We start from the raw sequence: 72,089 nt of genomic DNA, 5'->3' as shown, positions 1-72,089 counted from the left end.
TGGAACATTGAGCATCTTCGTAAGTTTTACCCGTAAGGCGCGGTTGTCGGAACCTGCTCCGGCAACCACCTTTTGTACAAGTCTTGCCGCTGTTGCATGTAATCCTTTGTACAAAGCCGGGCGCAGACCCCGTGCATAAGTAAAACTCATGTGCTCCGCACATTTTGTCGATTTCATGCTTCTTATTTTTTGGCATATATGATCTGACACTTTGTGCAGCACCTAAACCCCGGTAAGCAATAACGAGCCGTAAAGCTCCATATCTCTATTTTCTCTCCCTTCTTTTTTCTCAAGAAAGGAAGGTTCCCTCGCCCACAAGTTTGCCGGGGAGGAAAGGAGAAGACGATGGTATGGGCCAGGCGTCGTTCAAGAAAGTTTCACCTTGCCGGGAAGCAAACAACAGAAAAGCTAAGTTGCCAAAGTTTGAGCAATCAAATTTTTTAAATTTTAAGTTATCTCCCTTGAACGACCGCACTTTGTATGGAAAACCTGTGCGCGGAGGAACCAACTCGTAGCTAGTTGCGCCCTTACTTTGTTTCGAGTCCGCTCAGCAACTTAAGTGGGCTGCAACTAGTTGCGACAAGGTTTCTTGTCGGTAGCGGCACCGCCAGCAGGCTGCTGACGTCCCGCACTCAGCGCTCGCGGCTCTGGTGCCTGCATCGGCAAGTTCCCTAAAAGCGTAGGGTAAAAAGACATACAAAGGGAGGAATCAAGTAAAGGGAATAACAGTGCAATCATTGCCCAGAATAGAGCTATATTACAAAGATAGCTTGTCGCAGCTCTAACAGATTGTTTTCATGACATGATAAACAGCGACAAGGAAAGAAGAAATGGGCGGCCTAATCTACGCGATCGCCTTCGACCCTCTTGATCCCGCTCACCTTGTCCACAATGGGTGCGACAAGGGCCTTGAGCTCCTCCAGATCAGCTTCCGGTGGCAAGGTCCTGAGGATGTTGGTGAGGCGGAGGCCCGGATTGCGGAAGGCCACCTTCATCAACACTTTCTGAAGAGCTCCCGCGTAGATCTTGCGCGACTCGTCGGCCAGCTGCTTGGGGATCCTTTCCCGGAGCCGCTGAAGGGCCGTCGCCATGCCCTTGAAGAACAAGACGAGCTTGGCGCTGGGTTGGAGGTTCTCGTCGGAGGGATACCCGAGATCCTCCATCCCCAGCTGCGCCAGCTCCTTGTCGATGTCTGTGGCGGCATTCACAAGACTCTCCGTCCAGTGCGTCACGGTCTCCCTGAAAGCATTCTGGGCGGTGGCCGCACTCTCCAGCAGCGCCTTGTCGGCCTTGATTTCCTCCTTCAAGGCCGCCTCCCGCTTCTTGGCGCTGTCCAGAGTCTTGGTTAAAGTGGTTAGCTTCAACTCAAGATCCACGTTGGAGACCTTGGCGGCGCTGAGCTCCTTGCCCTTCTCGGAGAGATCGGCCTCCAGCCGCGCCACCTTCGTCTTCAACTCCTCCTTGGCGGCCTCGGCGGCGGCAGCGGCGTCCTCTGCTTGTTTGAGGGCTCCACTGAGTTTTTCCTCGCGCGCGGCAAGCTCCTCCTCGTGGGCGTCGAGATTGACCTTCCGCTGCGCCAGCCCGCCCTCCTCCGCGGCTAGCTTCACAGCGGCAAGTTGCTGCCGCTCTTCGACTTCGGCCTTCTCGAGGAGGAAGGCCTTCTGCGCTTCAGCGAGCTGCTCCCGCTCCTCCGCCAGGGATCGGAGGGCTTCCCAGTGGAAACCCCCGAGCTCTTCCGCACGCTTTTTAATGTCTGCTCCCGCCTTCGCGACAAGCGCCTCGCGGGACTCCAGCTTGGCTTGCCGCGCGCGGTAGAGCGACAACAACTTCCGCAGCAGCCGCTCTTCTTCGGGCTCGTTGCTGCTGCTGCTTGGCGCGTCAACCAGCGTCAACCCCGCGGAGGCAAGCACTTCTCCGTCAAAGATCTCCCCCTCGACCGGCGCCCTGGAGCTTGACGCCCAGGGGAGGTTGATGAAGACGCCTTCGCCGGCCTTCAAGTAAACGCCCGGCTGGGGCTCCTCGGTGCTTGGCGCTGCGGCTTCGGCGGACGGGTCGGCGGTCGGTGTAGCGCCCGGCGCTCCTGTGGCCTCTGGGCCGTCAGTACGATCGCCAGATCCCTCGCCAGTCGCCGCGGCGCCAGCCTTGGCGGCCTCAGCGCCGGCGGGATCACCAGCGCCGGCTACGTCTTCGGCGGCGACCTCGGTCTCCATCTGCCCCACAGCAAACGGGTCTGACAGCCGGCAAGGGGAGAAGAGTCAAGCAAAACCCAAGAAGATCAAAAGAAGAAGGACCCAAGGGAAGTTCTGCAGCAAAAGGATTACCTGTGCCAGTTTCTGCAGTCAGGTTCTCCGTCGTCGGAGGGCCGCTGGCGCTGTCCCTTGCTGGAGACTTCTCCCTTACCGGGAAGCCCTCCCTTGCCGGAGAATTCTCCTTTGTCGGGGGATTCTCCCTTGGCTCCTGGTGGGGCTGCCCGGCTCCTGCACAAGTCAACAAGCAGATATCAGCAAAGACAAGTACCCATGCGCGCCTCGCAGCGGAAAGCAAATCATACACTTACGCCGGGGGCTGCTCTGGAGGAAAGTCGCCGGGTCCGGCAAGGTTGTCTCGGGCGCGCCACCTGCTGTCGCAGTAGGCTCGTCCTCGATGAAGATCACCGGGACCTTAGCTCTGTTTGCCGTTCTCTGGGCCAGAGTCCTAAAGAGGAACAAGTTCAGAGAAAAGCAAGTCAGATACAAGACAAACAGCAAGGATTGAAGAACTACAAGTACAGCAAGATAAGCTTACTCTTCTTCTTCTTCCTCGTCAGAGCTGAACGCGGAGAAGTCGAAGTCCGGCGCGCGCCCGGCGCGAGGAGGCGGAGGGGTAGCTTCCCTTGGCCGCTTGGCGGGAGCAGTGGCGGTGGTCTGAGACGATCCCGCTCCGGCTGTCGGCGCGGCGTGAGCAGCGGCAGGAACTGAAGCGGTGGTCCGGCTAGACTCCGCTCCAGTTGCCGTCGCAGCATGAGGCGCTCCCGCGGCAACGGTGTTTGCCGTGATGGAGCGTGTCACATGGCGTGGCGACTGTTGACCCGCTTGCCGCTCCGCCACGTCACCGGCCTTGCGGAGACGCCTTCTTGGTGGGGATGGAGGCTCTGCTTGTGGTGGGCTGTCTGAAGACGAGGTGGAAGATGAGTTGATTTCCAGCGAGCCGCTCGTGTCCTTGGCGGGCTCGCTCGGCTCGGCGTCACGCCCGGCAAGCTCCTTCTTGACGGCGGGCTCCCCTCGCTCGGCACGGCTTGCCGCTTCTGCTGCATCTGCCTCCTCCACAGTGAACCCAAACTCGCCCGCGACCGCGGCTGCCGTCGCCTCTTCCAGCCTAGTGGCGATGAGCGCCATCTCTGCATCGGTGGTGTCGCGAGTGAGGCCATCCTTCTCGTCGGAGCGGATCGGCACTTCCACCAAGTCGTCGAAGAACTGCTGCATGACGTCGTCTGCAGGCTCCTGCCAAGTTGGCACAATTCCATGCGAGTCGCACTCCGGCATCATTGCGCGGATGCGGTCGAGCGAGGAATTGTTGCACAGCGGAACGACGCCCCCCAGCAACCTGAAAACCTCGGGATGTTGGGGGTCATACTTGAAGAGCTCCTGAAGCATCGCGTTGAGCTCCAGGACTGTGAAGTTGTAATTGAGGCCCGGCCGCAGCCTCATGATGTCTGCCGCATTCTTGAACTCCCAAGTGGGCCTCCCCCGTTCCTGCAGGGGGGCGATGCGGCGGCAGAGGAAATCTGCGCCAAGAGCGCCAACAGTAAGCCCGGCAAGCCTGAGGCGTAGGATCCTGGTGACGGCAATCTTCAGCCTGTCGTCTTCCGGCGCCATGTCACTCCAATCGCTGCCGCGTGCTACTGGGGTTCGGCGCTGGGTGGTGAATGGCTGCGGGCTCTCCTCGTCAACCCAGCACCAATCTGCCCTCCACTCCTCCCATTTGCCGCGGAATTCTCCCTCCAGATACGTTTCCTTCTTGCCGGCCCTTGAGATCCAGGCGATTCCGCTGGATAAAGATTCTCCTCTCTCTACTCGGGGTATGAAGAAGTGGCGGAAGAGGGCTACGTTGGGAAGGACTCCGACAAAGTTTTCGCAGAGATGTGCGAAAACTGCCATGGTCAGAACGGCATTGGGGGTGAAGTCAAGGAGGTGGAATCCATAGGTATTCATGATGTCGTAGAAGAACTCAGAGAAAGGCGGGCAGAGCCCGCAGTAGAAGAACAGAGCAAAGAAAGGGTATCCATTTGGGGCTTTCTTCCAAGCGGCGGCTGGGAGTACCTTCGTGCGCGGATGCGCTCGCGTCTCCGCCGACCAGAAAAGGTAGTAGTTCTCCCTCAGCTCCTTTGCGCCAAGCTTGGGGGGAAGACGACCCGCTCCTTCCGCAGCGCCGCGAGCCGCTGCGCCTCGGTCGACTTCACGCCCTTCCCCTTGTCGGCTTTTGGAGCCATGGCGGAAGCAGTGGAGGAGGTCGACGGCGTTGGTGGTGCTGGTGGCGATGTGGGGGCGGAGCGCTGCTCTCTCTCTGCTTTGGGAAGGCGAGGGAGCGGCGGAGATTTCTGAGCTTGGAACGGCAACGGGCAAGTGGGCGAACTGCCCCTGTTTCCCCTGCTTATAAAGAGGGAGGGGGCGGACGTTCCGCATTTCCGAATAAAGAAACCACCCACGACCTCTCCCACGACGCCGCATTCAACGCGTGCTGTTCGGGGAGGGCGCGGTGGATACGGAGTGAGATACGGCGTAACCTAGGCCGCGCATGCTCGTGCCCTGTTTTGGGCCTGGCCCAACAGCGCTCGGCACCGTGTATGGCCCAGGCCCGGGGGCTCCTGTCGGTGTACTAGAGTAGGGGTACCTTAGTATCCCGAACTTGTGCACGGGCAGTCGCATCATCCCACGGCAAGGCTTGCCGGGTGACCGCCAAGGTCCTCCGTGGTTCCTTTGGAGCCATTCAAGAACAAAGTGTCCAAGCCAAGAAGACAAGACCCCGGCAAGAGGAGCTTGCCGGGAAGGCTAACAAAAGCATCCCAAGACCCCGGCAAGAGGAGCTTACCGGGAAGGCCAACCAAGGCATCTCAAGGAACTTGCCGCGGCGCACCACGCGTCCCGGCAAGGCCCGGTGAGCGACAAGCTCCCAGGCGTGACAAGACAACAACCGCGGCAAGGCGCTTGCCGTGGCAAGACACCACGGTGCCCGCGCTCCAGCACATCCACCAACGTGTCGCTCTGGGGCCCTTCCAGGCATACGTGGCGGGAGTCTGTGCAGCCAGCGGCGTGCGGTGGCAAGCGGCGCTGACAAGATCGCCATCGTGGCGAACGGTGGCGTCCCTGGCAGTCCCTTTTTGCACTGTTTAGGCGACACAGACAAGCATTTAAGGCCCTTGTCCCCTGCCGTCAGGGTTAGGTATGATACACTGTAGCAGGTAGCTGTACCTACCGCAGCACCTTTCCATTTTTACCCTTTGCCTCCGTTGCCACCTGTCGGTGACCCCTTGAGCATATAAAAGGAGGCTCGTGTGCAATGTAGAGTGGGGTTCGAAAGACACTCATGCTCGGTCTCGTTAGCTGCTGAAGTGTACTGTAGCACTCCGCGCTCCCGAGCAAGAAATCAATACAAACCACAAAGCAGGAGTAGGGTTTTATGCATCCGTGCGGCCCGAACCTGGGTAAATCGCTCGCGTGTATCGCCTCGATTTGCTCTTTGCACGATCTCCGCCCCCGCCAAACCGAAAGGGACCCGGTCCGCCGGTCCCATAGGTGCCCGTGGATCAGTACCCCGGCACACTCATAAGGAAGACAATCAATAAATAAATCATGCTCCGACTTCATCACATAATGGTTCACCATACGTGCATGCTACGGGAATCAAAAACTTCAACACAAGTATTTCTGAAATTCACAACTACTCAACTAGCATGACTCTAATATCACCATCTTCATATCTCAAAACAATCATCAAGTATCAAACTTCTCATAGTATTCAATGCACTTTATATGAAAGTTTTTATTATATCCCTCTTGGATGACCATCATATTAGGACTAGTTTAATAACCAAAGCAAATTACCATGCTGTTTAGGACTCTCAAAATGATATAAGTGAAGCATGAGAGTAACAACAAACTACTCTGAAAGATATAAGTGAAGATCAATGAGTAGTCGAATAATTATGCAACTACATGCAGACTCTCTAACATTTAAGAATTTCAGATCTTGGTATTTTATTCAAACAGAAAGCAAAACTAAAGAAAATAAAATGACGCTCCAAGCAAAACACATATCATGTGGTGAATAAAAATATAGCTCCAAGTAAAGTTACTGATGAACAAAGACAAAAGAGGGGATGCCTTCCGGGGCATCCCCAAGCTTAGGCTCTTGGTTGTCCTTGAATATTACCTTGGGGTGCCTTGGGCATCCCCAAGCTTAGGCTCTTGCCACCCCTTGTTCCATAATCCATCAAATTTTTACCCAAAACTTGAAAACTTCACAACACAAAACTTAAAGTAGAAAACTCGTGTCCGTTAGCAGAAGAAAAGAAAACACCACTTCAAGGTACTGTAATGAACTCATTCTTTATTTATATTGGTTTAATATCTACTGTATTCCAACTCATCTATGGTTCATACCCTCCTATACTACTCATAGATTCATTAAAATAAGCAAACAACACATGAAAAACAGAATCTGTCAAAAACAGAACAGTCTAGTAATCTGTAACTAACGCAAACTTCTGGAACCCCAAAAATTCTAAAATAAATTGCTGGACCTGAGGAATTTATCTATTAATCATATGCAAAAAAATTTAACTACATAGCACTCTCCAATAAGAAATGGCAGCAATTCTCGTGAGCGCTAAAGTTTCTGTTTTTTACAGCAAGCTCAACAAGACTTTCCCCAAGTCTTCCCAATGGTTCTACTTGACACAAACACTAACTAAAACATAAAAAAAACTCAATCATAACATAGGCTAGATAAATTATTTATTACTAAACAGGAGCAAAAAGCAAGGAACACAAATAAAGTTGGGTTGCCTCCCAACAAGCGCTATCGTTTAACGCCCCTAGCTAGGCATGATGATTTCAATGATGCTCACAGAAAAGATAAGAATTGTAACATAAAGAGAGCATCATGAAGAATATGACTAGCAAATTTAAGTCTAACCCACTTCCTATGCATAGGGATTTTGTGAGAAAACAACTTGCGGGAACAAGAATCAACTTGCATAGGAAGGTAAAACAAGCATAACTTTAAAACTTTAAGCACATAGAGAGGAAACTTGATATTATTGCAATTCCTACAAGCATAAGTTCCTCCCTCATAATAATTTTCAGTAGCATCATGAATGAATTCAACAATATAACCAGAACCTAAAGCATTCTTTTCATGATCTACAAGCCTAGAATTTTTATTACTCTCCACATAAGCAAATTTCTTCTCATGAATAGTAGTGAGAGCAAACTCAATAAAGTAACTATCATGGGATTGAAAATTGAAATCAAGATGACAAGTTTCATTGTTATCATTATTCTTTAAAGCATATGTGTCATCACAATAATCATCATAGATAGGAGGCATGCTTTCATCATAGTAAATTTGCTCATCAAAGCTCGGGGGACAAAAAAATATCATCTTCATCAAACATAGCTTCCCCAAGCTTGTGGCTTTGCATATCATTAGCATCATGGATATTCAAGGAATTCATACTAACAACATTGCAATCATGCTCATCATTCAAATATTTAGTGCCAAACATTTTAATGCATTCTTCTTCTAACACTTTGACACAATTTTCCTTTCCATCATACTCACGAAAGATATTAAAAAGATGAAGCGTATGAGGCAAACTTAATTTCATTTTTTATAGTTTTCTTTTATAGACTAAACTAGTCATAAAACAAGAAACAAAAAGATTCGATTGCAAGATCTAAAGATATACCTTCAAGCGCTAACCTCCCCGGCAACGGCGCCAGAAAAGAGCTTGATGTCTACTACACAACCTTCTTCTTGTAGACGTTGTTGGGCCTCCAAGTGCAGAGGTTTGTAGGACAGTAGCAATTTTTCCTCAAGTGGATGACCTAAGGTTTATCAATCCGTAGGAGGCGTAGGATGAATATGGTCTCTCTCAAGCAACCCTGCAACCAAATAACAAAGAGTCTCTTGTGTCCCCAACACACCCAATACAATGGTAAATTGTATAGGTGCACTAGTTCGGCGAAGAGGTGGTGATACAAGTGGTATATGAATGGTAGATAATAGTTTTTGTAATCTGAAAATATAAAAACAGCAAGGTAACGGATGATAAAAGTGAGCGTAAATGGTATTGCAATGTGTTGAAACAAGGCATAGGGTTCATACTTTCACTAGTGCAAGTCCTCTCAACAATAATAACATAATTGGATCATATAACTATCCCTCAACATGCAACAAAGAGTCACTCCAAAGTCACTATAGCGGAGAACAAATGAAGAGATTATGGTAGGATACGAAACCACCTCAAAGTTATTCTTTCCAATCAATTCGTTGGGCTATTCCTATAAGTGTCACAAACAGCCCTAGAGTTCGTACTAGAATAACACCTTAAGACACAAATCAACCAAAACCCTAATGTCACCTAGATACTCCAATGTCACCTCAAGTATCCGTGGGTATGATTATACGATATGCATCACACAATCTCAGATTCATCTATTCAACCAACACATAGAACCTCAAAGAGTGCCCCAAAGTTTCTACCGGAGAATCACGACGAAAACGTGTGCCAACCCCTATGCATAGGTTCATGGGCAGAATCCGCAAGTTGATCACCAAAACATACACCAAGTGAATCACGTGATATCCCATTGTCACCACAGATATGCACGGCAAGACATACATCAAGTGTTCTCAAATCTATAAAGACTCAATCTGATAAGATAACTTCAAAGGGAAAACTCAATCCATTACAAGAGAGTAGAGGGGGAGAAACATCATAAGATCCAACTATAATAGCAAAGCTCGCGATACATCAAGATCGTACCACCTCAAGAACACGAGAGAGAGAGAGAGATCAAACACATAGCTACTGGTACATACCCTCAGCCCCGAGGGAGAACTACTCCCTCCTCGTCATGGAGAGCACCGGGATGATGAAGATGGCCACCAGAGAAGGATTCCCCCTCCGGTAGGGTGCCGGAACGGGTCTAGATTGGTTTTCGGTGGCTACGGAAGCTTATGGCAGCGGTACTCCCGATCTATTGTGTTCCCTGGAGTCTTTAGGGTATATGGGTATATATATGGGAGGAAGAAATACGTCAGGGGAGCCACGAGGGGCCCACGGGGGTGGAGGGCGCGCCCCCTGCCTCGTGGCTCCCTCGTTTCTTTCTTGACGTGCACTCCAAGTCTATTGAGTAGCTTTCCTTCCAAAAATAACTTCTCCAGAAGGTTTCATTCCGTTTCGACTCCGTTTGATATTCCTTATCTTCGAAACACTGAAACAAGGGAAAAAAAGGAACTGGCACTGGGCTCTGGGTCAATAGATTAGTCCCAAAAATAATATAAAAGTGCATAGTAAAGCCCATTAAACATCTAAGATGGATAATATAATAGCATGGAACAATAAAAAATTATAGATACGTTGGAGACGTATCAGCGGTGCAGGGTATCTCCCCCGTGGGTGCGGGACTGGGACGTGCCCGGCTGGCTGACGACATGGGATGGTAACACATGGGGCTATGACAGTTGTGGTGTTGCACCAATGATGTGTGGTGGGTAGTTGATTCCCGTCATGTGCGGTGGTGTCAGATCCAGGTGCGATCTGGCACCCGTGGCTGGTTGTCCCCTTCGTGTGGGTTGGCATTAGTGTCGGCTGGCCCTGACCATGGTGGTGCTATGGCATGGTTGTTTTGTCCTCATGGTTTCCATCTCAAGGGTTCACTTCCCGAGGGCTTGGTGCCCTGACGACAGTGGTGTGTCTCTTCTGGAAGTCGGGCGACGGTCCTATATGGTGAGATTCTGCACCTGGCTCTACGGTGAGCTGCATGGTAGCGTGGTGGCCCCTCCTGTTGGCTACTTCTCCATCCGGTGAAGAGTGTACATCTAGAGATTTTAGGAAAAATTATGAAGTGAAGTAAAAAATGCATTGGAAAAGTGAAAGCTACCATCTCTCTGCTCTTTAATTAACCAACTCCCAATGAGCTAAGTGCATGTAGAAATTAAGAAGACCATGTGTAGATTGTTATTGGTCTAGATTACCGTGTGATGAGAGAGAAGTATTTTTTTCTATTTTAAAGTGCATTGGGAAGATGGAAGTACACTCTTTTGTGGACAAATTTTGAAGCCAAACGTACACTCTTTACCGAACGGAGGGAGTATCTGGGTATGAAGGGGAGCAGCGGTGGGTGGTCCCGGCATCGTCCTGACTCGTCTGGTGGTGGCTCCTTGGTCTGGATTTGAAGGTCTCGTGCTGGGCCATTTGGTACCTCAGGTGGCTATGGCGAGGATGTGAGTGAAAGCTTCGCACTTCGGTGCCGACAAGGCGACCACGATGATGTCTGCGGGTGCATGCCACTTACCTCTTGGGGGCGTCATTATGTGTCTCTGTCCCGTTCTTGGTGAGAACCATAGCCCATCGTTTCGGGGTCGGTGGCTGAGGGAGTCCTGGATTAGGGGGTGTTCGGGTAGCCGGACTATACCTTCAGCTGGACTCCAGGACTATGAAGATACAAGATTGAAGACTTCGTCCCGTGTCCGGATGGGACTTTCCTTGGCGTGGAAGGCAAGCTTGGCGATGCGGATATTCAAGATCTCCTACCATTGTAACCGACTTTGTGTAACCCTAACCCTCTCCGGTGTCTATATAAACCGGAGGGTTTTAGTCCGTAGGACAACTTCATCATACAACAACCATACCATAGGCTAGCTTTTAGGGTTTAGCCTCCTCGATCTCGTGGTAGATCTACTCTTGTACTACCCATATCATCAATATTAATCAAGCAGGACGTAGGGTTTTACCTCCATCAAGAGGGCCCGAACCTGGGTAAAACATCGTGTTCCTTGCCTCCTGTTACCATCCGTCCTAGACGCACAGTTCAGGACCCCCTACCCAAGATCCACCGGTTTTGACACCGACATTGGTGCTTTCATTGAGAGTTCCTCTGTGTCGTCGCCTTTAGGCCCGATGGCTCCTTCGATCATCAACAACGATGCAGTCCAGGGTGAGACTTTTCTCCCCAGACAGATCTTCGTCTTCGGCGGCTTCGCACTGCGGGCCAAGTCGCTTAGCCACCTGAGCAGATCGAAAGCTACGGCCCTGGCCATCAGGTCAGGTTTGGAAGCCTAAACTACACGGCTGGCATCCGCGGGGACTTGATCTTCGACGGATTCGAGCCACAGCCAAGTGCACTGCACTGTCTCGATGGGCATGATATAGCTCTGCCGCCGAACAGCGCTTTGGAGGCCGCACACGCATCGGTTTCGACCATTGATTCGGAGCCTACTGCGCCGATCGAGGATCAGCGGTTGGACGCTGCCTCAGGGGCTGCGATCTCAGAGGCGATCGAGCCGAACTCCAGCCCCGCACTCCGCATGGCCCGTGACTCCGAGGAGCCGGATTCCTTTCCGAACTCCGAGCCCCCCGCGCCCCTGCCAATCGAATCCGATTGGGCGCCGATAATGGAGTTCACCGCCGCAGACATCTTTCAGCACTCGCCCTTTGGTGACATCCTGAATTCGCTAAAGTCTCTCTCTTTATCAGGAGAGCCCTGGCCAGACTACGGTCGGCAAGGATGGGATTTGGATGATGAAGAAATTCAAAACCCACCCACCACCCACTTCGTAGCCACTATCGACGATTTAACCGACATGCTCGACTTCGACTCCGAAGACATCAACGGTATGGACGACGATGCAGGAGACAACCAAGAACCAACGCCTATAGGGCATTGGACAGCCACCTCATCTCACGATGTGTACATGGTGGATACCCCTAAAGGAAGCAACAATGAGGAAAACGGGGATGGAAAGAGGGATCAATCTCTCGAAAAACAATCAAAGCGTCAGCGTAAACGCCGACCCAAGCCCCGCCTCTATAAAAACCCAGCCATAGAGCAGGATGAGCCGGTAGATGACGAGCATGCCTTAGAGCAACCTTCCCAACAGGACAACCCGGATAGAGAAACCGAACATCCCTCCCCCGGCGAAAATGGCATTCTGGACGACCCTACGCCGGACAAGCCCACGAAGCAGAAGAACCTCCACAAACGGCTCGTTGCAACCGCACGCAGCCTGAAAAAGCAGAAGCGGAAGCTAAAAACTGCGGAAGATGCACTCAGGATCAGATGGAGTAAAGTAATCAATACCGCAGACAAATACGGCGACAGTCGCCGCACTAAAAGCTATCCGAAGAGAAAGCTACTGCCTGAATTCGACGAGGAGGCCTTAGAGCCCTCACATTCCAAAAGTGAGAAAGCCACACGGTCGGATAGACGACCCCATGGCCAGCATAAAGCGGCAAGCAGCGCCGCACTTAAGCTGGCATGCGACCCACTTAAGGATTCGCATCATGGCCCAGCTAGGTCCATTTACGGGCCAAGAAAGCAAGCTCTCGTGAGCAATGCAATAAAGCCATTATCAGAATCCGGTACACCCAAATACAGGGGTGCCGCACACCCCCTATCTTTCACCAATGAGGTCCTGGATTATGAATTTCCAGCGGGATTCAAACCTGTAAACATAGAGGCATATGATGGAACAACAGACCCTGGAGTCTGGATCGAGGATTATATCCTCCACATACATATGGCTAGAGGAGATGACCTCCACGCCATAAAATACTTGCCCCTCAAGCTTAAAGGGCCAACCCGACATTGGCTCAAAAGCCTTCCTGAAAACACAATTGGAAGTTGGGAAGAGCTCGAGGACGCTTTCCGAGCAAATTTTCAAGGGACTTATGTCCGCCCTCCGGATGCAGACGATCTTACTCACATAACTCAACAGCTGGAGAGTCAGCTCGGCAATTCTGGAATAGATTTCTTACTAAAAAGAATCAGATAGTCGACTGTCCGAACGCTGAAGCCTTAGCGGCTTTCAGGCATAATGTTCGAGACGAATGGCTCGCCAGACACCTCGGCCAAGAAAAGCCAAGAACAATGGCCGCACTAACAAGCGTCATGACCCGCTTTTGCGCAGGAGAGGACAGCTGGTTGGCAAGATGCAGCACCAGTGACCCAAGTACATCCGAAACTAGGGATGGAAACGGAAAACCGCGACGCAATAAGGACCGTCGCCGGACTAAGGAAAAAAGTTCGAAGAGCACGGCAGTCAACGCCGGATTCAAAAGCTCATGACAGAATCAGAAAAAGCCGCCCCTCCAAGATAACAGGGACGACCTATCCAACCTAAACAAAATTTTGTATAGGATATGTCAAATACACAGCACTCCCGGAAAGCCTGCTAACCATACCCACAGAGATTGTTGGGTTTTCAAACAATCCGGCAGACTCAACGCCGAACACAAGGGGCTCGACACACCAAGCGAAGATGAGCACGAACCCCAAAAGCAGAGTACCAGGAAACAAAAGAATTTACCACAAGAAGTAAAAACAGTAAACTTACTCCACATAACAAAACGTGCGGCGCCCACAAAGGTACGCGCCCCACGGCCTATCCCAAAGGAATCCCGCCACTGGTTGTCAAAACCAATCATCTTCGATCATCTGGATTATTCTAGAAGTGTCAGGAACCCAGGCTGGACTGCCCTGGTACTCGATCCAATAATTGGCGGACTCCAGTTTTCAAATGTCCTTATGGACGGTGGCAGCGGACTCAACCTGATATATCAGGACTCAATCCGCCACATGGGGATCGACCCAAAAAGAATTCGCCACAGCAAAACCTCCTTTCAAGGAGTAACGCCAGGTCCGGACACCCATTGAATGGGTTTTCTCCGGCTCGAGGTTATTTCCGGCTCTGCCGATAACTTCCGTCGCGAAAAGCTGACTTTCCACATCGTCTCATTCTCAAGTCGCTATCAAGCACTACTGGGACGCGAAGCTTTCGCCCGCTTTAATGCAATACCGCATTATGCATCTCTTATGCTTAAGATGCCCGGTCCACGCGGCATCATTTCCTTAAAGGGGAAGCAGTGAGAACACCTCCCCCAAGCGGAGGATTGTGCGGCCGCTTTAACAGCCCCACAATACAATGGCTTCACCAGCCAGAACATCGGAACAGGTCATTAAGACCACGGACACGGATAGACGAGTCCGGCACAAAAGTATCGTTGATAAAGGCTTAGTGGCCATATACCCCTGCACTAGGGGCTTCACACGTATAAAATAAGAGACAATAAAGCTCAATTTTTCATATTTTACTTTACACTTTGTTTATTTCATATAACTTTTGTTCGGCACGCCCCTTTTTCAACTTAGTTGCTCTCTTTTTACAGATGAACGTCGTGCTGCGCCCGTCCAGGATACGGCACAACGGAGACACAGGCGCAGACGTGCAGTAGGGACCCGTTCCAAGGATTCTTTTCAGATTAAGACCCTGCGTAAACCTTTTTTACTGTCTCTTGTTGATACACATCCCTTGGTTCTATGACCAAGGAGGAGGCTGGCGTCTTGGCATGTCGCCACGTCAGAATTCTTGTGCGTACCTGGACACTAGGGGCTTATACCTCAGAGCGTTACCTCGCCCGCTCTCATAAAGACCGAATACCTTAGGGAGTGTTCGGCGTCGCGAGTTTGGCCTTATATGCATCAGCTCCGAGTCATGATTTTGGTCAAATGTTGGGTTGCCCGGCTCCTGTGTTCGGCCGCCTTACGTTCCGCTCTATCGGCTAAGGCGGCACCAGGAGAACTACTGCGATTGTGCCCTGGTTCGGCCAGGCGAGCACCTCAGTAGAGAAAGCCGAAAATCGACTGTCATGATATGGCGTGAGACTGGTCAACCACTCGATGACTCTCCGGAATCTGTAGGATTCCTCCGCATTAACGATGGGCCGTTTCCCGGCCAGACACATACGCGCCCCGAATTCGGGCGAGCGCAGCCGCCACCAGGGGCTACCTAAATAGTCCCATTGTCAAGCTCCTATGGCTAAGTGAAAGTGTTAAAGCATTATAGTCCGGTTGCCTAGCTCGCTGCGCTATCACCTCCTTTGTAGGACCAAGACGTTGGATTAAGTGTGAAAATGCACCTTCTGTGAGCACCCCCGCACTATGTGCGTGGGGGCTGAAGCCAACGACTGCAATCTTTCAGATTTTGTACATATATCTTAAAACGGCCGCACAGGAGGTGTTCCAAATACTTGAAGGCACAAGTATAAAAGGCTACTACAATTCATCAAAATATTGCTTTATAATTACATATGCTATCAGAACATAGCATCCTTCGAGCACCACGTCTCTATTACACGAGCGCCTTCAAGGACTTCCTGAAAATAGTGCTCGGAGGGTACTCGGCTTTTGTCCGAATCTCGGGATGCAACAATGGTGGTCTCCATCTCTGCCCAGTATGTCTTGACACGGGCAAGAGCCATCCGTGCGCCCTCTATGCATGCTGACCTCTTCATCGCATTGATACGTGGCACCGCGTCAAGGAATTGTTGCGCCAAGCTGAAATAACTCTTCGGCTCCGATCTCCCCGACCACAGATGACCCATGAAGTACTTCATGGCGAGTACGGACAATCTATTCAGTTCGGCCCATTGAGCCAGACGATCATCCACTTCCAGTGGACGCTCTGGATTCTGGAACTGCGACCAGAAAAGCCTTTCCACTTCGCGATCTTCTTGATCTCGAAAGTATTCGGTCGCATCAGCAGCACTCGCTGCCAAATCCAGATAGGTGTCCTCCGCACTCCACATCCGGTCCAACGGAGCAAACTTCGGATCGCAAAACTTCCTCCGCAGCATAAAGGGCTTTCCAGCCGCAATCTGTCCGGCCTGACGCAGCTCCTCCTTCGCAGCTCTCATCGCAGAGCGAGCATCCTTGGCATCGGCAATGGCCTTCTCTAAGTCCGTCTGCCTCGCCCGGTCTTCTTTCTCAAGAAACTTGCAACGGTCAGCAGCACCTTTTACCTTCACGGCCATCACGGTCATCTCCTTCTTGCTTCGGCAGTGAGCAGCCTGTTCGGCTCTCAGCTCTTCAAGGGCCTTCTCGGCAGCCGCATCACTTTTCCTGGCTTGTTCCTTAGCTCGGGAAAGTTCCGCCCGAAGACTCTCCACGGCGGCCGCACCATCTGCGTCAAGCACACACATTGTAAGATACTGGCATAAAGCTCCTCTTACCAGATGCCGCCAGAGGAATTGCATACCTTGAGCCTCATCAAGCCGCTCGTTGACGAGCGCGATGTCGGCATTTGCCACGTCAAGTTGCCGCTTTAGTTCGGCAAAATCATCAGTTCAGCTCGATTCCGGACACTTCACCACCTGTATACAAAGGCGACATTTTAGACCTAGGATTATGATCCTCTGCGCGCCGTCAATTTTGACAACGCACAGAGTCTCAGGGGCTACTATCTACACAGGGCGCATCTTGTTTATGTGCAACTGACAAAGAAGTACATTATCAAACGTACCTCAAAACCCGTCAGCAAACTTCTGACGGCCTCATGCAATCCGCTTTCTGCGGACGAAATCCTTCCAATCACCGTACCCATCAATGCACGGTGCTCCTCTGAGATAGAAGCTCGCCCCAGCAGAATCATCAGTTCCTCCGACCGCGCATCGGACGGTGCCGGACTCGTCCTATGACCTCCATCGAAGGCCGGACGCGGAGAACCTCGGGGGGACATATGGTTACCTTCCACCCCTGCCGGATTCGGAGAAACCCTCCGCGACGACACCTCAGGGTCGCCCGCCTCGCCAGGCGGTGCGGCAGGAGGAGGCGTTCCACTCTCCATCATCTCCGGAAGAAGATCCCCCAAAGACGAGCTCTGCTGAGAAGGGCTGAGGTCCGAGCTACAAAGTAAAATTTCGGTTAATCTTCTCAGATAAAAAGCAAGGATTTCTCTCATCCCTCTAAAGGAAAATCTTTCTCTACTTACGACTCGCTGGAGGGCTGATCCCTTTGAGGGCGTAGTTCGGCCGAGGATCTCCCCGGCGTCGGACCCTCTGACGAGGACTTTTCCCCCCTCTTTGAGGCCATGGTCTCCGGGTCGTCAGAGGCGGCCCTCTTCTTCCCCTTAGGAGAGGAATTGTCGGTTCTTCCCTTCGGAGCAGCCTCCTTCGAGGAGGCCATAGTTTCCTTGTCCTCCCCCTCACTTCCCTCCAAAGGCACGATCTTCAACATCCTGACTAGCACGGGATCCGGCCTGGTCTCAGGAAGGGGAGCCGGACACCTGATCAGCTTTGCCTTCGCTATCCACTCCTGTTTAAAAGGACAACTCTTTTAGGGGCGAATTTATGACAATTTTACAGGTAGCGAGTCCGGGCGCAAGGTTACTTACTTGAGTATCCGGGCGATTGCAGCTTAAACCTGCGTCCTCGGTCAAATCCGGACACATTGCTTGTGATCCGAAGAACATTTTATACATCTCCACGGGCGTTGCGCCCATAAAATGTTGGAGAGCTCGTGGTCCCTCCGGATTAAACTCCCATAGACGAAGGGAGCGACGTTTGCCGGGCAGTGTTCGGCGAATCAGCATGACCTGTGTCACCTTGACCAGGTTGAGGTCTCTTTCTAAGAGATCCCTAATGCGGCCCTACAACAAGGGCACGTCTTTGGATAACCCCCAATCTAATCCTTTGTTGACCCATGACGCTAGCCGTGGTGGGGGACCCGAGCGAAAGGCAGGAGGCGCCACCCACTTGGTGCTCCTGGGAGCGGTGATATAGAACCACTCTCGTTGCCACAAGCCGAGCTCCTCTTGAAAGGAGCCCTCGGGCCATAGAGCATCAGCATTCTTACTTATGACAGCGCCTCCACACTCTGCGTGCCGTCCCTCGATCATCTTTGGCTCCACTCCAAAAGTCTTGAGCCATAATCCGAAGTGAGGAGTAACACGGAGGAACGCTTCGCATACAACGATGAATGAGGAAATGTGGAGGATGGACTCCGGGGCTAAGTCATGAAATTCCAGCCCATAATAGAGCATCAGCCCCCTCACGAAGGGATCCATCGGGAAGCCTAACCCCCGAAGGAACTGAGACATGAACACTACGCTCTCACCGGGCTGGGGACTGGGAATAGCCTGCCTTTGAGCAGGCAACCTATGCAAAATTTCGACGGTCAAGAACTTAGCATCTCTCAACTTTAGCACGTCCTCCTCCGTGACAGAGGAGGGCATCCATCGGCCTTGAAGGTCGGAACCAGACATTGTCGAAGGTCCAAAGCGCCTGGAATCTAGAGTCTAGGGTGTTGGAACTCGAGGCGACGGGCGAACTTGTTTTGAGATTGGAGAAAAGGAGTAAGGCCATGGTCTCTTTATAAGAGGTTGAATACCAGGAGCCCTCCCCGTAACCGTTTGGGACTCGCCTTTAATCGAGAAGACATGCTAACGGGCACGATTGGGTTACCCACGTCCGTATTGATGAGAATCCCGTAAATAAAGGGGACACGATCTCTGCTTTGACAAGACGTGCCAAGGAAACCGCCTCGCAAAACACGCTGAGGTGGAAAAGTGAAAACGATTCGAATAAAGGCTTGGCCGTAGTGTGATGTCACGCTGCGGAATACGTCAGCGGATTAGATTTGTGTTAATATTATTCTCTCTGTGGCAATACGTGGAAACTTATTTTGCAGAGCCGGACACTACTCTTGGTGTTTATAAACTTTTATGAAGAATTTGGAGGAGGAACCCGCCTTGCAATGCCGAAGACAATCTATGCGCCGGACTCGTCGTCATTGAAGCCTGGTTCAGGGGCTACTGAGGGAGTCCTGGATTAGGGGGTGTTCGGGTAGCCGGACTATACCTTCAGCCGGACTCCAGGACTATGAAGATACAAGATTGAAGACTTCGTCTCGTGTCCGGATGGGACTTTCCTTGGCGTGGAAGGCAAGCTTGGCGATGCGGATATTCAAGATCTCCTACCATTGTAACCGACTTTGTGTAACCCTAATCCTCTCCGGTGTCTATATAAACCGGAGGGTTTTAGTCCGTAGGACAACTTCATCATACAACAACCATACCATAGGCTAGCTTTTAGGGTTTAGCCTCCTCGATCTCGTGGTAGATCTACTCTTGTATTACCCATATCATTAATATTAATCAAGCAGGACGTAGGGTTTTACCTCCATCAAGAGGGCCCGAACCTGGTAAAACATCGTGTTCCTTACCTCCTGTTATCATCCGGTCTAGACGCACAGTTCGGGACCCCCTACCCGAGATCCGCCGGTTTTGACACCGACAGTGACGGTGGCGCTCTCCGTCGTTACCCTCTAGGGTGCCTCGTCGGGGAACTCAGGTATCATCTGGTTATAGCGTGCTGGTGCCTTCATGCTTGCTTTGCTCGTGGTGTGAAGCTTCTTCGGCTTTGGGTGGAGTGGATTCATTGGTCTCCTATCATTTACACGTATCCTCGCAGTCACAATCCTCGGTCCTCACTATCCGTTGGCAGGATCGAAACTCCACGGCTCGGAGCGAGAGGACATGTGCGCTTGCTCTATCCAACGACATCTTGGTGTGATCGGTGCGTCGGTGTCCCGTGGTTTCCCTAGGCAGTGCGGTTCAGTTTTGCTTCGGTAGTCTAGGTCGCCTCATATTAGTGTGGCGATTCCTTTTTTCTTTTTTCTTTTTTTTTTGAGAACGCGATTCCTATTTTCTTGTTCGGCTGCGGGTTGGTCCCATCCTCGCCGCGACTGGTTTGTATGAAGTTTCACCTTGTATCGATTCGACCATTTGTGTTTTTTCTAGGGAGAAAGCCTGTTTTGTGTGGAAGAGCTTGAAAGTTCAAGCAAACAGACCAACCCACCATGGCACCATGTACAGGTGTACACCATGACGGATCGACCGATCGACGTGGCAGCCAGGTAAACCGAACGTGCGTTTCCCCGACCAATAGCGATGCTCCTTTTGATTCCGCATTATCCATGATCCAGATAACGCACATACGCCTCCCGGTCTCCCACTGGTCCATAAACATCAGTCGGAACAAAATGTATACCTTCAAGCTTGATGAACAACTTCTTAGCAAGGCTCCTCAGATAGCTCTCCAGATCGTCCCTCCTGCGAGCGATGCCTTCCATCTTCTCGTACAGGTTGAGATTGTCCTTCTTCAAGCGCGTGCACTCCTTGTTGGCTTCGTTCAGGGCAGATTTCATCTTGGTGTTCTCTTCTTCCAATTGGCCGACTGAAGCCAGTTTCTGTTCAGCCAGAGCGGTTCTGTCGTCAGCTTTCTTTTGAGCAGCAGCCAAATCCTGATCCTTCTTCGCCAGAGCTTCGTTCAGTTTTTCTGCAAAGAAACGGTGCTTGATTCAGAAAGAGCAGAAGGGTACTCAAGCCTAAGACAAACCAGTCGACAAGCTCGCCTTACCATTGGCGTCGTCCTTGGCCTTTTGCAGCTCTGTCTTGGCCAATTCCAAGTCAAGGTTTAGCTGGATCTGCTGTTTCTCCAAGTCAGCAAAGCGAGCTCCAAGATCGCATGATTTCTGCAAACAGGGAGGGGAAGTTATTTTACAGCGAAAACGACAAAGACAATCAATACCTCCAAGTCAGCAAAGCGAGCTCCAAGATCGCATGATTTCTGCAAACAGGGAGGAGAAGTTATTTTACAGCGAAAACGACAAAGACAATCAATACTAAGACTACGATCGACTGCCCGCAGTCCACCATAGTCTCGGGGACTACACCCAGTGGGTGCACTTTGTGTGCCACCACCGATTCTGATCCCACTCGACCGGCCCACCGGAGTCGAGTGCAGGGAGTAAAAAAAGAGAGAAGGAAGTGGACAACAAGCCGTTCAGACCCTAGTCGACTGCCAGCAGTCGACTACGGTCTTGGGGACTACACCCAGTGGGTGCACTTGGCGTGCCCCCACCGGTTCTGATCCCACTAGCCCAGACCGAGTGGAAGAGCGAAGCTACCAGTTTACACTCGACATGGCCAGACCAGATCGAGCGAAAGAATCAAAATACAAAGACTACAGTCGACTGCCAGCAGTCCACCATAGTCTCGGGGACTACACCCAGTGGGTGCATTCAGCATGCCCCCACTAGTCCAAAAATTCAATCGACACACCCAGTGGGTGTACAGATGCAAAGATTTTGGGAAAGAGAGTCTCCAGATAGCATATCCTAACAGAACAAGCGGTGACCAGCTAACCTGAACATTGCTTTGGAGAGCCGAGCTGGCGTCATAGGCGGCCTGACTGGCGTCCCGCACCATCTTCACCTTCTCCATCATAATTCCCGCCTGGCATTTGGCTTCCTTGGCAGCATTGACTTCGTCCTCTGGGACATGATGGATCGGAAAAACTGAAGGTGGGTCGGCAGGAGCCTGAGCAGTCGACGAAGAAGGCAGGGCACTAGACAATGGTACGGCAAAGGTAACAGAACCCCGATTGGCATCACCAGCGTCCTGAACGACTGGTTCCGCCATCGGCGTCGACTGTGGCACCTTGCTTGCAGGAGCTTTCCTATTTTTCCTCGTCAAAGGCCTCTCAGGCTCTTCATCATCATCATCGGGGAGGTCAATAATGTTAGGAGTTGTTCAAAGATCAATCACCAAAATCACATCACCCAATGGTACACATTGCAGTTGAGTCGACCAAATAAAGACAGAATGACAGAAATCATACCCAGATTGGAAGTGACTGCATCCTCCATTACCTCATCCTCATCTCTATAAGCTGAGGTCCCGGAAGTAGCAGCGCTACCAGTTCCAAAGTTCGTCTGGTTAAATCAAGAAAAAATAAACAGCATGGAGCGTCGAGTGAATACAAAGGGAGACACTCACGCAGAAGCGACGGGGATGTCAATCTTAATCTTTGGCAACGCCTTCCGAGGCTTCTGCTCTGCAATTTTGAGATGCTTTGACACTTTTTCAGTTGGGGTTGGCGAAGATGTCCGAGGACGCTTTGAAGACTGTTCGGTCTGAGCAATCGCATTTTCATGGGCGCTCGGTCGTTCTTGGTCAAGCTTGGATCGCCTCTCCCTGCGAGGAGGCGACTCGACTTCTTCTTCGTCACTTGAGTTGTCGCTTTCTTCGTCCTCTTCTCCGTCAGAATGCCATTCGCCACTGTTGCCGCCGCTCGCCTCTCCTTCCAGATCTTGCTCTTGCTCTCCGTTGGGCACCAAGTACATTTTGATAAGGGCCTGAAAGAAAGCAGGAAGAATAAAGTCAGTCGACGTAGTATAGACAGCTGCGCGAGTGAATTCAGATTGTAATCAAAAGCTCATAATCGGACCTTTTCTGGTTCGTGGGACTAGTCGAATGGAGGAACTCTCCTGGCTCCCCTGGGGTTGTCCTTGTTTCCGGTGATGCCCGACAGCCACCCCTCCAGTGTGTCGTCATCGACCTCCTCCGGGTGAATCCGAGTGGTGTCGTCAAGACCCGAATACATCCACATCGAATGGTCTCGAGCTTGAAGAGGCTGGATGCGCCGCTGAAGGAAAACCTCCAAGAGATCCATACCAGTGACCCCGTCACGGATAAGCTGGACCACTCATTCGACCAGCACCCTAACTTGCGCCTTCTCCTCCGGGAGCACCTTCAAAGAGGAGGGTTTCCTCACTCGGTCCACGGTAAAAGTAGGGAGGCCAGTCGACTGCCCTAGCGTCAACTGGTCTTTGCAGTAAAACCAGGTCGACTGCCATCCGCGGACCGAGTCGGGAAGAATCATGGCCGGAAAGGAACTTTTCCCTCTCATCTGAACACCAAGACCCCCACACATCTGAATCACTTGTGTTCTCTCGTCACTCGGATTGGCCTTTTTCACCGTCTGAGAACGACAGGTGAAAATGTGCTTGAAAAGACCCCAGTGAGGCCGACAACTCAAGAAATTCTCGCACAAAGACACGAAAGCAGCGAGATACACGATTGTGTTGGGAGTGAAGTGGTGGAGTTGTGCCCCAAAGAAATTCAGAAATCCCTGAAAGAAAGGGTGGGGAGGCAAGGAAAATCCACGGTCGACGTGGGTGGCAAGGAGAACGCGCTCACCCTCCCGAGGTTGCGGCTCGGATTCCTTCCCCGGAAGCCGCGCCGATCCATGGGGGATGAGTCCTCCGTCGGCTAGGTCGTCGAGGTCTTCTTGGTGGATCGCCGAGCGGATCCAGTCGCCCTGGATCCAGCCCTTCGGCAGGCCGGCTCGTGAGGAAGATCCACCCCGACTGGTCGCCTTCGCCTTTGCCGTCGCCTTCTTTGCCCGCTCCAGAGCTGCCGTCTTCTCCTTCCCCATCATTGCCGGTGAGACGCGTACGGAGCGGCGGCGCTGGGGCGAGAGCGAGCGCGGCGAAGAAGCCTGAAGAAGAGAAGAGGAAATGAGAACACACTGTTCAAGAAACCCCGGTCCGATGCCTTATATGAGGTCGCTTCCAAGTGGCTGACTCGTAGGCCCGGACGATCCAGTCAAATCCCGTAACAATCGCGTGCGCACTACGTGGAGAAAAAGGTGGCATGGAGATTGAGGCGGCTCCACCCTATCCCATCCGATTACTGCGGCCTCCCCCGTCCCGCGCACTTCCCAAAATTCGAATCCCGCGGAATCTGCGGGCAGCAAAACAACTTGTCAAACGGAAGATCTCCTCCACACCGTCACTCGAAGCTTTTCAAGTAAAGAAATTCACTCGACAAAAAACTAAGAATGGATCAAGGCGACTGAAAAGGAAGTTGCTGTCATCACTCAGGTTCATTGATCCGAAACAAGATATGCTCATGGCATGAAAAATGAGTCGGAGAAGTTCTCAACTCCTTCCCCGCTCAAACCTCGATCCATTCGGGGGCTAATGATGAAGCTATGTACCTAGGGTAGGGTCATGGACCTGTCCTAACTGCCCTACTCAAGGACATCTCTAGAAGAAATCACCTTTCAATCGACTTGGAGGTGTTCCACTCGACAGACTCGAAGACACTCGACCAAGAATCAAACACTCGACCAAGATCCAACCACTCGAGGGCCAGGAGACCTAAAGTCACTCCGCGCGCTAACGGTCGGTCATTAAGTAGCTTTTATGGTCATCATAGCACTTTATTAGGGGCGTTACCAGTAACACCCGACCTTAATGTATTTGAAACCCTGCATAACTGAGGGCCGGAGGGGTCTGGCGAACTCTATATAAGCCACCCCCCCTCCTCAGTGTAAAGGGTTCGCATCCCTGTAATTCATACACACATAATCCAGTTGACCACCTCCGGGCTCTGAGACGTATGGCTATTACTTCCTCCGAGAAGGGCCTGAACTCGTAAACCTCGTGTGCTTACAACTACTCCATAGCTAAGATCTTGCCTCTCTATACCTACCCCCCTACATTACTGTTAGACTTAGAACCAGTGGAGACGGTTTAGGCTTGAACAAATGTGTAATAAACCTAGCGGTTAATTTGTCAAGCACAAAACTTAAAACAACTAGCCTCACCTATGTGCACCAACAACTTATGCTAAGCAAGATAAACAACTATGAGATAGCAAGATATATGACCAAGAACAATATGGCTATCACAAAGTAAAGTGCATAAGTAAAGGGCTCGGGTAAGAGATAACCGAGGCACGCGGAGACGATGATGTATCCCGAAGTTCACACCCTTGCAGATACTAATCTCCGTTTGGAGCGGTGTGGAGGCACAATTAATGCTCCCCAAGAAGCCACTAGGGCCACCGTAATCTCCTCATGCCCTCGCACAATGCAAGATGCCGTGATTCCACTAAGGGACCCTTAAGGGCGGTCACCGAACCCGTACAAATGGCAACCCTTGGGGGGCGGTCACCGAACCCGTACAGTTTGGCAACCCTTGGGGGCGGTCACCGAAACCCGTCAAATTGCTCGGGGCGGTCTCCACAACCTAATTGGAGACCCCGACGCTTGCCCGGAGCTTTACACCACAATGATTGAGTTCCGAACACCACCAACCGTCTAGGGCACCCAAGCACCCAAGAGGAACAAGCTCAAGGGCACCAAGCACCCAAGAGTAATAAGCTTCTCAACTTGTAACTTCCACGTATCACCGTGGAGAACTCAAACCGATGCACCAAATGCAATGGCAAGGGCACACGGAGAGCCCAAGTCCTTCTCTCTCAAATCCCACCAAAGCAACTAATGCTAGGGAGGAAAATGAGAGGAAGACAAGAAGGAGAACACCAAGAACTCCAAGATCTAGATCCAAGGGGCTCCCCTCACATAGAGGAGAAAGTGATTGGTGGAAATGTGGATCTAGATCTCCTCTCTCTTTTCCCTCAAAAACTAGCAAGAATCCATGGAGGGATTGAGAGTTAGCAAGCTCGAAGAAGACCAACAATGGGGGAAGAACACGAGCTCAAAGGATGAGGCTCAATGGGGAAGAAGACCCCCTTTTATAGGAGCTCCCGAGTCCAACCGTTATGTGCTTAGTCTGCGCACGAGCGGTACTACCACTCAGGGGAGCGGTACTACCGCCCGGGCGGTAGAACACAGAGAGCGGAGCAAAACAGAGGGTGAGGTAGAGCCGTATGAGCGGCACTACCACTGGGGCCAGCGGTACTACCGTTGGCAGCGGCGGTTGATACGTCTCCAACGTATCTATAATTTTTGATTGCTCCATGCTATATTATCTACTATTTTGGACATTATTGTGCTTTATTATCCACTTTTATATTATTTTTGGGACTAACCTATTAACCGGAGGCCCAATCCAGAATTGCTGTTTTTTGCCCGCTTTAGGGTTTCGAAGAAAAGGAATATCAGACGGAGTCCAAACGGAATGAAACCTTTGGGAACGTGATTTTCTCACCGAATAAAACTCAGGAGACTTGGACCCTACGTCAAGCCACGTAACAGGAGCCCATGAGGTAGGGGGCGCGCCTACCCCCCAGGCGTGCCCTCCACCCTCGTGGGGCCCCTGTTGCTCCACCGACGTACTTCTTCCTCCTATATATACCCACGTACCCCCAAACGATCAAATACGGATCCAAAACCCTAATTCCACCGCCGTAACTTTCTGTATCCACGAGATCCTATCTTGGGGCCTGTTCCGGAGCCCCGCCGGAGGGGGCATCGACCACGGAGGGCTTCTACATCAACACCATAGCCTCTCTGATGAAGTGTGAGTAGTTTACTTCAGACCTACGGGTCCATAGTTAGTAGCTAGATGGCTTCTTCTCTCTTTTTGGATCTCAATACAATGTCCTCCTCTCTTGTGGAGATCTATTCGATGTAATCTTCTTTTTGCGGTGTGTTTGTTGAGACCGATTAATTGTGGGTTCATGATCAAGTCTATCTATGAATAATATTTGAATCTTCTCTGAATTCTTTTATGTATGATTGGTTATCTTTGCAAGTCTCTTCGAATTATCAGTTTGGTTTGGCCTACTAGATTGATCTTTCTTGCAATGGGAGAAGTGCTTAGCTTTGAGTTCAATCTTGCGGTGTCCTTTCCCGGTGACAGTAAGGGCAGCAAGGCACGTATTGTATTGTTGCCATCGAGGATAACAAGATGGGGTTTTCTTCATATTGCATGAGTCTATCCCTCTACATCATGTCATTTTGCTTAAGGCGTTACTCTGTTTTTAACTTAATACTCTAGATGCATGCTGGATAACGGTCGATGAGTGGAGTAATAGTAGTAGATGCAGGCAGGAGTCGGTCTACTTGTCTCAAACATGATGCCTATATACATGACCATACCTAGATATTATCATAATTATGCTCAATTCTGTCAATTGCTCAACAGTAATTTGTTCACCCACCGTAGAATACTTATGCTCTCGAGAGAAGCCACTGGTGAAACCTATGGCCCCGGGTCTATCTTTATCATATCAATCTCCTACTACTTAGTTATTTACTTTGCTATTTACTTTGCCTTTATTTTACTTTGCATCTTTATCATAAAAATACCAAAAAATATTATCTTTATCATATCTATCAGATCTCACTCTTGTAAGTGGCCCTATAGGGATTGACAACCCCTATTTGCGTTGGTTGCGAGGATTTATTTGTTTGTGCATGTACGAGGGACTTGCGTGTAGCCTCCTACTGGATTGATACCCTGGTTCTCAAAAACTGAGGGAAATACTTACGCTACTTTGCTGCATCATTCCTTCCTCTTTGGGGAAAACCAACGCAGTGCTAAAAGAGGTAGCAAGAAGGATTTCTGGCGCTGTTGCCGGGGAGGTCTACGCAAAGGTCAACATACCAAGTACCCATCACATACCCTTATCTCCCGCATTACATTATTTTCCATTTGCCTCTCGTTTTCCTCTCCCCCCCAATTCACCCTTGCCGTTATATTCGCCCTCTCTCTCTCTCTATCCTCCCTCTCTATTTGCCCTTTTTGTCCGCTTGCTTTTTGTTTGCTTATGTGTTAGTTTGCTTGTTTGTCGCGATGGCTCAAGATAATACTAAATTGTGTGACTTCACCAATACTAACAACAATGATTTTATTAGCACTCTGATTGCTCCTCTTACCGATGCTGAATCTTGTGAAATTAATACTGCTTTGCTGAATCTTGTCATGAAAGATCCATTCTCCGGCCTTCCTAGTGAAGATGCCGCTACTCATCTAAATAGCTTCGTTGATTTGTGTGACACGCAAAAGAAGAAATATGTGGATAATGATATTGTTAAATTGAAGCTATTTCCTTTTTCGCTTAGAGATTGTGCTAAAGCTTGGTTTTCGTCTTTGCCTAAAAATAGTATTGATTCATGGAACAAGTGCAAAGATGCTTTTATCTCTAAGTATTTTCCTCCCGCTAAAATCATCTCTCTTAGAAACGATATTATGAACTTTAAGAAACTTGATCATGAACATGTTGCACAAGCTTGGGAGAGAATGAAATTAATGATACGTAATTGCCCTACTCATGGTTTAAATTTGTGGATGATTATACAAATTTTTTATGCCGGATTGAATTTTGCTTCTAGAAATCTTTTAGATTCGGCCGCGGGAGGCACTTTTATGGAAATCACTTTAGGAGAAGCTACTAAACTCCTAGATAATATTATGGTTAATTATTCTCAATGACATACTGAAAGATCTACTAATAAAAAGGTGCATGCGATAGAAGAAATTAATGTTTTGAGTGGAAAGATGGATGAACTTATGAAATTATTTGCTAATAAGAGTGTTTCTTCTGATCCTAATGATATGCCCTTGTCTACTTTGATTGAGAATAATAATGAATCTATGGATGTGAATTTTGTTGGTAGGAACAATTTTGGTAATAACGCGCATAGAGGAAATTTCAATCCTAGGCCTTATCCTAGTAATCCCTCTAATAATTATGGTAATTCCCACAACAATTAATATGGAAATTATAATAAGATGCCCTCTGATTTTGAATCTAATATTAAAGAATTTATTACTTCGCAAAAGAATTTTGATGCCATGATTGAAGAAAAATTGCTTAAGATTGATGGTTTGGCTAGGAACGTTGATAGAATTGCTCTTGATGTTGATTCTTTGAAACTTAGATCTATTCCACCTAAGCATGATATCAATGAGTCTCTCAAAGCCATGAGAATTTCCATTGATGAGTGCAAAGAAAGAACCGCTAGGATGCGTGCTAAGAAAGATGCCTTTATAAAAGTGTGTTCTTCTAGTTCCTATGAAAATAATGATGAAGATCTAAACGTTATTGATGTGTCCTATATTAAATCTTTGTTTTGCAATATGAATCTTCATAATGATGGGACTGAATATGATCCACCTTTACCTAGAAGGCGTTCCAAGAATTCAGAATCTTTTGATCTTGATGCTAAATTTGATAAAAGTGGGATTGAAGAAATTAAAACCCTAGATGTTGCTAAACCCACCATTATGGATTTCAAGGAATTTAACTATGAAAATTGCTCTTTGATTTATTGTATTTCCTTGTTGCAATCCGTGCTAAATTCTCCTCATGCTTATAGTCAAAATAAAGCGTTTACTAAACATATCATTGATGCCTTGATGCAATCTTATGAAGAAAAAATTGAATTGGAAGTTTCTATCCCTAGAAAACTTTATGATGAGTGGGAACCAACTATTAAAATTTAAATTTAAGGTCATGAATGCTATGCTTTATGTGATTTGGGTGCTAGTGTTTCCACGATTCCAAAGACTTTGTGTGATTTGTTAGGTTTCCGTGATTTTGATGATTGCTCTCTAAACTTGCACCTTGCGGATTCCACTATTAAGAAACCTATGGGAAGAATTAATGATGTTATTATTGTTGCAAATAGGAATTATGTGCCCGTAGATTTTATTGTTGTTGACATAGATTGCAATCCTTCATGTCCTATTATTCTTGGTAGACCTTTCCTTAGAACGATTGGTGCAATTATTGATACGAAGGAAGGAAATATTAGATTTCAATTTCCGTTAAGGAAAAGCATGGAACACTTTCCTAGAAATAAAATTAAATTACCTTATGAATCTATTATGAGAGCCACTTATGGATTGCCTACCAAATATGGCAATACCTAGATCTATTCTTGCTTGTTATGCCTAGCTAGGGGCGTTAAACGATAGTGCTTGTTGGGAGGCAACCCAATTTTATTTTTATTCCTTGATTTTTGCTCCTGCTTAGTAATAAATAAATTATTTAGCTTCTGTTTTGGTTGTGTTTTTTGTGTTTAATTAGTGTTTGTGCCAAGTAGAACCGTTGGGAAGACTTGGGGAAAGTCTTGTCGAACTTGCTGTAAAAAACAGAAACTTTAGCGCTCACGAGAACTGCTGCCATTTTTATTTGGAAAGTGTATTTAGTTAATTATTTTTGAAGATGATTAATAGATAAATTCCTCACATCCAGAAATTTATTTTAGAATTTTTGGAGTTCCATATCTTGCGCTAGCCACAGATTACTACAGACTGTTCTGTTTTTGACAGATTCTATTTTTCATGTGTTGTTTGCTTATTTTGATGAATCTATGGCTAGTAAATTAGTTTATAAACCATAGAGAAGTTCGAATACAGTAGGTATAACACCCATATAAATAAAGAATTAGTTCATTACAGTACCTTGAAGTGGTCTTTTGTTTTCTTTCGCTAACGGAGCTCACGAGATTTTCTACTTTAAGTTTTGTGTTGTGAAGTTTTCAAGTTTTGGATAAAGATTTGATGGATTATGGAACAAGGAGTGGCAAGAGCCTAAGCTTGGGGATGCCCATGGCACCCCCAATATAATCTAAGGACACCTAAAAGCCAAAGCTTGGGGATGCCCCGGAAGGCATCCCCTCTTTCGTCTACTTCTATCGGTAACTTTACTTGGAGCTATATTTTTATTTACCACATGATATGTGTTTTGCTTGGAGCGTCTTGTATGATTTGAGTCATTGCTTGTTAGTTTACCACAATCATCCTTTCTGTACACACCTTTTGAGAGAGCCATATATGATTTAGAATTTGTTAGAATACTCTATGTGCTTCGCTTATATCTTTTGAGTTATATAATTTTACTCTAGTGCTTCACTTATATCTTTTAGAGCACGGTGGTGGATTTGTTTTATAGAAACTATTGATCTCTCATGCTTCACTTAGATTATTTTGAGAGTCTTAAATAGCATGGTAATTTGCTCAAAATCCTAATATGCTTGGTATGCAAGATTAATAATAAAACTTTCCTATGAGTGTGTTGAATACTAAGAGAAGATTGATGCTTGATGATTGTTTTGAGACACGGAGGTAATAATATCAAAGTCGTGCTAGTTGAGTAGTTGTGAAATTAAGAAATAATTGTGTTGAGGTTTGCAAGTCCCGTAGCATGCACGTATGGTAAACGTTATGCAACAAATTTGAAACATGAGGTGTTATTTGATTGTATTCCTTATGAGTGGCGGTTGGGGACGAGCGATGGTCTTTTCCTACCAATCTATCCTCCTAGGAGCATGCGCGTAGTACCGAGGTTTTTGATGACTTGTAGATTTTTGCAATAAGTATGTGAGTTCTTTATGACTAATGTTTAGTCCATGGATTATACGCGCTCTCACCCTTCCATCCTTGCTAGCCTCTTCGGTACCGTGCATTGCCCTTTCTCACATTGAGAGTTGGCGCAAACTTCGTCGGTGCATCCAAACCCCGTGATATGATACGCTCTTTCACACATAAACCTCCTTATATCTTCCCCAAAACAGCCACCATACCTACCTATTATGGCATTTCCATAGCCATTCCGAGATATATTGCCATGCAACTTTCCATCATTCCGTTCATCATGACACATTCATCATTGTCATATTGCTTAGCATGATCATGTAGTTGACATAGTATTTGTGGCAAAGCCACCGTTCATAATTCTTTCATACATGTCACTCTTGGTTCATTGCATATCCCGGTACACCGCCGGAGGCATTCATATAGAGTCATCTTTGTTCTAGTATCGAGTTGTAATCATTGAGTTGTAAATAAATAGAAGTGTGATGATCATCATTTTCTAGAGCATTGTCCCAAGTGAGGAATATAAAAAAAAGAGAAAGGCCATAAAAAAGAGAAGGCCCAAAAAAAGGAGAAAGGCCAAAGAGAAAAAAAAAGAAAATGAGAGAAAAAGATAGAAGGGACAATGTTACTATCCTTTGCCACACTTGTGCTTCAAAGTAGCACCATGATCTTCATAGTAGAGAGTCTCTCATGTTATCACTTTCATATACTAGTGGGAAATTTTCATTATAGAACTTGGCTTGTATATTAAAACAATGGGCCTCCTCAAGTGCCCTAGGTCTTCGTGAGGAAGCAAGTTGGATGCACACCCACTAGTTCCTTTTGTTGAGCTTTCATACATTTATAGCTCTAGTGCATCCGTTGCATGGCAATCCCTACTCCTTGCATTAACATCAATCGGTGGGCATCTCCATAGCCATTGATTAGCCTAATTGATGTGAGACTTCCTCCTTTTTTTCTTCTCCACATAAACCCCCTCATTATATTCTATTCCACCTATAGTTCTATGTCCATGGCTCGCGCTCATATATTGCATGGAAGTTTATAGGTTTGAGATTACTAAAGTATGAAACAATTGCTTGGCTTGTCATCGGGGTTGTGCATGATGATAGCATTCTTGTGAGACGAAAATGAAACATGAATAAACCATATGATTTTGTAGGGATGAACTTTCTTTGGCCATGTTATTTTGAGAAGACATAATTGCTTAGTTAGTATGTGCTACCTCTTGAGCTTGCGTTGGTTTTCCCCGAAGAGGAAAGGATGATGCAGCAGAGTAGCGTAAGTATTTCCCTCAGTTTTTTAGAACCAAAGTATCAATCCAGTAGGAGGCCACGCGCAAGTCCCTCGTACCTACACAACACAAAGAGCTCAACGCAACCAACGCGATTAGGGGTTGTCAATCCCTTCACGGTCACTTACGGAAGTGAGATCCAATAGATAATATTTTTTGGTATTTTTGATATAAAGATGCAAAGTGAAAAGTAAAAGGCAAAGTAAAAACAAAACAAGATTAAAGTGATGGAGATTGATATGATGAGAATAGACCCGGGGGCCATAGGTTTCACTAGTGGCTTCTCTCAAGAGCATAAGTTTTCTACGGTGGGTGAACAAATTACTGTTGAGCAATTGACATAATTGAGCATAGTTATGAGAATATCTAGGCATGATCATGTATATAGGCATCACGTCCGTGACAAGTAGATCGAAACGATTCTGCATCTACTACTATTACTCGACTCATCGACCGCTATCCAGCATGCATCTAGAGTATTAAGTTAAAAACAGAGTAACACTTTAAGCAAGATGACATGATGTAGAGAGATAAATTCATGCAATATGAAATAAACCCCATCTTGTTATCCTCGATGGCAACGATACAATACGTGTCTTGCTGCCCCTTCTGTCACTGGGAAAGAACACTGCAAGATCGAACCCAAAGCTAAGCACTTCTCCCATGGCAAGAACTACCAATCTAGTTGGCCAAACCAAACGGATAATTCAAAGAGACTTGCAAAGATAACCAATCATACATAAAAGAATTCAGAGAAGATTCAAAATATTGTTTATAGATAGACTTCATCATAAACCCACAATTCATCGGTCTCAACAAACACACCGCAAAAGAAGAAGATTACATCGAATAGATCTCCACGAGAGAGGGGGAGAACATTGTATTGAGATCCAAAAAGAGAGAAGAAGCCATCTAGCTAATAACTATGGACCAGAAGGTCTAAGGTAAACTACTCACACTTCATCGGAGGGGCTATGATGATGTAGAAGCCCTCCGTGATGACGACCCTCTCCGGCGGAGCTCCGGAACAGGCCCCAAGATGGGATCTCGTGGATACAGAAAGTTGCGGCGGTGGAATTAGGTTTTTGGCTCCTGTTCTGATCGTTTGGGGGTATGTGGGTATATATAGGGGGAAGGAGTACGTCGGTGGAGCACCGAGGGGCCCACGAGGCAGGGGGCGCGCCCTGTAGGGGGGGGAGGGCGCCCCCTACCCTCGTGACCGCCTCCGGTACTTCTTGGAGTAGGGTCCAAGTCTCCTGGGTCTTATCCGAGAAGAAAATCACGTTCCAGAAAGGATTTTTCTGTTTGGACTCCGTTTGATATTCTGTTTCTTCAAAACACTGAAATAGGCAAAAACAGCAATTCTAGGCTGGGCCTCCGGTTAATAGGTTAGTCCCAAAAATAATATAAAAGTGGAAAATAAATCCCAATATAGTCCAAAACAATAGATAATATAGCATGGAGCAATCAAAAATTATAGATACGTTGGAGACGTATCAGGCATCCCCAAGCTTAATTCCTGCTCGTCCTCGAGTAGGTAAATGATAAAAAGAGAATTTTTGATGCGGAGTGCTACTTGGAATAATTTCAATGCAAAATTTCTTAATTGTGGTATGAATATTCAGATTAGAAAGATTCAAGACAAAAGTTCATATAGACATAAATAATAATAACACTTCAAGCAAACTAACAAAGCAATTATGTTTTCTCAAAGTAACATGGCCAAAGAAAGTTCATCCCTACAAAATCATATAGTTTTACATGCTCCATTTTCGTCACACAAGAATGCTCCCATCATGCACAACCCCTATGACAAGCCAAGCAATTGTTTCATACCTTAATAATTTCAAACTCATAAACTTTCACGCGATACATGAGCGTGAGCCATGGATATAGCACTATTGGTGGAATAGAATATAATGATGGGGGTTGTGCGGAGAAGACAAAAAAGGAGAAAGTCTCACATCAACGAGGCTAATCAATGGGCTAGGGAGATGCCCATCGATTGATGTTAATGCGAGGAGTAGGGATTGCCATGCAACGGATGCACTAGAGCTATAAATGTATGAAAGCTCAACAAAAGAAACTAAGTGGGTGTGCATCCAACTTGCTTGCTCATGAAGACCTAGGGCACTTGAGGAGGCCCATTGTTGGAATATACAAGCCAAGTTCTATATGAAGAATTCCCACTAGTATATGAAAGTGATAACTCAAGAGACTCTCTATATGAAGAACATGGTGCTACTTTGAAGCACAAGTGTGGAAAAAGGATAGTAACATTGCCCCTTTTTGTTTTTTTGGGCCTTCTCTTTTTTTTGGGACAATGCTCTATTGAATGATGATCATCACACTTCTATTTATTTACAACTCAATGATTACAACTCGATACTAGAACAAAGTATGACTCTATATGAATGCCTCCGGCGGTGTACCGGGATATGCAATGAACCAAGAGTGACATGTATGAAAGAATTATGAACGGTGGCTTTGCCACAAATACTATGTCAACTACATGATCATGCTAAGCAATATGACAATGATGAATGTGTCATGATGAACGGAATGATGGAAAGTTGCATGGCAATATATCTCGGAATGGCTATGGAAATGCCATAATAGGTAGGTATGGTGGCTGTTTTGAGGAAGATATAAGGAGGTTTATGTGTGAAAGAGCGTATCATATCACGGGGTTTGGATGCACCGGCGAAGTTTGCACCAACTCTCAATGTGAGAAAGGGCAATGCACGGTACCGTAGAGGCTAGCAATGATGGAAGGGTGAGAGTGCGTATAATCCATGGACTCAACATTAGTCATAAAGAACTCATATACTTATTGCAAAAATCTACAAGCCATCAAAAACCAAAGTATTACGTGCATGCTCCTAGGGGGATAGATTGGTAGGAAAAGACCATCGCTCATCCCCGACCGCCACTCATAAGGAGGACAATCAAATAACACCTCATGTTTCAAATTTGTTGCATAATGTTAACCATACGTGCATGCTACGGGACTTGCAAACTTTAACTCAAGCACTTCTCAAATTCACAATTACTCTACTAGCATGACTTTGATATTACTACCTCCATATCTCAAAACAATTATCAATCATCCAACTTTTCTTAGTATTCAACGCACTCAAAAGAAAGTTTCACAAATCTTGAATACCAAGAAAGTTATTATTAAGAAAATTACCATGCTATTACGACTCTCAAAATAATTTAAGTGAAGCATGAGAGATCATAGTTTCTTTAAAACAAAACACCGCCGTGCTCTAAAAGATCTAAGTGAAGCACATAGAGCAAAATTTCAACGCTCAAAAGATATAAGTGAAGCACATAGAGTAAAACTACATGGCTCAAAAGATATAAGTGAAGCACATAGAGTATTCTATCAAATTTTAATTCATAGATGACTCTCTCAAAAGGTGTGTACAGAAAGGATGATTGTGGCACACTAACAAACAAAGACACAAATAATACAAGACGCTCCAAGCAAAACACATATCATGTTGGTGAAAAAATATAGCTCCAAGTAAATTACCGATGGAAGTGGACGAAAGAGGGGATGCCTTCCGGGGCATCCCCAAGCTTTGACTTTTTGGTGTCCTTGGATTATCTTGGGGGTGCCATTGGGCATCCCCAAGCTTAGGCTCTTGCCACTCCTTGTTCCATAATCCATCAAAAGAACTCACCCAAAACTTGAAAACTTCACAACACAAAACTCAATAGAAATCTCATGAGCTCCGTTAGAGAAAGAAAACATAAAACCACTTCAAGGTACTGTAATTAACTCATTCTTTATTTATTTTGGTGTTAAAACTACTATATTCCAACTTCTCTATGGATTATAAACTATTTTACTGACCATAGATTCATCAAAATAAGCAAACAACACACGAAAAACAGAATCTATCAAAAACAGAACAGTCTGTAGTAATCTGTCACTAACGCAAACTTCTGGAACTCCAAAAAATCTACTAAAATTAGAAGACCTAGATAATTTGTTTATTGATCAGCAGCAATTGGAATCAGTATTTTATCATGTTCTGATGATTTTTAGTAATTCGGGCACTGAACGCACAGTTTCTGGAAATTACAGCAAGATCAAATAACTATCATCCAAGAAGATCCAATAGGTCTAGCTTGGCACAAACACTAATTAAAACACAAAACCACATCAAACAGAGGGTAGATGGGTTATTTATTCCCTATTAGAAGAAAAACACAAAAAACAAAAAATAAAATTGGGTTGCCTCCCAACAAGCGCTATCGTTTAACGCCCCTAGCTAGGCATAAAAGCGAGGATAGATCTAGGTGTTGCCATCTTTGGAAGGCAATCCATAAGTGGCTCTCATGATGGTTTCATATGGCAATTTTATTTTCTTTCTTGGAAAGTGTTCCATTCCCTTTTTTAATGGAAATTGGAATCTAATATTCCCTTCCTTCATATCAATAATCGCACCAACCGTTCTAAGGAAAGGTCTACCAAGAATAATAGGGCAAGAAGGATTGCAATCTATATCAAGAACAATGAAATCTACGGGCACATAATTCCTATTTGCAACAATAAGAACATCGTTAATCCTTTCCATAGGTTTCTTAATAGTAGAATCCGCGAGATGTAAGTTTAAAGAGCAATCATCAAGATCGTGGAAATCTAGCAAATCACACAAAGTTTTGGGGATAGTGGAGACACTAGCACCCAAATCACACAAAGCATAAAACTCATGATCTTTAATTTTAATTTTGATAGTTGGTTCCCACTCATCCTAGAGTTTTCTAGGGATAGAGACTTTCAACTCAAGTTTTTCTTCATAAGATTGCATCAAGGCATCAACAATATGTTCGGTGAAGGCTTTCTTTTGACTATAAGCATGCGGAGAATTTAGCACGGATTGCAACAAGGAAGTACAATCAATCAAAGAGCAACTTTTATAATTAAATTCCTTTAAATCCAATATAGTGGGTTTAGCAACATCTAAATTTTTATTTCTTTCAATCCCATTTTCATCAATTTCATCATAAAGATCTAAATACTCCGAATTTTTGGAACGCCTTCTAGGTAAAGGAAGATCATATTCAGTTTCATCAAGATTTATATTGCAAAACAAATATTTGATAGGGGACACATCAATAACTTTTAGATCTTCATCTTGATTTTCACAGGTATTGGAAGAACACGCTTTAATAAAGGCATCTTTTGAAGCACGCATCCTAGCGGTTCTTTCCTTGCACTCATCAATGGAAATTCTCATAGCTTTGAGAGAATCATTGATATCATGCTTAGGAGGAATAGATCTAAGCTTTAAAGAATCAATCTCATGAGAAATTCTATCAACGTTCCTAGCCAAATCATCAACTTTAAGCACTTTCTCTTCAAGCAAAGCATTAAAATTCTTTTGTGAATTCATAAACTCTTTAACACTATTCTCAAATTCAGAGGGCATCTTATTATAATTTACATAAGAGTTGTTGTAGGAATTTCCATAATTATTAGAAGTATTACTAGGATATGGCCTAGGATTAAAATTCCCTCTATAAGCGCTGTTACCAAAATTATTCCTACCAACAAAATTCACATCCATAGATTCATTGTTATTTTCAATCAAGGTAGACAAAGGCATATCATTAGGATCAGAAGAAACACTCTTAGTAGCAAATAATTTCATAAGTTCATCCATCTTTCCACTCAAAACATTGATTTCTTCTATCGCATGCACTTTTTTATTAGAAGATCTTTCAGTATGCCATTGAGAATAATTAACCATAATATTATCTAGGAGTTTAGTAGCATCTCCTAAAGTGATTTCCATAAAAGTGCCTCCCACGGCCGAATCTAAAAGATTTCTAGAAGCAAAATTCAATCCGGCATAAAATTTTTGTATAATCATCCACAAATTTAAACCATGAGTAGAGCAATTACGTATCATTAATTTCATTCTCTCACAAGCTTGTGCAACATGTTCATGATCAAGTTGCTTAAAATTCGTAATATCGTTTCTAAGAGAGATGATCTTAGCGGGAGGAAAATACTTAGAGATAAAAGCATCTTTGCACTTGTTCCAAGAATCAATACTAATTTTAGGTAAAGACGAAAACCAAGCTTTAGCACGATCTCTAAGCGAAAAAGGAAATAGCTTCAATTTAACGACATCATTATCGACATCTTGTTTCTTTTTCATATCACATAAATCAACGAAGCTATCGATCTCTAAGTGCTATGTCCATGGCTCGCACTCATATATTGCATGGAAGTTTATAGGTTTGAGATTACTAAAGTATGAAACAATTGCTTGGCTTGTCATCGGGGTTGTGCATGATGATAGCATTCTTGTGAGACGAAAATGAAACATGACTAAACCATATGATTTTGTAGGGATGAACTTTCTTTGGCCATGTTATTTTGAGAAGACATAATTGCTTAGTTAGTATGTGCTACCTCTTGAGCTTGCTTTGGTTTTCCCCGAAGAGGAAAGGATGATGCAGCAGAGTAGCGTAAGTATTTCCCTCAGTTTTTGAGAACCAAGGTATCAATCCAGTAGGAGGCCACGCGCAAGTCCCTCGTACCTACACAACACAAAGAGCTCAACGCAACCAACGCGATTAGGGGTTGTCAATCCCTTCACGGTCACTTACGGAAGTGAGATCCAATAGATACTATTTTTTGGTATTTTTGATATAAAGATGCAAAGTGAAAAGTAAAAGGCAAAGTAAAAATAAAACAAAATTAAAGTGATGGAGATTGATATGATGAGAATAGACCCGGGGGCCATAGGTTTCACTAGTGGCTTCTCTCAAGAGCATAAGTTTTCTACGGTGGGTGAACAAATTACTGTTGAGCAATTGACAGAATTGAGCATAGTTATGAGAATATCTAGGCATGATCATGTATATAGGCATCACGTCCGTGACAAGTAGATCGAAACGATTCTGCATCTACTACTATTACTCCACTCATCGACCGCTATCCAGCATGCATCTAGAGTATTAAGTTAAAAACAGAGTAACACTTTAAGCAAGATGACATGATGTAGAGAGATAAATTCATGTAATATGAAATAAACCCCATCTTGTTATCCTCGATGGCAACGATACAATACGTGTCTTGCTGCCCCTTCTGTCACTGGGAAAGAACACTGCAAGATCGAACCCAAAGATAAGCACTTCTCCCATGGCAAGAACTACCAATCTAGTTGGCCAAACCAAACGGATAATTCGAAGAGACTTGCAAAGATAACCAATCATACATAAAAGAATTCAGAGAAGATTCAAAATATTGTTCATAGATAGACTTGATCATAAACCCACAATTCATCGGTCTCAACAAACACACCGCAAAAGAAGAAGATTACATCGAATGGATCTCCACGAGAGAGGGGGAGAACATTGTATTGAGATCCAAAAAGAGAGAAGAAGCCATCTAGCTAACAACTATGGACCAGAAGGTCTGAGGTAAACTACTCACACTTCATCGGAGGGGCTATGATGATGTAGAAGCCCTCCGTGATGACGACCCTCTCCGGCGGAGCTCCGGAACAGGCCCCAAGATGGGATCTCGTGGATACAGAAAGTTGCGGCGGTGGAATTAGGTTTTTGGCTCCTGTTCTGATCGTTTGGGGTACGTGGGTATATATAGGAGGAAGGAGTACGTCGGTGGAGCACCGAGGGGCCCATGAGGCAGTGGGGCGCGCCCCCTACCCTCGTGACCGCCTCCGGTACTTCTTGGAGTAGGGTCCAAGTCTCCTGGGTCTTATCCGAGAAGAAAATCATGTTCCAAAAAGGATTTTTCTGTTTGGACTCCGTTTGATATTCTGTTTCTCCGAAACACTGAAATAGGCAAAAAAACAGCAATTCTGGGCTGGGCCTCCGGTTAATAGGTTAGTCCCAAAAATAATATAAAAGTGGAAAATAAAGCCCAATATAGTCCAAAACAGTAGATAATATAGCATGGAGCAATCAAAAATTATAGATACGCTTGAAGTATTATCATTTTTATGTCAATATGAACTTTTGTCTTGAATCTTTCGGATCTGAATATTGATACCACAATTAAGAAGAATTACATTAAAATTATGCCAAGTAGCACTCCGCATCAAAAATTCTGTTTTTATCATTTACCTACTCGAGGACGAGCAGGAATTAAGCTTGGGGATGCTTGATACGTCTCCAACATATCTATAATTTTTGATTGCTCCATGCTATATTATCTACTGTTTTGGACATTATTGGGATTTATTATCCACTTTTATATTATTTTTTAGACTAACCTATTAACTGGAGGCCGAGCCCAGAATTGATGTTTTTTTGCCTATTTTAGGGTTTCGAAGAAAAGGAATATCAGACGGAGTCCAAACGGAATGAAACCTTCGGGAACGTGATTTTCTCACCGAATACAACTCAGGAGACTTGGACCCTACGTCAAGCCACGTAACAGGAGCCCACGAGGTAGGGGGCACGCCCTCCACCCTCGTGGGGCCCCTGTTGCTCCACCGACGTACTTCTTTCTCCTATATATACCCACGTACCTCCAAACGATCAGATACGGAGCCAAAACCCTAATTCCACCGACGTAACTTTCTGTATCCACGAGATCCCATCTTGGGGCCTGTTCCAGAGCCCCGGTGGAGGGAGCATCGATCACGGAGGGCTTCTACATCAACATCATAGCCTCTCCGATGAAGTGTGAGTAGTTTACTTCAGACCTATGGGTCCATAGTTAGTAGCTAGATGGCTTCTTCTCTCTTTTTGGATCTCAATACAATGTTCTCCCCCTCTCTTGTGGAGATCTATTCGATGTAATCTTCTTTTTGCGGTGTGTTTGTTGAGACCGATGAATTGTGGGTTTATGATCAAGTCTATCTATGAATAATATTTGAATCTTCTCTGAATTCTTTTATGTATGATTGGTTATCTTTGCAAGTCTCTTCGAATTATCAGTTTGGTTTGGCCTACTAGATTGATCTTTCTTGCAATGGGAGAAGTGCTCAGCTTTGGGTTCAATCTTGCGGTGTCCTTTCCCGGTGACAGTAAGGGCAGCAAGGCACGTATTGTATTGTTGCCATCGAGGATAACAAGATGGGGTTTTCTTCATATTGCATGAGTCTATCCCTCTACATCATGTCATCTTGCTTAAGGCGTTACTCTGTTTTTAACTTAATACTCTAGATGCATGCTGGATAGCGGTCGATGAGTGGAGTAATAGTAGTAGATGCAGGAAGGAGTCGGTCTACTTGTCTCGGACATGATGCCTATATACATGATCATACCTAGATATTATCATAACTATGCTCAATTCTGTCAATTGCTCAACAGTAATTTGTTCACCCACCGTAGAATACTTATGCTCTCGAGAGAAGGCACTAGTGAAACCTATGGCCCCCGGGTCTATCTTTATCATATCAATCTCCTACTACTTAGTTATTTACTTTGCTATTTACTTTGCCTTTATTTTACTTTGCATCTTTATCATAAAAATACCAAAAATATTATCTTTATCATATCTATCAGATCTCACTCTCGTAAGTAGCCCTATAGGGATTGACAACCCCTATTTGCGTTGGTTGCGAGGATTTATTTGTTTGTGCAGGTACGAGGGACTTGCGTGTAGCCTCCTACTGGATTGATACCTTGGTTCTCAAAAACTGAGGGAAATACTTACGCTACTTTGCTGCATCATCCCTTCCTCTTCGGGGAAAACCAATGCAGTGCTAAAAGAGGTAGCAGCGGTACTGCCGCTTGGTCCAGCGGTACTACCATTGGGACCGCGCACAGAGAGGAGGGCCATTGAGCGGCACTAGGGGCGGTGGTAGCCGCGGTACTACCGCACACGAGCGGTACTACCACTCCTACTGCCGCTGAACCCGACACGAGAAACCCACGTCTCGAGTCGTGGCGGTACCAGCACGGAACCGCAGCGGTACTACGACAGAGAGCTCCAAGCGGTACTACCGTTGGGGTTCGCGGTACTACCACTGGGACCAGATCTCAAGGAGAAGGCCGCAAGGGAGCCTTCACCGAAGGGGAAAAGCTCATAGGGTGCAAAGGGGATGTGTACGTGAAGAATCCACCCATACTTTTCCGAAACAGATCCCATAAAACCAGAACTGCCATAACTTCTGCAAAAGAGCTCCGAATTGAGCAAACTCAAGCTTGTTGGAAACAAGACAACGAGTAGCATCAAAACAGCGAAGAACAAAGAAGAACCGACATAACCTCCAACGTCGAAAACATCATAGAAGATGTGAGTGAACTCCGTTTTTGATGAACTCGAGCTTGTCATCAAGATGACCATAAGCTCCAAAACTCCCAAATAGAACCAAACAAGAACCAAGAAAGATGATGCAAGGATGCAATGATTTGAGCTCTCTACGAACGATACGATCAAGCTACTCATCGAGAGCCCCCCTTGATAGTACGACAATCGATCCTATAACCCGGTCTCCCAACTACAACTACGAGACCGGTAAAATAGAAAACCTATCAAGGGCAAACCTTTGTCTTGCACATAGTCCACTTGAGCTAGATGATGACGATCTTGACTCCCTCAAGTTGGACCACCTTTCTTGATCGTGTTGGCTCGATGAAGACTAGTTGATTGACCCCCCATACTCCACTATGGGTGAGACACTCTTCTGCAAATCTTCACAAGTCCATTGTCACCACAATGGACGGCAAGCTTCAAGCATTTGATCTCTTCGTGATGCTCCACTTGAACTTGCACATCGCAACCTTGAATCTTTCCAATTCTCTTCATTTGGATGATGTCTTGAAGGTAGACATGAATGATCACACAATCTTCTTCTTCAAGACATGCTTGCAATAAGCTCAACACTCACATGACCAATCTTTGGATAATTCCTTGAATAGCACCTTGGTCGACACAAACTCTCCTTGAAACCAACAGATGTACTCCAAGAAAAGCCTATGGATAAAACCTTCAAATATAACTCAAGGCAACCATTAGTCCATAGAGATTATCATCAATTACCAAAACCAAACATGGGGGCACCGCATGTTCTTTCAATGTCGATGGAGATTGCCCTCCCAGAGATGGGAGAGTTGTTGGTGATGATGACGATGATTTCCCCCTTCGGCAGGGAAGTTCCCCTGGCGGAATCGCTCCGCCGGAGGGCAAAAGTGCTCCTGCCCAAGTTTCGCCTCGAGACGGCGGTGCTTCGTCCCGAAAGTCCTCCCCTTATTTTTTTATAGGTCAAAATGACTTATATAGAAGAAGAGGGGCACCGGAGGTGGGCCGAGGAGGGCACAGCCCACCAGGGCGCGCCTAGGCTCCCTGGCGTGCCCAGGTGGGTTGTGCCCACCTGGTGGGCCCCCTCTGGTAGTTATTTGCTCCAATATTCTTCATATATTCCAAAACAATTCTCCATAAATTTTCAGCTCATTTGGAGATGTGCAGAATAGGTAACTCTGACGTAGCTTCTCAGGTCCAGAATTCCAGCTGCCAACATTCTCGCTCTTTGTGCAAACCTTGCATATTATGAGAGAAAAGGCATTAGAATTACTCCATAAAGCAGTATTATGCATAAAAACATTATAAATAATAGTAGAAAAACATGATGCAAGATGGACGTATCAGGGCCTGAGGTAGCTATCACTCGTCATATGTCTAGTACTATTGCCTGATTATATGTCTATTATTTTTGCCCATTTGATTGTCATGTTTAATTAGTTCATCGTGATTTATTTATCATGATTGTGGATTAATTTTTATGGAAAATTGCTCAAATATTCAAAAAGTAGAATCAAGAACAAGAGCGAGAATAACAACAAAACTATGAGAATTGAGAAATAAATCTCAATCTAGGATGGTAGAGTCGAATGTATTCCTCTGGATGTAGACTATAAAAGGTGTCTAACAAGAGTACAAGATTGATGAGTGTATTTTTGCACTCGTTTAAACCCGTGTTTAAATCAACTAATCACATTTTTTGAGAGAGAATCACTTCAATAAGATCACTAACGACCAATACAAGTGAAAGATCGCAAATCCCTTTTAAATTTTCTTCCTTGCCGGAATGATTCATTTTGAGTGATAAATCAAACCATGCATGGAGGCAATGGGCGCGGTAGTCAAGTTCAATTTACCGGAAGTTCCAGAGGATAAGACGGCGTACCACGTGCCACGCATCTATGATGTCAGTATTGACATCTTCCATAAAGGCACCAAGGGTCAATTCGCGATGCATCAGACCAGAAACCTATTCCGCACACCAAGACACTATAAAGAGAAGAAAACTCTTTGGCGGGAAGAGTCAGTGTTCATCCACCAAGTCCCAAGTCAGTCGTTGTCATTTCCACCTACAACTGCCATCTTCATATCCATCTCCATAGTCTTCACCCCATAGGCATAGCCATATTGTAATCAAGAGAACTTCACAAATAACGACATTGCCAAACTATCATCAATCACTCATCTTCAAGTAACAACTAAAATGTCCTTTGCATGTGATATATTTATGGTGTGTGATAACCCACAAGTATAGGGGATCGCAACAGTTTTCGATAAGTAAGAGTGTCGAACCCAACGAGGAGCTAAAGGCAGAACAAATATTCCCTCAAGTTCTATCGACCACCGATACAACTCTACGCACGCTTAACGTTCGCTTTACCTAGAACAAGTATGAAACTAGAAGTACTTTGTAGGTGTTGTTGGATAGGTTTGCAAGATAATAAAGATTACATAAATAAAAAGTAGGGGCTGTTTAGATAAAGACACAACTAAATTAGTTTTAGTAAAGAGCTTTTTGTTACGAGAAAGTTATTTGTCCCTAGGTAATCGATAACTAGACCGGTAATCATTATTGCAATTTTATTTGAGGGAGAGGCATAAGCTAACATACTTTCTCTACTTGGATCATATGCACTTATGATTGGAACTCTAGCAAGCATCCGCAACTACTAAAGATCATTAAGGTAAAACCAAACCATAGCATTAAAGTATCAAGTCCTCTTTATCCCATACAAAAACAACCTACTTATTCGGGTCTGTGCTTCTGTCACTCACGCCACCCACCATAAGCAAATCATGAACATATTGCAAACCCTACAACGGGAATACCTCACGCTTGCGCGACACGGAGAGCACCATAGGACAGCACCAATAATAAAACATGCAACTCAAACCAATCACAATCATCATTTAACCCATAGGACAAAACAGATCTACTCAAACATCATAGGATAGCCATACATCATTGGGAAATAATATATAGCGTTGAGCACCATGTTTAAGTAGAGATTACAGCGGGTAAAAGAGGGGTTACACCACTGCATAACAGGGGAAGAGTTGGTGATGATGGCAATGAAGTTGTTGGTGAAGATTGCGGTGATGATGATGGCCCCCGGTGGCACTCCGGCGCCACCAGAAGCGAGGGGGAGAGAGCCACCATCCTTCTTCTTCTTCCTTGACCTCCTCCCTAGATGGGAGAAGGGTTTCCCCTCTGGTCCTTGGTCTCCATGGCGTGGGAGGGGCAAGAGCCCCTCCGAGATTGGATCTGTCTCTCTGTCTCTCTCTGTTTATGCGTTCTCTCCTTCTGCCCTTTCACCGTTTCGTATATATATGGAGATCCGTAACTCCGATTGGACTGAAATCTTCGTCGTGATTTTTCCCAAAAAATTAGCTTTCTTGCGGCCGAAGAAGGGCATCAACCACCTTACGGGGAGCCCACGAGGGTCAGGGGCGCGCCCAGGGGGTGGGGCGCGCCCCCCTGCCTCGTGCCTCCCTCGGGCACTGTCTCGCGTGGATTTTTCTTCCGAAATTCTCCAAATATTCCAAAAATATTCTCCGTCCGTTTTTACCCCGTTTGGATTCTGTTTGATATGGGGTTTCTGCGAAACATAAAACATGCAACAAACAGGAACTGGCACTGGATCAATATGTTAGTCCCAAAAATAGTATAAAAAGTTGCCAAAAGTATATGAAAGTTGAATAATATTGGCATGGAACAATAAAAAATTATAGATACGACGGAGACATATCAGTGTGTGAGTAGTCCCATCGTGTTAAGGGCTGAGGCATAGCCTCGCAACCCCATATACTCACGCAATGGGATTGTTTGTTTACTCTAAAGTAACGTTTTTTTCTATGTGTTATGTTAAGGGCCGACTGGAGTGACATGCTAGTTGTGGGACGCGTCATAGGGTCGCGGTGGTTGCATGGTGGGTCTACGGTGATGGGAACATGGGGCGACGGCAACACGCCAGATCTGGCGTGATGGTTGCGCTCGGGCAGTTGATGTCTACTAGACAACCTTCTTCTTGTAGACGTTGTTGGGCCTCCAAGTGCAGAGGTTTGTAGGACAGTAGCAAATTTCCCTCAAGTGGATGACCTAAGGTTTATCAATCCGTAGGAGGCGTAGGATGAAGATGGTCTCTCTCAAGCAACCCTGCAACCAAATAACGAAGAGTCTCTTGTGTCCCCAACACACCCAATACAATGGTAAATTGTATAGGTGCACTAGTTCGGCGAAGATGTGGTGATACAAGTGGTATATGGATGGTAGATAATAGTTTTTGTAATCTGAAAATATAAAAACAGCAAGTTAACGAATGATAAAAGTGAGCGTAAACGGTATTGGAATGTGTTGAAACAAGGACTAGGGTTCATACTTTCACTAGTGCAAGTCCTCTCAACAACAATAACATAATTGGATCATATAACTATCCCTCAACATGCAACAAAGAGTCACTCCAAAGTCACTAATAGCGGAGAACAAACGAAGAGATTATGGTAGGGTACGAAACCACCTCAAAGTTATTCTTTCCAATCAATTCGTTGGGCTATTCCTATAAGTGTCACAAACAGCCCTAGAGTTCGTACTAGAATAACACCTTAAGACACAAATCAACCAAAACCCTAATGTCACCTAGATACTCCAATGTCACCTCAAGTATCCGTGGGTATGATTATACGATATGCATCACACAATCTCAGATTCATCTATTCAACCAACACATAAAACCTCAAAGAGTGCCCCAAAGTTTCTACCGGAGAATCACGACGAAAACGTGTGCCAACCCCTATGCATAGGTTCATGAGCAGAACCCGCAAGTTGATCACCAAAACATACATCAAGTGAATCACGTGATATCCCATTGTCACCACAGATACACACGGCAAGACATACATCAAGTGTTCTCAAATCTATAAAGACTCAATCCGATAAGATAACTTCAAAGGGAAAACTCAATCCATTACAAGAGAGTAGAGGGGGAGAAACATCATAAGATCCAACTATAATAGCAAAGCTCGCGATACATCAAGATCGTACCACCTCAAGAACACGAGAGAGAGAGATCAAACACATAGCTACTGGTACATACCCTCAGCCCCGAGGGAGAACTACTCCCTCCTCGTCATGGAGAGCACCGGGATGATGAAGATGGCCACCAGAGAAGGATTCCCCCTCTGGCAGGGTGCCGGAACGGGTCTAGATTGGTTTTCGGTGGCTACGGAGGCTTCTGGCGGCGAAACTCCCGATCTATTGTGTTCCCCGGAGTTTTTAGGGTATATGGGTATATATGGGAGGAAGAAATACGTCAGGGGAGCCACGAGGGGCCCACGGGGGTGGAGGGCGCGCCCCCTGCCTCGTGGCTCCCTCGTTTCTTTCCTGACATGCACTCCAAGTCTATCGGGTAGCTTTCCTTCCAAAAATAGCTTCTCCAGAAGGTTTCATTCTGTTTCGACTCCGTTTGATATTCCTTTTCTTCGAAACACTGAAACAAGGGAAAAAAACAGGAACTGCCACTAGGCTCTGGGTCAATAGGTTAGTCCCAAAAATAATATAAAAGTGCATAGTAAAGCCCATTAAACATCTAAGATGGATAATATATAGCATGGAACAATCAAAAATTATAGATACGTTGGAGACGTATCAGCATCCCCAAGCTTAATTCCTGCTCGTCCTCGAGTAGGTAAATGATAAAAATAGAATTTTTGATTTGGAATGCTACCTAACATATTTCTCCAAGTAATTCTTCTTTATTGTGGCAAGAATATTAAGATCCATAAGATTCAAGACAAAAGTTTAATATTGACATAGAAATAATAATACTTCAAGCATACTAACTAAGCAATCATGTCTTCTCAAAATAACATGGCCAAAGAAAGCTATCCTTACAAAATCATATAGTCTGGCTATGCTCCATCTTCACCACACAAAATATTTAAATCATGCACAACCCCGATGACAAGCCAAGCAATTGTTTCATACTTTTGATGTTCTCAAACTTTTTCAATCTTCACGCAATACATGAGCATGAGCCATGGACATAGCACTATAGGTGGAATAGAATGGTGGTTGTGGAGAAGACAAAAAGGAGAAGATAGTCTCACATCAACTAGGCGTATCAACAGGCTATGGAGATGCCCATCAATACATATCAATGTGAGTGAGTAGGGATTGCCATGCAATGGATGCACTAGAGCTATAAGTGTATGAAAGCTCAAAAAGAAACTAAGTGGGTGTGCATCCAACTCGCTTGCTCACGAAGACCTAGGGCATTTTGAGAAAGCCCATCATTGGAATATACAAGCCAAGTTCTATAATGAAAAATTCCCACTAGTATATGAAAGTGACAACATAAGAGACTCTCTATCATGAATATCTTGGTGCTACTTTGAAGCACAAGTGTGGTAAAAGGATAGTAGCATTGTCCCTTCTCTCTTTTTCTCTCATTTTTTATTTTTTACTTGGGCCTTCTCTTTTTTATGACCTCTTTTTTATTCTTTTTTTATTTGGGCTTCTTTGGCCTCTTTTTTTCGTCCGGAGTCTCATCCCGACTTGTGGGGGAATCATAGTCTCCATCATCCTTTCCTCACTTGGGACAATGCTCTAATAATGATGATCATCACACTTTTATTTACTTACAGCTCAAGAATTACAACTTGATACTTAGAACAAGATATGACTCTATATGAATGCCTCCGGCGGTGTACCGGGATGTGCAATGATGGATGAGTGACATGTATGAAAGAATTATGAACGATGGCTTTGCCACAAATACAATGTCAACTACATGATCATGCATAGCAATATGATAATGATGGAGCGTGTCATAATAAACAGAACGGTGGAAAGTTGCATGGTAATATATCTCAGAATGGCTATGGAAATGCCATAATAGGAATGGTGACTGTTTTGAGGAAGGTATATGGTGGTTTTATGGTACCGGCGAAAGTTGCGCGGTACTAGAGAGGCTAGCAATGGTGGAAGGGTGAGAGTGCGTATAATCCATGGACTCAACATTAGTCATAAAGAACTCACATACTTATTGCAAAAATTTATTAATTATCGAAACAAAGTACTACGCCCATGCTCCTAGGGGGATAGATTGGTAGGAAAAGACCATCGCTCGTCCCCGACCGCCACTCTGTCGGTGTACTAGAGTAGGGGTACCTTAGTATCCCGAACTTGTGCATGGGCAGTCGCAGCATCCCACGGCAAGGCTTGCCGGGTGACCGCCAAGGCCCTCCGTGGTTCCTTTGGAGCCATTCAAGAACAAAGTGTCCAAGCCAAGAAGACAAGACCCCGGCAAGAGGAGCTTGCCGGGAAGGCTAACAAAAGCATCCCAAGACCCCGGCAAGAGGAGCTTGCCGGGAAGGCCAACCAAGGCATCTCAAGGAACTTGCCGCGGCGCACCACGCGTCCCAGCAAGGCCCGGTGAGCGACAAGCTCCCAGGTGCGACAAGACAACAACCGCGGCAAGGCGCTTGCTGCGGCAAGACACCACTGTGCCCGCGCTCCAGCACATCCACCAACGTGTCACTCTGGGGCCCTTCCAGGCGTACGTGGCGGGAGTCTGTGCAGGCAGCGGCGTGCGGTGGCAAGCGGCGCTGACAAGATCGCCATCGTGGCGAACGGTGGCGTCCCTGGCAGTCCCTTTTTGCACTGTTTAGGCGACACAGACGGGCATTTAAGGCCCTTGTCCCCTGCCGTCAGGGTTAGGTATGATACACTCTAGCAGGTAGCTGTACCTACCGCAGCACCTTTCCATTTTTACCCTTTGCCTCCGTTGCCACCTGTCGGTGACCCCTTGAGCATATAAAAGGAGGCCCGTGTGCAACGTAGAGTGGGGTTCGAAAGACACTCATGCTCGGTCTCGTTAGCTGCTGAAGTGTACTGTAGCACTCCGCGCTCCCGAGAAAGAAATCAATACAAACCACAAAGCAGGAGTAGGGTTTTACGCATCCGTGCGGCCCGAACCTGGGTAAATCGCTCGCGTGTATCGCCTCGATTTGCTCTTTGCACGATCTCCGTCCCTGCCGAACCGAAAGGGACCCGGTCCGCCGGTCCCATAGGTGCCCGTGGATCAGTACCCCGGCATCTTTGGCGCGCCAGGTAGGGGGGTCGAAGTTGTGTGAACCAGATCCGACGTTCTCGCGAGCTAGATCTTCATCATCTTCATCAAAATGCCGCCGAAGAAGAAGGTTTCGGAGGCGGCTGCCCCATCCGCGCCGAACCCACCATCGCCGGAGCAAACGGCTGGTGGGGCGGACGCCGGCGGAAGAACGGGCGTCGGCGAGGGAGCTCACGGTGCTGCCAGGTCCAAGGACAAGGCTGCGCTGCTCATCGGCGGCGTAGCCGGCTCCCACAATGACCGGGCGCACTCCAAGACCTCGGCGTCCGTACATGCACCGCGCCCATCTCAGGAGGCGCGGGACCGGCAGCGTCATGGTACTCATGGTACCATGCGTTTGCTAGATCAAGATCGAGCTGGTGGATCTCGGAGCGCTCAGGACCACCATGCACGCCAACATGCTGGCGCGAGCGAGACACGGTCGCCTGGACGGGATACTGCTCCTTCTAACGTGGTTAGAAGTCCGAGCATATCCCGCTCCTCGCACCGTTCGCCACCGCCACCCGCCACTGCAGCAGAAGCTTTGGCACGAGCTCAACTGCTCCTAGACTACCCTCCAACAGCAGACAAGATCGAGGACTGGAGGGCCACCATCCAGAGTCTCATCGGCTTCGCCAACGGCGACACTCAGCGGCAGCCGAGCACGTCGCAGCCGCAGCCAGTCAGCCAGGCACGAGCCGGTGGCGACAAGACCGGTGGGGGTGCAACCTCTGTGCACTCTCCGCCCCGAAGGCCAAGATCGCCGACTCGCCGGATCCACCTCGACAGCGACTCCACCGCGTCGTCAGATCCGCGAGCTCGTCGCGATCAGCGCCAAGTTCTTCAAGAACGGCAGCAAGAGGACGCTCGTACTCGCATCGAGCGCCGAATAGAAGCGCGACGTCAATCAGACCAGCGCGCTGGGCCCTCTGTCGACATGCATGCGCCGGGGGAACCAGGCGACCTGCCGTACGCGGTAGGTTGCCCTGCGTTCACTCGTGAGCTGCGGCAAGTCCAGTGGCCCACTACGAAGAATTTCAAACCAGATGTACCAGAGAAGTACGACGGCAAGTCGCATCCGTCGGAGTTCCTCAGCATCTACACCATCACGGTGCAGGATGCTGGGGGGCGGGACGACAAGATCCTTGCCAACTACTTCCCGTTGGTGCTCAAGCCCAACGTCAGGTCCTGGCTCATGCACTTGCCGGACAACTCCATATCCTCCTGGGCAGACCTATGCCATCAGTTTGTCAGCGCCTTTACAGGCGGCCACAAACCTCATGGCCAAGAGAGTGACCTTCATCTGCTCGTCCAGAAGGAAGGAGAGCCCCTGCGCAAGTACATTCAGAGGTTCAGCCGTGTACAGTACAACATCCCAGACGTCCACCCCGCCGCGGTCATCAGCGCGTTTCATCAGAACGTGCGTAACCGCAGGATGCGGGAGGAGATGGCGATGTGCAGGATCAGAGACGTTAGTGAGCTGTATGCCCTGGCCGACAAGTGTGCACGTGCTGAGGAAGGGAGGAGACTCCCCGGAGAGAATGCAGGAGCAGGAGGATCTGACAGTGAGGATGCTGCCCCGACAAAGAAAAACCGGCGGCGGAACAGGAAGAAGAAAGGCAAAGAGGTGCTAGTCGTTGAGCAGTCTGGCAACGAAGGTGGCGCCAACAAAGCCAAGGTTGGTAGCTCCGGCAAGGAGATTGCCGCGTGCGCCAACTGCCAGGCTGTGACGATCGCCGACAAGCAGGACGGCTCCGACAAGCAGTACTGCAAGATTCACCGCACCAAGGGCCATGACCTCCAGAGCTGCAAGAAGGTCGAGCAGCTTGTTCAGCAGCAAAAGGCTGAGTACGAGCGACGCGACAAGGAGAGGGCCCAAGGAGGTGCTGGAGAATCCGGCAAGAAGCGCGCCGGCCGGGGAGGACGCCGCGGCAAGGCCAAGCAGCGGCAAGGAGATAGACCTCCCCGCGGCCGCGACGACGACGAAGATGACGACGACGACGAAGACATGGATGATGTCGAGACCAGTGAGCAGGAGTTCCAGAAAGCCACAGAAGTCTTGTGCGTTGACGGTGGTGCTTCTCTCCATACTTCACACCGCCAACTCAAACAGTGGGTGCGGGAAGTTAATGCAGCAGAACCACCTATCGAATCACGCAAGCTTCTGAAATGGTCCAGCACGCCTATCATCTTTGACATTGAGGACCACCCTGATCGCACAACTGCGGTCGGGTGCTTGCCGATGTTGGTTTCACCAACTATCCGCAACCTCAAGGTCACTAAGATGTTAGTTGACGGCGGGGCCGGCTTGAACCTGATCTCCTCCGCTGTACTCCAGAAACTCCAGATCCCTGACAGCGAGCTCGAAGAGACCGGCACATTCCAAGGAATCAACCCGGGAAGGAGCAAGCCAAAGGGGAACGTCACGTTGCCAGTAACATTTGGCAGCGAGCTGAACTTCAGGACTGAGAGGGTCACTTTTGACGTTGCCGATATTCCATTGCCTTATAATGGGATACTTGGCCGTCCAGCACTCGCCAAGTTCATGGCAGCCTCTCACTACGCATATAACATGCTGAAGATGCCAGGCCCGATAAGCGTCATCTCTGTCCCCGGCGACAAGAAGGATGCTCTTATCTGTGCCGACAAGATCTACCGGGAAGCAGCAGCCGCAGCAGATCACCAGTCACTTGCCGCTGAAGCTCCCGGGGGGAAGAAGACCAAGTCCGGCAAGAGTTCTGATGCCCACTCCGGCAAGCGCACCTCTTCGGAGTGCTGCGCTGCCGTTGAGGACGCACCATCGAGCTCCACTGGCAAGTGTAAGAAGACGATGGCAGCTCCGCCAGAGACGAAAAAGGTGTCCGCCAAGGAGGACGGCACTGGTGGTACCTTCACCATCAGTGCCACTCTCGAACCTAAATAGGAAAGCGCGCTCGTTGCTTTCCTGCGAGCGAATGTCGACGTGTTTGCGTGGCAACCGTCTGACATCCCCGGTGTTCCCAGGAAAGTGATTGAGCACCACCTTGCCGTTTGTCCTCATGCGCGGCCCGTCAAGCAGAAGGTCAGGAAGCAAGCAGTGGAGCGCCAAGAATTCATTGCAGAAGAGATCAAGAAGTTGGAAGCAGCGGGCCTTGTCAGAGGAGTGCTCCATCCTACGTGGTTGGCCAATCCTGTAGTCGTGCGCAAGGCGAACGGGAAATGGAGACTTTGTATCGATTTTACCGATGTTAACAAAGCTTGTCCCAAAGACCCATTTCCTTTGCTGCGCATTGACCAGATTGTTGACTCCACGGCCGGATGTGATTTGCTTTCATTTCTTGATGCATACTCAGGATATCATCAGATCTTCATGGCAGAAGAAGATGAGGAGAAGACCACATTTATTACTCCATGTGGCACGTACTGTTTCGTACGAATGCCTTTCGGATTAAAAAATGCTGGTTCAACATTTGCAAGAGTGGTCCATGTTGCTCTTGAGCCGCAAATACACAGAAATGTGGAAGCCTACATGGATGATATAGTAGTCAAGAGCAAGGACAGAGCAACCCTGATACAAGATTTAGACGAGACCTTTGCAAATCTGCGCAAGATCAGCCTCAAGCTCAACCCAGAGAAGTGTGTGTTTGGAGTCCCCTTCGGCAAGCTTCTCGGGTTCTTCGTGTCTCAGCGGGGAATTGAAGCCAATCCCGACAAGATCAAGGCCATTGAGCAGATTGAAGCACCAAAGCGCGTCAAGGATGTACAAAGACTTGCCGGTTGCGTGGCTGCTCTCAGCAGGTTTATCTCTAGGTCTGCTGAGCGCGCCCTGCCATTTTTCAAATTATTGAAAAAGGCAGGTCCGATGAAATGGACTCCGGAAGTGGAGGCTGCGCTGCAAGACTTGAAGAGATACCTGTCCTCCCCTCCAATACTTGTCGCACCTAAGCCACAAGAGAAGTTGCTGCTGTATATAGCGGCAACCAATCAAGTGGTTAGTGCTGCGTTAGTAGCAGAGAGGGAGGCGGATGATGAGCCATCAACCACGGCAAGCGCATCCAGCGACAAGCAGGTGGCTTCCCCGGCAAGCTCTGGTCCCGGCAAAGATGGATCTGCGCAGATGCGAGAAGAGATACAGAAGAAAATGGTGCAGCGCCCAGTTTACTTTGTCAGTTCCCTTCTACAGGGGGCTAGGTCAAGGTACTCTGGCGTGCAGAAGTTGCTTTTCGGCCTTCTCATGGCCTCGAGAAAGCTGCGCCATTATTTCCAAGCACATGAGATCACAGTTGTCACTCGCTTTCCGCTGAAGAGGATACTGTAGAATCCAGAAGCGACAGGCAGGATTGTTGAGTAGGCACTGGAACTGTCAAGCTTTGGCCTCAAGTTTGAAAGTATTTTGACTATCCAGAGCAGAGCATTGGCAGAATTTATAGCAGAATGGATGCCAACACCAGATGAAGAAATTCCAGAAACGAGCATTCCCGTCAAGGAAGCAAGCAAAGAGTGGCTGATGTACTTTGATGGTGCCTTTTCGCTGCAAGGCGCCGGCGCTGGCATGCTGCTTGTCGCACCCGCCGGAGAGCACCTCAAGTACGTAGTCCAGATGCACTTTCTCAAGGAGCAAGCAACAAACAATACTGCAGAGTATGAGGGCTTGCTTGCCGGTCTCAGGATCGCGGCAGACCTTGGGATCAAGAAGCTCATTGTCAGGGGTGACTCGCAGCTTGTCGTCCGCCAAGTAAACAAGAGTTATCAGAGTCCGTTGATGGAAGCTTACGTCGACGAAGTGAGAAAGCTAGAAGAGCACTTTGACGGCCTACAAATGGAACATGTTCCAAGAGCTCAGAACGCCATTGCAGATGGCCTGTCAAAGTGCGCCGCACTTAAGTTACCTGTGGAACCAGGGATCTTTGTGCTCAAGCTAACTCAACCGTCCGTGACGCCATCAACTGGACAGAGCAAGAAGAGAAGTTGGTTTCTGGTGACTATTTGCCGGCAGAGCTTCCTGAAGCCGCCGCCAAGAAGGTCCCCAAGATCAACGCCAAGAGCGCTGAGGAGCAGTCTGCTCCGGCAAACCCCAGGGTTTGTTCCGTTGAAGCAGAAGCTCCCGACAAGTTTTGCTCCGGCAAGCTTGCCGGGGAACGTCACGCTCCGGCAGAGCCGCAAGTTCTCGCGTAGAAGCGGATGTTCCCGCAGCAGTCCCCAAGATCAACGCCAAAAGCGCTGAGGAGCAGTCTGCTCCGGCAAACCCCAGGGTTTGTTCCGTTGAAGCAGAAGCTCCCGACAAGTTTCGCTCCGGCAAGCTTGCCGGGGAACGTCAAGCTCCGGCAGACCCGCAGGTTCTTGCCGTAGAAGCGGACGTTCCCGCAGCCGCAGATTTGCCTTTAGTCCTTGTTGTCGAGCCACAAGCTCCAGCATGGGCGCAGCAGATTGTCCGTTTCCTTCAGACAGGAGAACTTCCCGAAGAGCAAGAAGAAGCGGAAAGAGTAGCCCGGCAGTCAAGTATGTACCAGTTTGTCGACAAGACACTGTACAGAAGAAGACTCAACGGTGTGAAATTGAAATGTATTCACCGGGAAGACGGACAAAAGCTGTTGGCAGAGATACATGGAGGCATATGTGGACACCACATTGGCGCAAGAGCACTTGTCGGCAAAGCATTCCGGCAAGGTTTCTTCTAGCCAACAGCCCTCCAGGATGCAACTGCACAAGTAACCAAGTGTGAAGCGTGCCAGTTCCATTCCAAGCAGATACACCAACCAGCTCAAGCTCTCCAGACGATCCCTTTATCCTGGCCATTTTCGGTCTGGGGGCTCGACATCCTCGGCCCCTTTCCCCGAGCTGTCGGGGGCTTTGAGTACTTGTACGTTGCAATCGACAAGTTCACAAAGTGGCCGGAAGTGGAACCAGTGAGGAAGGTGACAGCATAGTCAGCAGTCAAGTTCTTCAGGTCGATTGTTTGCCGCTTCGGGATCCCTAACAGGATAATCACCGACAACGGTACACAATTCACGAGCCGCACCTTCATGCAGTACGTCCAAGATCTTGGCGCCAAGGTCTGCTTTGCTTCTGTTGCTCACCCGAGAAGCAACGGTCAAGCGGAGAGGGCAAATGCTGAAGTGCTGCGCGGGCTCAAGACCAGAACTTTCGACAGGCTGCACAAGTGCGGAAGAAACTGGATCGAGGAGCTGCCGGTGGTTCTTTGGTTGATCAGGATGACGCCAAATCGAGCCACTGGCCAGACACCTTTCGCTCTAGTCTATGGAGCAGAGGCAGTTATCCCCACGGAACTCGTATACGGGTCACCTCGAGTGCTCGCTTATGATGAGCTTGAGCAAGAGCAGCTGCGACAAGATGACGCGCTGCTCCTTGAGGAAGACCGTCTTCAGGCTGCTGTGCGAGCTGCTCGCTACCAGCAAGCTTTGCGCCGCTACCATAGCCGCAAAGTTAACGCCAGGAGTCTCGAGGAAGGCGACCTTGTTCTTCGGTGAGTTCAGTCCGCCAAGAATTCCAACAAGTTGACGCCGAAGTGGGAAGGCCCTTACCGGGCGAAACGAGTCACTAGGCCTGGCGCTGTCCGCCTTGAGACCGAAGATGGCATTCCGGTGAGCAACTCCTGGAACATTGAGCATCTTCGTAAGTTTTACCCGTAAGGCGCGGTTGTCGGAACCTGCTCCGGCAACCACCTTTTGTACAAGTCTTGCCGCTGTTGCATGTAATCCTTTGTACAAAGCCGGGCGCAGACCCCGTGCATAAGTAAAACTCATGTGCTCCGCACATTTTGTCGATTTCATGCTTCTTATTTTTTGGCATATATGATCTGACACTTTGTGCAGCACCTAAACCCCGGTAAGCAATAACGAGCCGTAAAGCTCCATATCTCTATTTTCTCTCCCTTCTTTTTTCTCAAGAAAGGAAGGTTCCCTCGCCCACAAGTTTGCCGGGGAGGAAAGGAGAAGACGATGGTATGGGCCAGGCGTCGTTCAAGAAAGTTTCACCTTGCCGGGAAGCAAACAACAGAAAAGCTAAGTTGCCAAAGTTTGAGCAATCAAATTTTTTAAATTTTAAGTTATCTCCCTTGAACGACCGCACTTTGTATGGAAAACCTGTGCGCGGAGGAACCAACTCGTAGCTAGTTGCGCCCTTACTTTGTTTCGAGTCCGCTCAGCAACTTAAGTGGGCTGCAACTAGTTGCGACAAGGTTTCTTGTCGGTAGCGGCACCGCCAGCAGGCTGCTGACGTCCCGCACTCAGCGCTCGCGGCTCTGGTGCCTGCATCGGCAAGTTCCCTAAAAGCGTAGGGTAAAAAGACATACAAAGGGAGGAATCAAGTAAAGGGAATAACAGTGCAATCATTGCCCAGAATAGAGCTATATTACAAAGATAGCTTGTCGCAGCTCTAACAGATTGTTTTCATGACATGATAAACAGCGACAAGGAAAGAAGAAATGGGCGGCCTAATCTACGCGATCGCCTTCGACCCTCTTGATCCCGCTCACCTTGTCCACAATGGGTGCGACAAGGGCCTTGAGCTCCTCCAGATCAGCTTCCGGTGGCAAGGTCCTGAGGATGTTGGTGAGGCGGAGGCCCGGATTGCGGAAGGCCACCTTCATCAACACTTTCTGAAGAGCTCCCGCGCAGATCTTGTGCGACTCGTCGGCCAGCTGCTTGGGGATCCTTTCCCGGAGCCGCTGAAGGGCCGTCGCCATGCCCTTGAAGAACAAGACGAGCTTGGCGCTGGGTTGGAGGTTCTCGTCGGAGGGATACCCGAGATCCTCCATCCCCAGCTGCGCCAGCTCCTTGTCGATGTCTGTGGCGGCATTCACAAGACTCTCCGTCCAGTGCGTCACGGTCTCCCTGAAAGCATTCTGGGCGGTGGCCGCACTCTCCAGCAGCGCCTTGTCGGCCTTGATTTCCTCCTTCAAGGCCGCCTCCCGCTTCTTGGCGCTGTCCAGAGTCTTGGTTAAAGTGGTTAGCTTCAACTCAAGATCCACGTTGGAGACCTTGGCGGCGCTGAGCTCCTTGCCCTTCTCGGAGAGATCGGCCTCCAGCCGCGCCACCTTCGTCTTCAACTCCTCCTTGGCGGCCTCGGCGGCGGCAGCGGCGTCCTCTGCTTGTTTGAGGGCTCCACTGAGTTTTTCCTCGCGCGCGGCAAGCTCCTCCTCGTGGGCGTCGAGATTGACCTTCCGCTGCGCCAGCCCGCCCTCCTCCGCAGCTAGCTTCACAGCGGCAAGTTGCTGCCGCTCTTCGACTTCGGCCTTCTCAAGGAGGAAGGCCTTCTGCGCTTCAGCGAGCTGCTCCCGCTCCTCCGCCAGGGATCGGAGGGCTTCCCAGTGGAAACCCCCGAGCTCTTCCGCACGCTTTTTAATGTCTGCTCCCGCCTTCGCGACAAGCGCCTCGCGGGACTCCAGCTTGGCTTGCCGCGCGCGGTAGAGCGACAACAACTTCCGCAGCAGCCGCTCTTCTTCGGGCTCGTTGCTGCTGCTGCTTGGCGCGTCAACCAGCGTCAACCCCGCGGAGGCAAGCACTTCTCCGTCAAAGATCTCCCCCTCGACCGGCGCCCTGGAGCTTGACGCCCAGGGGAGGTTGATGAAGACGCCTTCGCCGGCCTTCAAGTAAACGCCCGGCTGGGGCTCCTCGGTGCTTGGCGCTGCGGCTTCGGCGGACGGGTCGGCGGTCGGTGTAGCGCCCGGCGCTCCTGTGGCCTCTGGGCCGTCAGTACGATCGCCAGATCCCTCGCCAGTCGCCGCGGCACCAGCCTTGGCGGCCTCAGCGCCGGCGGGATCACCAGCGTCGGCTACGTCTTCGGCGGCGACCTCGGTCTCCATCTGCCCCACAGCAAACGGGTCTGACAGCCGGCAAGGGGAGAAGAGTCAAGCAAAACCCAAGAAGATCAAAAGAAGAAGGACCCAAGGGAAGTTCTGCAACAAAAGGATTACCTGTGCCAGTTTCTGCAGTCAGGTTCTCCGCCGTCGGAGGGCCGCTGGCGCTGTCCCTTGCTGGAGACTTCTCCCTTACCGGGAAGCCCTCCCTTGCCGGAGAATTCTCCTTTGTCGGGGGATTCTCCCTTGGCTCCTGGTGGGGCTGCCCGGCTCCTGCACAAGTCAACAAGCAGATATCAGCAAAGACAAGTACCCATGCGCGCCTCGCAGCGGAAAGCAAATCATACACTTACGCCGGGGGCTGCTCTGGAGGAAAGTCGCCGGGTCCGGCAAGGTTGTCTCGGGCGCGCCACCTGCTGTCGCAGTAGGCTCGTCCTCGATGAAGATCACCGGGACCTTAGCTCTGTTTGCCGTTCTCTGGGCCAGAGTCCTAAAGAGGAACAAGTTCAGAGAAAAGCAAGTCAGATACAAGACAAACAGCAAGGATTGAAGAACTACAAGTACAGCAAGATAAGCTTACTCTTCTTCTTCTTCCTCGTCAGAGCTGAACGCGGAGAAGTCGAAGTCCGGCGCGCGCCCGGCGCGAGGAGGCGGAGGGGTAGCTTCCCTTGGCCGCTTGGCGGGAGCAGTGGCGGTGGTCTGAGACGATCCCGCTCCGGCTGTCGGCGCGGCGTGAGCAGCGGCAGGAACTGAAGCGGTGGTCCGGCTAGACTCCGCTCCAGTTGCCGTCGCAGCATGAGGCGCTCCCGCGGCAACGGTGTTTGCCGTGATGGAGCGTGTCACACGGCGTGGCGACTGTTGACCCGCTTGCCGCTCCGCCACGTCACCGGCCTTGCGGAGACGCCTTCTTGGTGGGGATGGAGGCTCTGCTTGTGGTGGGCTGTCTGAAGACGAGGTGGAAGATGAGTTGATTTCCAGCGAGCCGCTCGTGTCCTTGGCGGGCTCGCTCGGCTCGGCGTCACGCCCGGCAAGCTCCTTCTTGACGGCGGGCTCCCCTCGCTCGGCACGGCTTGCCGCTTCTGCTGCATCTGCCTCCTCCACAGTGAACCCAAACTCGCCCGCGACCGCGGCTGCCGTCGCCTCTTCCAGCCTAGTGGCGATGAGCGCCATCTCTGCATCGGTGGTGTCGCGAGTGAGGCCATCCTTCTCGTCGGAGCGGATCGGCACTTCCACCAAGTCGTCGAAGAACTGCTGCATGACGTCGTCTGCAGGCTCCTGCCAAGTTGGCACAATTCCATGCGAGTCGCACTCCGGCATCATTGCGCGGATGCGGTCGAGCGAGGAATTGTTGCACAGCGGAACGACGCCCCCCAGCAACCTGAAAACCTCGGGATGTTGGGGGTCATACTTGAAGAGCTCCTGAAGCATCGCGTTGAGCTCCAGGACTGTGAAGTTGTAATTGAGGCCCGGCCGCAGCCTCATGATGTCTGCCGCATTCTTGAACTCCCAAGTGGGCCTCCCCCGTTCCTGCAGGGGGGCGATGCGGCGGCAGAGGAAATCTGCGCCAAGAGCGCCAACAGTAAGCCCGGCAAGCCTGAGGCGTAGGATCCTGGTGACGGCAATCTTCAGCCTGTCGTCTTCCGGCGCCATGTCACTCCAATCGCTGCCGCGTGCTACTGGGGTTCGGCGCTGGGTGGTGAATGGCTGCGGGCTCTCCTCGTCAACCCAGCACCAATCTGCCCTCCACTCCTCCCATTTGCCGCGGAATTCTCCCTCCAGATACGTTTCCTTCTTGCCGGCCCTTGAGATCCAGGCGATTCCGCTGGATAAAGATTCTCCTCTCTCTACTCGGGGTATGAAGAAGTGGCGGAAGAGGGCTACGTTGGGAAGGACTCCGACAAAGTTTTCGCAGAGATGTGCGAAAACTGCCATGGTCAGAACGGCATTGGGGGTGAAGTCAAGGAGGTGGAATCCATAGGTATTCATGATGTCGTAGAAGAACTCAGAGAAAGGCGGGCAGAGCCCGCAGTAGAAGAACAGAGCAAAGAAAGGGTATCCATTTGGGGCTTTCTTCCAAGCGGCGGCTGGGAGTACCTTCGTGCGCGGATGCGCTCGCGTCTCCGCCGACCAGAAAAGGTAGTAGTTCTCCCTCAGCTCCTTTGCGCCAAGCTTGGGGGGAAGACGACCCGCTCCTTCCGCAGCGCCGCGAGCCGCTGCGCCTCGGTCGACTTCACGCCCTTCCCCTTGTCGGCTTTTGGAGCCATGGCGGAAGCAGTGGAGGAGGTCGACGGCGTTGGTGGTGCTGGTGGCGATGTGGGGGCGGAGCGCTGCTCTCTCTCTGCTTTGGGAAGGCGAGGGAGCGGCGGAGATTTCTGAGCTTGGAACGGCAACGGGCAAGTGGGCGAACTGCCCCTGTTTCCCCTGCTTATAAAGAGGGAGGGGGCGGACGTTCCGCATTTCCGAATAAAGAAACCACCCACGACCTCTCCCACGACGCCGCATTCAACGCGTGCTGTTCGGGGAGGGCGCGGTGGATACGGAGTGAGATACGGCGTAACCTAGGCCGCGCGTGCTCGTGCCCTGTTTTGGGCCTGGCCCAACAGCGCTCGGCACCGTGTATGGCCCAGGCCCGGGGGCTCCTGTCGGTGTACTAGAGTAGGGGTACCTTAGTATCCCGAACTTGTGCACGGGCAGTCGCATCATCCCACGGCAAGGCTTGCCGGGTGACCGCCAAGGTCCTCCGTGGTTCCTTTGGAGCCATTCAAGAACAAAGTGTCCAAGCCAAGAAGACAAGACCCCGGCAAGAGGAGCTTGCCGGGAAGGCTAACAAAAGCATCCCAAGACCCCGGCAAGAGGAGCTTACCGGGAAGGCCAACCAAGGCATCTCAAGGAACTTGCCGCGGCGCACCACGCGTCCCGGCAAGGCCCGGTGAGCGACAAGCTCCCAGGCGTGACAAGACAACAACCGCGGCAAGGCGCTTGCCGTGGCAAGACACCACGGTGCCCGCGCTCCAGCACATCCACCAACGTGTCGCTCTGGGGCCCTTCCAGGCATACGTGGCGGGAGTCTGTGCAGCCAGCGGCGTGCGGTGGCAAGCGGCGCTGACAAGATCGCCATCGTGGCGAACGGTGGCGTCCCTGGCAGTCCCTTTTTGCACTGTTTAGGCGACACAGACAAGCATTTAAGGCCCTTGTCCCCTGCCGTCAGGGTTAGGTATGATACACTGTAGCAGGTAGCTGTACCTACCGCAGCACCTTTCCATTTTTACCCTTTGCCTCCGTTGCCACCTGTCGGTGACCCCTTGAGCATATAAAAGGAGGCTCGTGTGCAATGTAGAGTGGGGTTCGAAAGACACTCATGCTCGCTCTCGTTAGCTGCTGAAGTGTACTGTAGCACTCCGCGCTCCCGAGCAAGAAATCAATACAAACCACAAAGCAGGAGTAGGGTTTTATGCATCCGTGCGGCCCGAACCTGGGTAAATCGCTCGCGTGTATCGCCTCGATTTGCTCTTTGCACGATCTCCGCCCCCGCCAAACCGAAAGGGACCCGGTCCGCCGGTCCCATAGGTGCCCGTGGATCAGTACCCCGGCACACTCATAAGGAAGACAATCAATAAATAAATCATGCTCCGACTTCATCACATAATGGTTCACCATACGTGCATGCTACGGGAATCAAAAACTTCAACACAAGTATTTCTGAAATTCACAACTACTCAACTAGCATGACTCTAATATCACCATCTTCATATCTCAAAACAATCATCAAGTATCAAACTTCTCATAGTATTCAATGCACTTTATATGAAAGTTTTTATTATATCCCTCTTGGATGACCATCATATTAGGACTAGTTTAATAACCAAAGCAAATTACCATGCTGTTTAGGACTCTCAAAATGATATAAGTGAAGCATGAGAGTAACAACAAACTACTCTGAAAGATATAAGTGAAGATCAATGAGTAGTCGAATAATTATGCAACTACATGCAGACTCTCTAACATTTAAGAATTTCAGATCTTGGTATTTTATTCAAACAGAAAGCAAAACTAAAGAAAATAAAATGACGCTCCAAGCAAAACACATATCATGTGGTGAATAAAAATATAGCTCCAAGTAAAGTTACTGATGAACAAAGACAAAAGAGGGGATGCCTTCCGGGGCATCCCCAAGCTTAGGCTCTTGGTTGTCCTTGAATATTACCTTGGGGTGCCTTGGGCATCCCCAAGCTTAGGCTCTTGCCACCCCTTGTTCCATAATCCATCAAATTTTTACCCAAAACTTGAAAACTTCACAACACAAAACTTAAAGTAGAAAACTCGTGTCCGTTAGCAGAAGAAAAGAAAACACCACTTCAAGGTACTGTAATGAACTCATTCTTTATTTATATTGGTTTAATATCTACTGTATTCCAACTCATCTATGGTTCATACCCTCCTATACTACTCATAGATTCATTAAAATAAGCAAACAACACATGAAAAACAGAATCTGTCAAAAACAGAACAGTCTAGTAATCTGTAACTAACGCAAACTTCTGGAACCCCAAAAATTCTAAAATAAATTGCTGGACCTGAGGAATTTATCTATTAATCATATGCAAAAAAATTTAACTACATAGCACTCTCCAATAAGAAATGGCAGCAATTCTCGTGAGCGCTAAAGTTTCTGTTTTTTACAGCAAGCTCAACAAGACTTTCCCCAAGTCTTCCCAATGGTTCTACTTGACACAAACACTAACTAAAACATAAAAAAAACTCAATCATAACATAGGCTAGATAAATTATTTATTACTAAACAGGAGCAAAAAGCAAGGAACACAAATAAAGTTGGGTTGCCTCCCAACAAGCGCTATCGTTTAACGCCCCTAGCTAGGCATGATGATTTCAATGATGCTCACAGAAAAGATAAGAATTGTAACATAAAGAGAGCATCATGAAGAATATGACTAGCAAATTTAAGTCTAACCCACTTCCTATGCATAGGGATTTTGTGAGAAAACAACTTGCGGGAACAAGAATCAACTTGCATAGGAAGGTAAAACAAGCATAACTTTAAAACTTTAAGCACATAGAGAGGAAACTTGATATTATTGCAATTCCTACAAGCATAAGTTCCTCCCTCATAATAATTTTCAGTAGCATCATGAATGAATTCAACAATATAACCAGAACCTAAAGCATTCTTTTCATGATCTACAAGCCTAGAATTTTTATTACTCTCCACATAAGCAAATTTCTTCTCATGAATAGTAGTGAGAGCAAACTCAATAAAGTAACTATCATGGGATTGAAAATTGAAATCAAGATGACAAGTTTCATTGTTATCATTATTCTTTAAAGCATATGTGTCATCACAATAATCATCATAGATAGGAGGCATGCTTTCATCATAGTAAATTTGCTCATCAAAGCTCGGGGGACAAAAAAATATCATCTTCATCAAACATAGCTTCCCCAAGCTTGTGGCTTTGCATATCATTAGCATCATGGATATTCAAGGAATTCATACTAACAACATTGCAATCATGCTCATCATTCAAATATTTAGTGCCAAACATTTTAATGCATTCTTCTTCTAACACTTTGACACAATTTTCCTTTCCATCATACTCACGAAAGATATTAAAAAGATGAAGCGTATGAGGCAAACTTAATTTCATTTTTTATAGTTTTCTTTTATAGACTAAACTAGTCATAAAACAAGAAACAAAAAGATTCGATTGCAAGATCTAAAGATATACCTTCAAGCGCTAACCTCCCCGGCAACGGCGCCAGAAAAGAGCTTGATGTCTACTACACAACCTTCTTCTTGTAGACGTTGTTGGGCCTCCAAGTGCAGAGGTTTGTAGGACAGTAGCAAATTTTCCTCAAGTGGATGACCTAAGGTTTATCAATCCGTAGGAGGCGTAGGATGAATATGGTCTCTCTCAAGCAACCCTGCAACCAAATAACAAAGAGTCTCTTGTGTCCCCAACACACCCAATACAATGGTAAATTGTATAGGTGCACTAGTTCGGCGAAGAGGTGGTGATACAAGTGGTATATGAATGGTAGATAATAGTTTTTGTAATCTGAAAATATAAAAACAGCAAGGTAACGGATGATAAAAGTGAGCGTAAATGGTATTGCAATGTGTTGAAACAAGGCATAGGGTTCATACTTTCACTAGTGCAAGTCCTCTCAACAATAATAACATAATTGGATCATATAACTATCCCTCAACATGCAACAAAGAGTCACTCCAAAGTCACTATAGCGGAGAACAAATGAAGAGATTATGGTAGGATACGAAACCACCTCAAAGTTATTCTTTCCAATCAATTCGTTGGGCTATTCCTATAAGTGTCACAAACAGCCCTAGAGTTCGTACTAGAATAACACCTTAAGACACAAATCAACCAAAACCCTAATGTCACCTAGATACTCCAATGTCACCTCAAGTATCCGTGGGTATGATTATACGATATGCATCACACAATCTCAGATTCATCTATTCAACCAACACATAGAACCTCAAAGAGTGCCCCAAAGTTTCTACCGGAGAATCACGACGAAAACGTGTGCCAACCCCTATGCATAGGTTCATGGGCAGAATCCGCAAGTTGATCACCAAAACATACACCAAGTGAATCACGTGATATCCCATTGTCACCACAGATATGCACGGCAAGACATACATCAAGTGTTCTCAAATCTATAAAGACTCAATCTGATAAGATAACTTCAAAGGGAAAACTCAATCCATTACAAGAGAGTAGAGGGGGAGAAACATCATAAGATCCAACTATAATAGCAAAGCTCGCGATACATCAAGATCGTACCACCTCAAGAACACGAGAGAGAGAGAGAGATCAAACACATAGCTACTGGTACATACCCTCAGCCCCGAGGGAGAACTACTCCCTCCTCGTCATGGAGAGCACCGGGATGATGAAGATGGCCACCAGAGAAGGATTCCCCCTCCGGTAGGGTGCCGGAACGGGTCTAGATTGGTTTTCGGTGGCTACGGAAGCTTATGGCAGCGGTACTCCCGATCTATTGTGTTCCCTGGAGTCTTTAGGGTATATGGGTATATATATGGGAGGAAGAAATACGTCAGGGGAGCCACGAGGGGCCCACGGGGGTGGAGGGCGCGCCCCCTGCCTCGTGGCTCCCTCGTTTCTTTCTTGACGTGCACTCCAAGTCTATTGAGTAGCTTTCCTTCCAAAAATAACTTCTCCAGAAGGTTTCATTCCGTTTCGACTTCGTTTGATATTCCTTATCTTCGAAACACTGAAACAAGGGAAAAAAAGGAACTGGCACTGGGCTCTGGGTCAATAGATTAGTCCCAAAAATAATATAAAAGTGCATAGTAAAGCCCATTAAACATCTAAGATGGATAATATAATAGCATGGAACAATAAAAAATTATAGATACGTTGGAGACGTATCAGCGGTGCAGGGTATCTCCCCCGTGGGTGCGGGACTGGGACGTGCCCGGCTGGCTGACGACATGGGATGGTAACACATGGGGCTATGACAGTTGTGGTGTTGCACCAATGATGTGTGGTGGGTAGTTGATTCCCGTCATGTGCGGTGGTGTCAGATCCAGGTGCGATCTGGCACCCGTGGCTGGTTGTCCCCTTCGTGTGGGTTGGCATTAGTGTCGGCTGGCCCTGACCATGGTGGTGCTATGGCATGGTTGTTTTGTCCTCATGGTTTCCATCTCAAGGGTTCACTTCCCGAGGGCTTGGTGCCCTGACGACAGTGGTGTGTCTCTTCTGGAAGTCGGGCGACGGTCCTATATGGTGAGATTCTGCACCTGGCTCTACGGTGAGCTGCATGGTAGCGTGGTGGCCCCTCCTGTTGGCTACTTCTCCATCCGGTGAAGAGTGTACATCTAGAGATTTTAGGAAAAATTATGAAGTGAAGTAAAAAATGCATTGGAAAAGTGCAAGCTACCATCTCTCTGCTCTTTAATTAACCAACTCCCAATGAGCTAAGTGCATGTAGAAATTAAGAAGACCATGTGTAGATTGTTATTGGTCTAGATTACCGTGTGATGAGAGAGAAGTATTTTTTTCTATTTTAAAGTGCATTGGGAAGATGGAAGTACACTCTTTTGTGGACAAATTTTGAAGCCAAACGTACACTCTTTACCGAACGGAGGGAGTATCTGGGTATGAAGGGGAGCAGCGGTGGGTGGTCCCGGCATCGTCCTGACTCGTCTGGTGGTGGCTCCTTGGTCTGGATTTGAAGGTCTCGTGCTGGGCCATTTGGTACCTCAGGTGGCTATGGCGAGGATGTGAGTGAAAGCTTCGCACTTCGGTGCCGACAAGGCGACCACGATGATGTCTGCGGGTGCATGCCACTTACCTCTTGGGGGCGTCATTATGTGTCTCTGTCCCGTTCTTGGTGAGAACCATAGCCCATCGTTTCGGGGTCGGTGGCTGAGGGAGTCCTGGATTAGGGGGTGTTCGGGTAGCCGGACTATACCTTCAGCTGGACTCCAGGACTATGAAGATACAAGATTGAAGACTTCGTCCCGTGTCCGGATGGGACTTTCCTTGGCGTGGAAGGCAAGCTTGGCGATGCGGATATTCAAGATCTCCTACCATTGTAACCGACTTTGTGTAACCCTAACCCTCTCCGGTGTCTATATAAACCGGAGGGTTTTAGTCCGTAGGACAACTTCATCATACAACAACCATACCATAGGCTAGCTTTTAGGGTTTAGCCTCCTCGATCTCGTGGTAGATCTACTCTTGTACTACCCATATCATCAATATTAATCAAGCAGGACGTAGGGTTTTACCTCCATCAAGAGGGCCCGAACCTGGGTAAAACATCGTGTTCCTTGCCTCCTGTTACCATCCGTCCTAGACGCACAGTTCAGGACCCCCTACCCAAGATCCACCGGTTTTGACACCGACATTGGTGCTTTCATTGAGAGTTCCTCTGTGTCGTCGCCTTTAGGCCCGATGGCTCCTTCGATCATCAACAACGATGCAGTCCAGGGTGAGACTTTTCTCCCCAGACAGATCTTCGTCTTCGGCGGCTTCGCACTGCGGGCCAAGTCGCTTGGCCACCTGAGCAGATCGAAAGCTACGCCCCTGGCCATCAGGTCAGGTTTGGAAGCCTAAACTACACGGCTGGCATCCGCGGGGACTTGATCTTCGACGGATTCGAGCCACAGCCAAGCGCACTGCACTGTCTCGATGGGCATGATATAGCTCTGCCGCCGAACAGCGCTTTGGAGGCCGCACACGCATCGGTTTCGACCATTGATTCGGAGCCTACTGCGCCGATCGAGGATCAGCGGTTGGACGCTGCCTCAGGGGCTGCGATCTCAGAGGCGATCGAGCCGAACTCCAGCCCCGCACTCCGCATGGCCCGTGACTCCGAGGAGCCGGATTCCTTTCCGAACTCCGAGCCCCCCGCGCCCCTGCCAATCGAATCCGATTGGGCGCCGATAATGGAGTTCACCGCCGCAGACATCTTTCAGCACTCGCCCTTTGGTGACATCCTGAATTCGCTAAAGTCTCTCTCTTTATCAGGAGAGCCCTGGCCAGACTACGGTCGGCAAGGATGGGATTTGGATGATGAAGAAATTCAAAACCCACCCACCACCCACTTCGTAGCCACTATCGACGATTTAACCGACATGCTCGACTTCGACTCCGAAGACATCAACGGTATGGACGACGATGCAGGAGACAACCAAGAACCAACGCCTATAGGGCATTGGACAGCCACCTCATCTCACGATGTGTACATGGTGGATACCCCTAAAGGAAGCAACAATGAGGAAAACGGGGATGGAAAGAGGGATCAATCTCTCGAAAAACAATCAAAGCGTCAGCGTAAACGCCGACCCAAGCCCCGCCTCTATAAAAACCCAGCCATAGAGCAGGATGAGCCGGTAGATGACGAGCATGCCTTAGAGCAACCGTCCCAACAGGACAACCCGGATAGAGAAACCGAACATCCCTCCCCCGGCGAAAATGGCATTCTGGACGACCCTACGCCGGACAAGCCCACGAAGCAGAAGAACCTCCACAAACGGCTCGTTGCAACCGCACGCAGCCTGAAAAAGCAGAAGCGGAAGCTAAAAACTGCGGAAGATGCACTCAGGATCAGATGGAGTAAAGTAATCAATACCGCAGACAAATACGGCGACAGTCGCCGCACTAAAAGCTATCCGAAGAGAAAGCTACTGCCTGAATTCGACGAGGAGGCCTTAGAGCCCTCACATTCCAAAAGTGAGAAAGCCACACGGTCGGATAGACGACCCCATGGCCAGCATAAAGCGGCAAGCAGCGCCGCACTTAAGCTGGCATGCGACCCACTTAAGGATTCGCATCATGGCCCAGCTAGGTCCATTTACGGGCCAAGAAAGCAAGCTCTCGTGAGCAATGCAATAAAGCCATTATCAGAATCCGGTACACCCAAATACAGGGGTGCCGCACACCCCCTATCTTTCACCAATGAGGTCCTGGATTATGAATTTCCAGCGGGATTCAAACCTGTAAACATAGAGGCATATGATGGAACAACAGACCCTGGAGTCTGGATCGAGGATTATATCCTCCACATACATATGGCTAGAGGAGATGACCTCCACGCCATAAAATACTTGCCCCTCAAGCTTAAAGGGCCAACCCGACATTGGCTCAAAAGCCTTCCTGAAAACACAATTGGAAGTTGGGAAGAGCTCGAGGACGCTTTCCGAGCAAATTTTCAAGGGACTTATGTCCGCCCTCCGGATGCAGACGATCTTACTCACATAACTCAACAGCTGGAGAGTCAGCTCGGCAATTCTGGAATAGATTTCTTACTAAAAAGAATCAGATAGTCGACTGTCCGAACGCTGAAGCCTTAGCGGCTTTCAGGCATAATGTTCGAGACGAATGGCTCGCCAGACACCTCGGCCAAGAAAAGCCAAGAACAATGGCCGCACTAACAAGCGTCATGACCCGCTTTTGCGCAGGAGAGGACAGCTGGTTGGCAAGATGCAGCACCAGTGACCCAAGTACATCCGAAACTAGGGATGGAAACGGAAAACCGCGACGCAATAAGGACCGTCGCCGGACTAAGGAAAAAAGTTCGAAGAGCACGGCAGTCAACGCCGGATTCAAAAGCTCATGACAGAATCAGAAAAAGCCGCCCCTCCAAGATAACAGGGACGACCTATCCAACCTAAACAAAATTTTGTATAGGATATGTCAAATACACAGCACTCCCGGAAAGCCTGCTAACCATACCCACAGAGATTGTTGGGTTTTCAAACAATCCGGCAGACTCAACGCCGAACACAAGGGGCTCGACACACCAAGCGAAGATGAGCACGAACCCCAAAAGCAGAGTACCAGGAAACAAAAGAATTTACCACAAGAAGTAAAAACAGTAAACTTACTCCACATAACAAAACGTGCGGCGCCCACAAAGGTACGCGCCCCACGGCCTATCCCAAAGGAATCCCGCCACTGGTTGTCAAAACCAATCATCTTCGATCATCTGGATTATTCTAGAAGTGTCAGGAACCCAGGCTGGACTGCCCTGGTACTCGATCCAATAATTGGCGGACTCCAGTTTTCAAATGTCCTTATGGACGGTGGCAGCGGACTCAACCTGATATATCAGGACTCAATCCGCCACATGGGGATCGACCCAAAAAGAATTCGCCACAGCAAAACCTCCTTTCAAGGAGTAACGCCAGGTCCGGACACCCATTGAATGGGTTTTCTCCGGCTCGAGGTTATTTCCGGCTCTGCCGATAACTTCCGTCGCGAAAAGCTGACTTTCCACATCGTCTCATTCTCAAGTCGCTATCAAGCACTACTGGGACGCGAAGCTTTCGCCCGCTTTAATGCAATACCGCATTATGCATCTCTTATGCTTAAGATGCCCGGTCCACGCGGCATCATTTCCTTAAAGGGGAAGCAGTGAGAACACCTCCCCCAAGCGGAGGATTGTGCGGCCGCTTTAACAGCCCCACAATACAATGGCTTCACCAGCCAGAACATCGGAACAGGTCATTAAGACCACGGACACGGATAGACGAGTCCGGCACAAAAGTATCGTTGATAAAGGCTTAGTGGCCATATACCCCTGCACTAGGGGCTTCACACGTATAAAATAAGAGACAATAAAGCTCAATTTTTCATATTTTACTTTACACTTTGTTTATTTCATATAACTTTTGTTCGGCACGCCCCTTTTTCAACTTAGTTGCTCTCTTTTTACAGATGAACGTCGTGCTGCGCCCGTCCAGGATACGGCACAACGGAGACACAGGCGCAGACGTGCAGTAGGGACCCGTTCCAAGGATTCTTTTCAGATTAAGACCCTGCGTAAACCTTTTTTACTGTCTCTTGTTGATACACATCCCTTGGTTCTATGACCAAGGAGGAGGCTGGCGTCTTGGCATGTCGCCACGTCAGAATTCTTGTGCGTACCTGGACACTAGGGGCTTATACCTCAGAGCGTTACCTCGCCCGCTCTCATAAAGACCGAATACCTTAGGGAGTGTTCGGCGTCGCGAGTTTGGCCTTATATGCATCAGCTCCGAGTCATGATTTTGGTCAAATGTTGGGTTGCCCGGCTCCTGTGTTCGGCCGCCTTACGTTCCGCTCTATCGGCTAAGGCGGCACCAGGAGAACTACTGCGATTGTGCCCTGGTTCGGCCAGGCGA

This window comes from Triticum urartu, chromosome 5A (assembly GCF_056163025.1).
Source record: "Triticum urartu cultivar PI428250 chromosome 5A, HENAU_Tu73, whole genome shotgun sequence".
Lineage (NCBI taxonomy): Eukaryota > Viridiplantae > Streptophyta > Magnoliopsida > Poales > Poaceae > Triticum > Triticum urartu.
Note: the sequence above shows the minus strand (reverse complement) of the source record.